The sequence below is a fragment of the Electrophorus electricus genome, chromosome 11 (assembly GCF_041902795.1).
Source record: "Electrophorus electricus isolate QZ-2024a chromosome 11, ASM4190279v1, whole genome shotgun sequence".
Lineage (NCBI taxonomy): Eukaryota > Metazoa > Chordata > Actinopteri > Gymnotiformes > Gymnotidae > Electrophorus > Electrophorus electricus.
The window spans coordinates 16737748-16798695 of NC_137507.1; the positions used below are offsets into that span (position 1 = coordinate 16737748).

Below are 60948 nucleotides of genomic sequence, written 5' to 3' on the forward strand. Positions count from 1 at the left end.
CAGATTAATGCATACAAATTATGCAATAACCCTAGAAAATAACTAAATTATTTTAATGATTAGTTTTTTTTCACTTTCACTTCTTTACATTGTGCTTATTCTCATTTGAAATTAACATGACTTTTATCACCATCTCTGCATTTTTGTCTCAGTGTTGTTTTATTCAGTCCGTCACCTCATTGAGCAAGCCTGCTAAGTATCTAGCTATCCAGAACATCTTGACCTCAAGTATAATTTTGAAGGGGTTGTTGTCTTGTGTGTTATGCTTTCTTCAGCCTGCTAGTAGCTAGCTACCTAGATAACTATGGGCATGAGGAGTCAACCTGAGCTACCGTCCCCAGAAAGTGGTTCAACTTCATGAGCCTCAGCATCAGCCTGTGAACTACAGAAACATTTTTTCACGATGCGAATCTGCAGTTGTAGCAGGGAGTTGGAAAACGACCAAGTCTAATGAATTGCTGCTGGCTTGCTAGTTAGCTATATAACATTAAGTGTGATTACCTCACTAGTATTAGCTGAATTGACTGTGTTTGAGCATAGATATATACAGTAGATGAGCCACTGGTTTATGAGATGCATATCTGTCATGCAGATGTGTTCTGAACCGTCCAAATAGTTGAAAATGCCAGATTTGTGTGCTACTTTGGATGTTATAAAATAAATACCAAAACTAAGTAACAGGAAATAAAATTCACAAGTTATATCTTAGAGTATTTTCTTTTTTGAACGTAAGCTATTCTTATTTTAAGTTGGCAAAGATACTGTCCTGATACTAAATTAAGATAAGATTAAGGGCCAAATGTTTACAACTTCAACATTGTGCAGGAACCCCACATGTAAGCGGCAATGTTTATACTAGATTTAATACAGAATGTCTCATTCATCCAGGTGTGAGTCCACTAGGTGTTTGAATTCTTCAGAATGTGAAGAAATCACTGAAAAAAATGACTTCTTGATCTTTTAAGCCATGTTTCAAACAAAATGATATCCAGTTAGTTAGGTTTATTTACAGATGAGGACATGGCTTTATTTATTTCCTGGCTTTATTTATGGGAGAACAGAAGAATCACCATCTTCCATTTTCAGTTTAATCCTTGTTTTTAGTCAATAATAATTTAGTACAATGTCTATTTTCCTTTTTGCATGCAGGTACAAAATGCTACCTACTACCTTTTTTGTTGCTTTCCTGCTACAACACCCCTAATGCACCATGTCTATAGTTGAAGTAGTTGTTGGAGCAGGAATGATTGGAGATACGTGTAACTTTTGCTGAATTACTTAATAGCTCGTGTTTTCAGGATTTCTGCACTGTTACAGAACAAGGTACATTTTAACAACATACATTTTAACTACAAGTTTAACTACAAGTTGCGTGAAACAGAAACATACATTTATTCAAACACGTAAGAAAGACGACGTAGCTCATAAGATATCATATGGTTAAACATAGACAACATCCATACCTAGACAAGAGACTTATATTCGCTCACTATGACACAGAACAAGGATCAGTTGAGAAACATGAGAGGACGTGGCCATGCAAACACACACGCAGGCTTTTGGGAGGAGGGGCCGTATGATGACACATGACTGTATAATATTATGCATTTTAAGATAAGTTTCACATTATTGTATTAGGGCATTTTATTTGATTGCCTTCTTGGAGAAAAAATAATTACTTACTGCCAGATATTAATGAAGGGACACATCTATATTTACAAAAAAATAAATAAAAAATTTACAAAGGAGGTACTGAAAAGATGTTGCACTTTTATAAGTTTGGGATTTTTTTTCCCCATCAATAGTAACCCTAAAATTAGAAGCTCAGGCTCATAGCACACTCCCTCATGTCCTACTGTTTAAATATATCCCATAATATGACAAACTGAGCGCTTACTTCATTACGTCCTCAAAGGTTTCATCCAAAGACTTTTTGATGAGCGGAATATGACTGCCACTGATGCACACACAACACTGGGGCTACACACAAATAAAAAGTATCATCATTTGTGTCTCAGTGTTTGTATTATGCATGTTTATTTGGTGGCAGTACATGAAACTCACCTTAATGATTTTTGAGTAGGCAGCCATAGAGAGGGCGACAGCACCACCAAACGAGAGACCACACAGAGCCAATCTGTCCCTCTGCACCATGCCATGATTCTGCAGGATCTGATATGCTGTCTACAACACAGACAGACAAACTTTCATTCCAATTGGGAAATGTTCAGTCATCAGTACCAACCTATTTAAGATACCAAGACAGGAAACGAGAAACCTGAACCAACATGAACGCTGCATTTAAATGCATGGTATCCAGATACTGAAATGTTAGAAATGCCATTCTTCATTTGTTACCCTTAGGGGGTAAACTGTTTGTATGCACACCACATTAAATCAAGGTAAAGGGTTAGTGGTTAGTGGACTCTGCTTGCTAGTGTTTTTTTCAGCCCTTTCACAACTCATTCATATGAAACCAACTATGGTTGTGCTTACAGATCTGTAGGAAGAGACTATAACAGCACAGAGCACTACAGCAACCAAAACAAAGAACACTCAACACAGATTTATTGAATTAGGTGTTAGGTCTATATTCCTAACACAGTGTTTGTTTTCAGAACTGCATTCAGAATCTCCTACATGAATAGTGCTGACAATATTTTTAAACTATGTCCAAGTAAGACCAATTATTATCAGCCCAGAGAATCACATCTTGATTCCATGTGTTGAATATGTGTGTCAAGGAAAGAGAACAAGGGGAATTACCTCAAAGTAATTGACATCAGCCTTTAGTTTTTTTAATTCACCAGGAGTCAGATACTCCAGCGCCATCGAAGCAAAGCCATGTGAAACCAGGAGGGCGGCTCGATACTCCACCAGTCCACCACCCCCTCCCCACATATCCAGCACACCAGGGAATGGGCCAGGGCCTGGAGATACACACACACACACACAGACGATTCTGATTCTCGCTACTTGTGGCAATACGTATAATTCTGTTTCAGTGCTTTAACGTATAAAAAGTGCTGTGACGTCTCAAATGACCAATTACATTACTATGAGGACTAACCTCATAGTTTTAGTTGTATGCAAAATTAAGTAAGCAACATGCACCAATTGTGCAAATAAATATGAAAAAAGGTATCATTTGTATCATTCACAGGGTCAGCAATTCTTAACAGTTTCTCACACAGAGCAAACCTTTGCAAAGGTGTTTGTATATGTTTTTGTTTGTACCTGGAGGTATGAACAAAGTTCCTTGAACACCTCTCTCTCTGATATCGAGTCTTTGTACACCTGGAGCCATGTACCATCGCTCTATAACAAGGCTCTCTAATGGCGTGAGCTGAGTAAAACCCTGAGAAACATGTCCATCATGCACAGAAATGTGGAATACCAGTGGTGACAGGACATCTTTCTTTCGTAATCTAAATTAAATGAAGTGTAAATGCATGAATGGACAACAGAGAGGGAGGGAAAAAAGAAAAAGAAAAGCAAGTTACAAAAGGACTATTCATAGCTTCAGGCATTATATTATCAATGATTGTTAACCTAGAAAGACTCACGATTCTTCATATAAATACAACAGTCACACTTTCAACCTGTTGCTTTATGTGCAGACTAAAGTCATGATGTCCATCCTTGTGTATAGACCACTGAAGCCCCACACATAACTTATACACAGGTGTAGTGCAGTGTAGAAGACCTCAGTCCTGCTCGACTCCCTGGCACTGGCCGAAGACTCCACATCAGTCCCATGGCCTCCACACCTACATAGGTGCCGCTCAGACTGGCGTCCTTTGCCACTGCGTGCACACATGCATCATACAAAAAAGTCAGAAATGTACTCAATCCTAATCATTAACGTAATTCATATGCAGCAGTTATTCACTGTCATTTCTGACACACGATATACATCAATGCGCCCAAACAACTTAATATTTTGCAGGGTGCATTTTCATACAATTTAAACCAGGTGTTTTTCACAACCTAAAAGACGTGTTTAGCTGGCTATGTAGCTAAGTGTGTATGTCATTTATTGTCACCATATGTAGTAAAACTGTTAATTAAAGTATAAATACTCACCGGTCACGGTGCCATTGTCATCGCTGACATAATGTCTTCCCAAAAATCCTTATCTTCTGACTGATGTACAGAGTGAAGTGTCACGTCTTGTTTTGGTCTTAAATTCCTCACGACGATCTGAAGCTTCTCGTCCACAAGTCCCCGCATCGGCTTAATCGAAAGCAGTGGACATGCTCGGACCACGGTGCTCAACAACCTGAGAAGAGAAAAGCGAGACGTTTTAAGTGTTCGAATAACTTATTTTTCACAAACAATTCGTCATTCTGTCAGAACTAAAGGTTTGGCCAACCAACGAGCTAACCAGTAGCTGATCGATTGCACTTTGCACTGGATGCAACTTTATACACGTAAAGCGGATTCAGGCAAATTAAAATTAAAAACTTCCACTACTACCGCTTTAGAGTTAACATTTTCACAAGTCATCCTAATCTCCCTGTATCTCCCACATAATGTGAGTGCTCCTACTTAAACTGAATTTCTACTGCTGTGGGTATGACAGTACAATGTCCCAACACGAACCTTCCGCATTGTAGACTGGGGGTGAAGCTGGACAGTTTACAACTTTCGTTTGGTTTGACGTGATAGTGGTTAGCACGTTTGAGACACCCAACTGTAAAGGAGAAAACAGTTAGTGTCACCTCTCAAAAGCAAAACAACGTCTTGTACTGGACATGATCTATGCGCCTCAAATATATGGCCAGAGACCGACAAACATGTGGCAGATTGGTAACTTGATACATGAAGAGCAGGCTAAGACAAATCAGTGATGCCTGCCACAATAAAGCTAAAGCTAGACTGGTCAAATAATGAAGTCTCTTGGACTGTTCAGAACACATTTAAAAGGTGAATGATAGCCTGGACTTTAAGATTGTTAATGCAGATCAAAGCCAGTTATTGTCAGGTTCCACATGTGAGTGCCTTAGAAAGATAAAGTTTACCATTCCTGCTGAACTTCATAAGGTTGATACTGGAAAACTTGGGTCCCTGACAGAGCAGCAGTTTAGTTCCAGCTGTGCAACATGTACCACAGAACATCCCAATAACCTTGAAGTTTGCTGTTAAGGATCAATTGACAGACATGAATGAGATGTCGCAGAGCCTATAGACTGGATTATCCACATGGTAATATTGAAAAGACTGTTGAATATTGAAAATAATATTGAATATTGAAAATAAATCTAAGACTGTAGCTGCAGTGACTGAGATAAAGCAACAGATTTCAGCTGCTACTCTCCTCTGCTACTATGTTGCATGCCAAACTAGACAAGCTCTAGGCAAGCAGGCATTGGGTACATGCTGCATACACTTCAGAGCTACAGGCTGAAGATGCTGTACAAGCCATGATCAGACATGTATCCCAGTTACTAAACAGGGCTCCCCCAAGAGTCTAAGATGCATCCTATTCACAACACTGTGTGCTTGCAACAGGAGAAGTCGGACTTTGACCACGTCTTTCAGTCAGACTACTGAGTGTCACAAATGTACCCACACAGATGTCTTTATAGTCCGTTTGTTAGAGGATTCACAGTATCTACATTGCAAAGATTTACCACTTTGTTTGTTATCCAAAATACCAGTGGTATAAAAATTGGGTTAAATGATCAATATTATTTTCAATATTATTTAATAATTATTACATTATTTTTGTGCAAATGTTAAGCATACATACCTTTGTAAGAAAGGACTTTGGGGAAGGACATTGGAGAAAGGTTTGTATGTAGGGCCAAGTTGTAACAGCCCGAGTGCCACTGGGAAAAGAGCAGAATGTATAGACTCCCTCGATGGAGACAAACATTTATTAATATACGTGCCCACCCAACACAAGGTGGGCTAGGAGCTGCCAACAAGAGAGGTCTCTCAGTTCATGTTCATATTCATGTTATGTTTGTTATCTGTTGTCCGTGTTCACCTACCTGGTCTTCTGTGATTGCCGATATGTTCAGCTTTCGTGTGTGTATAATAAATGTCTGTCTAGGTCAAGAGAGCCTGTGAGTCCTACTCCTTGCTCTGCGGCACTCAGGCCGTTACACAAGTGCAGTTAGAAGGTCAGATAGCAGAGCTGAGAAGTGTCTAGGATTCCTTGTAAGCACATCTTGTATTACAAAATGAAATGGAGCTGAAGCTATATACAACCTTGGCCATATGGTAAAATCAAAGTTTCAGGTAAAACCGTCAGCCCAAATGTAAAGGGTTGTCCCTGGACTCCAACAATCACACTTTTGACATTGCACACAAACATACATTGCACCAATGCAAATATCCCCATACCCACATTTACACTGTTTGTTATTGTTTGTGAATTTTCTGCAAGTTCAAATTCCACTGTGATTCCGTGTGTGATGGTTCATGTAACAAATGGTTAAAAAAGGGGAAAAAAGCAAATGCAAAGACTCAAAGAGTAAAAAGAAACATACAGTGGAGCAGAGAATCAGCGGGTGAAACAGAAAGCCTGTCATCCAGAAGAACATACATATTTATCTGTGATGAGGAGCCTCATCTCAATCTGCCAGATTCTGCCAGATCATCAACATTGCCAGATACATGCATACAGGACAAAGTGGGGATAGACCATTAGGCTGGAAGAAAGAGTAGACTTATCTATGGATCTAAAATATACATTCATTAACTTCTTAAAGGTAAAAAGAGCTAGAGAGGAGTGATTACCTGTGGTTGTTACCAGCTTTGATGGATGAGCTGAAATAGTCAGCACTACACTGAATGGCAAAGAGATGGCAAGTTGTAAAAAGTGAATCACAACAAAACAAATGGAAGCACAAAAAATCATTTTTTTTGGTGTATTTTACAGAGGATATTATTTATTAACAATCATATTGGTGTAATGTCTTCAGGAGTGACCCACAATAATGACAAAAAAAACTAGATAAATAATCTGAACAAACAGAAGAAACATACAACAGACTTTCCAAACTGCCTGATACAAAGGCAAAACCCACACCCAATAAAAACGGCAGTCACTCCCTACCACAAGTATCCAACATCAAAGTACTAAACAAAACAATATTTACACACTTTTTACAATATCTGTATGTACACACACACACATCTTTCCATAACAATATCTTTGTGAAGACAGGTGCAAAGTTGGTTCGCGCAGGCTTGCAGACGACAAGAGGGTGAAACTCCGTCTGGCCCAGATGCCTTCTTCACTTTTTGTTTTTTGAAGAGGTGTCGCACATCTTCCTTGCAGATCTTCAGGGCAGGCTGAGTGGGTAGCTGGGTGCTGATGAGGTGTGGATTGTGGTCACACAATAGTTGTGTGGTACCTGGCTTTTGAAACCGGCAGTAGAATGTGTTAAGGTCGTTAGCCAGCTGACAATCACCCATTGTCTGGGGGGTGTCATTCCTAAATCCCCAGTCAGCTAGTTGTTAAGTTACATATTCAAATATAAAATGAAGATACAGACTTCAGAATTAGTTCAAGAGAATAGCTGGTCTGTCTTTTATTGCAAGTTAACGTTAACAAGCATTATTGAGGCATCCTCCAGAGAATTTCTAACAACCAAACAAAGAACCCACATTTGTATACATTGGTCAGAATCAATTATGTATTCACCCCACCATTTTACATACTAGGGTTTGCATTTGTCACCATTACATCCAAACCATACATTAGTCAACATATGCAAACTGACATTCAACACGCACCCCAGTTGAAACCCATTACCACCACATTCCAAAAGAGGACTTCTCTTGACCTTATCCTAAAGAAGACTGTTTTTCTGTACCATCCTATATCCTATACGTTCAAATATCTTACCCTGAGGCCCACCAACGCCTACCCAGGATCCTTTGCTAAAGCCTGCACAGGCCTCTAAAGAGGCCTTTATGTTTTACTTTGTTAATATGTCTAATGCAATGTTTGACTTTGTGTCACGAACCAATCTACTATTTTTATGCTACTCTTTTCAAATGTTTTAACATGTGTTTAACCACATATAGAGTCTATTTGTAGGGTTGGTATGATTACACATATCCCAATATGTATAAGGTACTTCATGGCAAATTTAATACTGTGTGTAGCTACACTAAGTTATCTCTGTTATTGATAGTGTCAACACATTGATGTGAGGTGAACACCACATGAACAGTTATAAAGGAATACGTAAAGGTACATGTGTTCCACTTACTAATGCTAAGCTACGACTTCTAACAAGTCAAGCAATCTCCTGCAGTTTCTGCTTTTCCTATAATTACATAATATATAGATGGTTTTTAACTAAATAACATAAGCACATGAAAAATATGTGAATATATAAGTGAACAAAAGTAAACAGACATATATGAACAAATAAAAATGAACAAAATGAACAAAATAAACACTTGATAAAGCTCATCTCATTCCCCCCACTCCACAGTATAAAAACCCATACTGTGCATTTATGAGACTGCTAAAGATGGAGGCCACACCCTGGAAACTGAGGCAGAAGGATTAGCCTCCAGATGAATCATTAGTTCTGACCATACATCAAGGGACATGTGGACTTAGGGTTCCACAAGGAGCTCAAGTCAGTACCACGTGAGTGCCTGCCTTAGGTTGACCCAGTGTACACCCAGGATCCTAGATGTGCTCGGTCACAAGACTTCCTCAATTGACTATCATCACTCACTCATTACTCAGGCAATGTCAGCCCATTGGCTAGATTTTCCATACCAATTGCCCACCAATAAGGCACTCCCCCATCCTGTCCATTCACCAACCCATAATAACCTGTGCCCATCCAGTCCCCTTGATCAAATCAGTAAATCAGCAGTCTGTCATGTGCAAAGTGGAACAAGGTAAACTTATGAACCATATGAAGTGAATAAGTGAAACTTTCATAGCTAAAATAAACACAAAGAACAATATTACACTAAGTAGCAAAAGCTCAGTTCAGAGCATAACATGGGTCAAAATGACACAAAATCATCAAGGGTATCAAGACCCCTGCCAACCTGAAATGAATATTCAGATGCAGGTGTGACGTAGCAGGGTACCTGCGTTCCATATACTGGTGGCATCACTATACCTTGATAAGCAACAAACATCTGAGATGATAGTGACTTATCAACTTCTCTCACAGCTAGACCTCTGATACACGTAATAGCACAACACCCACATAATGCAAGCAAGGCCATCCCTACCACTACACTCGAAAAGACACTTAAAATGATATGTTTCCATTTTCCAAACATTGAATCCAACCATCCAGTAATACTGTTATTAATACCAAAATTCGCAGCTAATTCATTGTGCAATGACTCGAATTTAGACAATGCTCTTGTAACAGATCCATCAGGTGCTGTATTGATTGAAATAAATATACAACATGATTCACCAAACAACACAAACACCACCTGTTTCAGCCAACAGCATATCCAAAGCCACCCTTTATGCCAAGCCATTAAATAGGAGGCTTATAATTATTCAGCCACAGCTGACAAAGCATAATGGGTGTAATTAATAAACCATTGTTGATTATAAGAAATATAGTTAATCCAGTCAACATTCTTATTAATAGTAACCCAGCAAAACAAGGAAGACTCAAAGCCTGCATCTGGCCTTAAATTCATCTGGTACTCCTCTAAGAATCCCAGTGGCATCTATGCATACCTTATCAACAACACTACGTAATACCACAGCAAACTTATGAATAGGATGATTATTGTGTCCTTTCAATGCACTCTCAGTGACAGAAATCATAGAAAAGGGAATTTCTAACGTCACCCTTGCGCAAAGACTTGTCCATCCTACTACCAATGTTATATACAGCTTGTCATGACTACATACCCAAACAAAATCTGGTACGATCACCCCTCAATACAATAAGAGGATGGTCAGTTTGTTATATAACAATTAAATGACCACTAGCATTAAAATACCTCAAAATGTTCGACTGGCATGATTCACAACCAAAATCCTTTTACACAAACCTGTGAAATTTTCATATACTGTGACCAGATCCTCCTGTAGAATAAAACAATGAGGAAATATAATTGAATTGGTCCATACTGCCCTCACATCAGATCGATTTTCATCAATGATGCGGTATGGCTCTGGGGAAAGAATAGTGTTTTATTGTTCAATAAACGTTTGAGAGGATGACATATTTTTCATGGTTTTAACAAAGTGTGAGCTACCTCTGTACAGTAAACACCTTAATGGACAAGGTTTATGATCATTACAGTCAGTGGAATTAAAGGGAAGAGGCCATATCATTGGCTGGGATCTACTTTTAGCACACACAATACAATTATCTGTTGTTATGGTCCGGGCTGTATAACTGGCATGTGACGGCCATACATTATCAGTGTGTATGGATGCATTAACCACTAACTGCTCCCTGAAGACTTCAAGCAAGTTTCTTAAAGAGTGAATAACACTCCGTTTATTCTGTCCTAGTCCTTTTACTATTGTGGCATTGATCGAATGTGATATGTTAGTGCCTCTTAATCCTATCACAGGTGTGTGATTGACACATGTACGCAAATTTTCCCCTACTTAACCTTATCCGGTTGTTGATAAAAACAAGTGGGGTTGCAATAACAAAATCAATCAAGACACATATGGAACCTCAAAATCCATACAGTCCTGCATGATGAAATGGATACCACAGAAGCGTAGTCATTGTTTTGGTCCCAAACATTTTCTAAGTTCAATGCAGCTCTGGTAGTCAGCGAAGCAGTATGGGCGGCGCTTGGCTCACACCCTTACTGTGTTGTCAACGTAGGTTGGTGATCGGATGACTGCTTCCCAGCCATTGCCATAGACTCTAAAAATCTAATGGAAATTGTTAATCAGAAGCTTCTGAGTGTTCAGACGGTATTGCTTGATGTGTAAGATTTCTAGTCACTAGCTTGAAAATCACACTTGATCCCAGATCTTTTGCTTGTCCATCTTTTGTAGTTATCAGTGACACATGTGGACTGGCATTGCTAGATTTTGTGTACTGATGGCCAGCTCTAGCAGCTCAGTAAATTTTAATATTTGTGTTCCCAGAGAAATCTTGTGTCCTGATCTGCTCATTGGACAGGGAAGGTGATCGCCTTCTGGTTCAATCACTGAGTGTGTGGCACCTGTATCTACCAAGAACAGAGATTTTTGCAGACCGTTAACTGAAACTTGCACTTTGGGCTACTCTACCGATGAGGATGAAGTTACCAATTCCAAGTGCACCCCCTTAGGGCCCCTGGGCACCTGCAATACCATCCTTCAATGGGGCATGTGCAGCTTATATGTCCAGGTTGCCCACACGTCCGGCAATATATCTGAGGTCTCTGATCTTGCTGTCCTTTTATTAATTTTGGAACTTGTTGATTTCTACCTTGCTGGTACACACCATTTGGTGGCATGTTGACAGGTCTCTTTGTTCTCTACCTCTTTGTCTTTGCAGCTTGAGAGATGGTGTCACTTGGATGGGGCATTACTGGGGTCTCAATTTGTGGCTTAACTATTACAGCAGTTACAGTTGTTGCATCTTCTGTTTTCTTCTTTCTTTTTCAGTTAAACCTAAAAATTCTTCCTATGCATCTTGCACTTCTTGAGGCAGGTTTTTCTTGAGCATCATTTGAAAGTGTATTTGATTCATTTCATTTTGATTCCATGATGACCATTTCCTCCAGCCACTTTCTTTGAAAGGTATTGATGTACTCATTGACACATGTTCCTGACTTCAGTTCCATGTTTTCTAGCTGACTGGGATCCATCTTTGATGGAAATTCTTGTCTACTAGCATCCCACATCTTGTTTCTGTGTGGGTCGAATGGAATATCATCCCATCCATTCTTGATTTGGTTCTCCATTGGTGCCATTGAGAAAATATTTTCCATCCATCATTTTCCAACTGTTTGTGACAAGATAGCTTTTATATCTCCAATATGCAATTGATGTGTTTCCTTCAAAGGCTGTAATCCATCTTTGACCTCCACTATTGAAGTTTGGCAGTTGCTCAATCAGTCCTTTTAAACCCATAAATGACCATGGCACATAAGTGCGTTTGTGCCCTTTATATAATAATGAACATGCTGTAACTGGATATTTCTGTGCTAATCTTGCAGATCATCTGGGTGGTTGTTCATCTTCACCATCACTGTTTTCTTCAATAAAGTCCATTACATTTTCTTCCTGTATTCGGTATTCGGACCTCAGTTTTTTCTTTAGCTTTTTCTCTTCCCTTCCAGCAATCTTCTTGGTCATCGCTGTTGCGAACGCTCTGAATTCTTGAAGCTCTTTTTCTCTTCCATGCTGTCTTTGAACTTTTTGTCCTTTTTGTTCTTCATGATGAGCTTTCACTTTATCCAACTCTCTCAACATACTTTCATGTCTCCTCCTCACTTGCTTTTCCATTTTTTTCAACTCAGCTCTTTGTCTGATGTAACTCTCTGTCTTGGGGTATATGGGGGTGGTATCTCTTTCTGTAGTTGTAAATGTTGTTCACATTTCTCCTCTGCTTCACTCTTCTGCCTGTATTCCAGATCCTCTCATTGGCCATTGCTATTCTTTCTTGCTAGTCATTTTGTTTTATTTCTTCATAAGACTTTCCAGTTCCTTCTTAGTGCCTATTCCCTCTAATAGAATTAAGCTATGGGGTGTCTTTCCTTCTTCTATTTTCTGCTTTACTGATTTATTCCACATAATCTTATTTGATGAAATGATGGAGTGGAATGATAAAATAAATCAAATGGAATAAAACAAAAATAAACAATAAAATAAAAATAGTTTTATTTATTTAAATAGTCTTATTTTCTAATTACTACTAGTATTTATTGGGTGTTGCTGTTCTTATCTGTCAGTTGGATGGAGCTGTGTGTGTATGTGACTGGCTCTTCTGTCAGTTGTATGTGAGTGTAAGGAGATTCCTCAGCTGAAAGGAGTCGTCTGGGTGTGTCTGAAGAAGCTCACTTTCTCTCCCGAGGAGTCGTCTTGGTGTGTCTGAAGAAGCTCATTTTCTCTCCCCCTACTGAATTTCTTTACTGCTGTTAGAACTCTCAGTTTCCTCTCCCTTTCGCAGTTCGCTTATACGGTAGTAGCCTGCTAAAATACAATATTAGTACTCTTGTAATTTTCACACTTTTTTGCTTGTTATCATCTTAAAATATGTTCATCATTTCAAATATTATTTATTTTTTATAACATTAAATTTCCAACAGCCGTGATCTGCTTTTGCTGTTACTTAAATGTAACCCAATTTAATCATTTCCTTAAATATTCAACTATCCTAAATTAGTAGCCACCCCCCTTGGATATCAGATACTAAGCTATTCATGTGTAAGAAATTGCCACTTTATATCTAACATACCAGGGACAGTATTGTACATTTTCTTCCTTTTAACATCATCATGTATATTGATAATTAAGAGGACATATTTAAAATAATCTTAACATGTTCCACTCGGAACTTCCATCTCTAAAACTACGTGATACAGCTGCTTAATAGTTTATATCTGATGATAAAATGTCATACAGCTGATCACCCCCTACTATCTTCTCATCTACCAAACAACATTCACCCCCAAGCAATTACTTTCCTTTGTATCCACAATTTTCCTCTTTACTAAAAACATGTATTACAGACCTATGTCTATACACACTAACACCCTTATACACTATAAAGCTATGTCTCTGGTTTGTCAATCAACTTTATCCTATTATTCCCAATCTCGATGTTCCTGAAGCTGATTAACTCTGAAATGTCTAGGGTTAAAAACAGCCATCACGTTCCAATTTAAAACTGCCACTATTTTCTTCACTGTTACAGCTTTCATCTTAGGCAACCTCAACAATATCCTGGGCTCAATTAATTGCTTCTGGCTACCAGTAGTAATATAGCGAGTCTTCTTTCACACATCATTTCCCTTTTCCCTTTTTCTTTAAATGATAGTTGGCTAAACAACAAGTAAAACAATACTATCAATAGCACCTTCGCTTCCTTAATCACAAGTGGGGAAAAGCGGATTCCATGTTACTTAAGTTGTGCTACTCGGTCAATAGCCAGTTTGGCATTCACCAATTCTGACTGCCAAAGTTCTATCCCAACAGAAGTCTCTCAAACCAGTAATGAGTCAAACTTCCCTATATTTCAATCAATAATTAATACCCATAAGTTTATTTCATGTGTTCTTCAGATCCAATCATTACACCATTTACTTCACTTTTAAACAAACACAACGACAAACAGACGAAGACTTTAGACAAATGAAATGAACTACATTTAACATTTATCCCTCTGTGCACTTTTTCCTTTTTGCTCTGAGCCTTTTCATTTATCTCTCTGCGCATTTTCTCATCTCATAGTTAACTGTTTTTTTAATGAGCCGGGTTTTTTTCTATCACTTATTACATTTTTATAGCATGGGTTTTTCACACCATTATTTTCATTTTTGTACCCCAGCCATTTTTCTATTACTCTTTTTTGTAAAATGTTATAAAGTTTAACAGTCTATTCTCATTCACCAACACTGCATTTTCTCTAACCCCTAGAACCAACGTCTTCAAAATTCTGTGAACAAAGGTCTGAAATTTCCAACTATGCAGAACTTTTAAAAGGTGTTTGCTTACCTTCAAAATGCACGCTTTGGAAATTTCAAACCTCATCCACAGAACAATGCAGCGCTTAGGCCATCCGTCAGTTGGTGCTGATAACGGTGTGGGTCCACAGCCAAAGGTCCCCGTAGTACAGGGCCACCAATAGATGTTGTTCCTAAATCCCTAAACAGCTAGTTGTAAAGTCAAACATTCAAATATAAAATGAATATGCAGACTTCAGAATTAGTTAAAGAGAATAGCTGGTCCATCTTTTATTGCCCAATAATGTTAACAAGTATCAATGAGGCACCCTCCAGAGAATGTCTAACAACCAATCAAAGAACCCACATTTTTATACATTGGTCAGAATTGATTATGCATTCACCCCACCATTTTATGTACTAGGGTTTGCATTCGCCACCATTACATCGAAACAATACATTTGTCAACATCTGCAAACTAACATTCAACACCCACACCAGCTGAAACCTGTTACCACCACATTCCAACGGAGGACTTTTCTTGACCTTATCCTAAAGAAGTCTGTTTTTTCATCCTGAGCCTGGTGGAGAGGTCGTATATCTTACCCTGAGGTCCACCAAAACCTACCCAGGATCCTTTACTAAAGCCTGCAGAGGCCTCTACAGAGGCCCTGTATGCAAATCATTCTGAAAGGACAAAGACACTCTATACTCCTTTATGTTTTACTTTATTAATATGTCTAATGCAATGTTAGGCCTCTTTTGCCTGCTAACACTCTTTTATTACCTCGGTCCTCACAGTGAAGTAAGGGGGGGGGGGGGTGGTTTGCTGCAGCAATTGTGTTGTTGTAAAACCAATTTGCAATGTCATAGGTCAAAGGAGTGTATCACACATGCAATATCAGCACCAGCCTATCTGAGACACACAGCAACACAACCATTTACAAACATGTCTGGCAGATGCTCTTATCCAGAGCAACTTGCAATTTTCAGTCATGTTACAGGGGTAGGCAAGTGTAGAAATCTTACCTAAAGAATTTTATTGGTACAGCATAGAGCACTTGCCCAGACAGGGCTTGAATCCCAATCCTACATAGGAGAAGCAGTCTTGTTACCCACTACACTTAACCAACCACATAAAACACATACAGGCACAGGCAGACATTATTAAGCCATCTGTACCAGGTGTCATGAAGTGCTTCTTGTTTCTGTGGTCATCTGAAACATCTTCACTGCTGGTGTAGATGAGGATGCAGTGACATGGGGCAGATGTATGGGATTGTACATGTGTTTACTATTTTGCTATTATTTTACTATTTTAGAAATTGGAGCATACCTTTATTACTGAATCATTAAAGGCTTAATAGCACTGAACCAAAAAAACTCAGAAGTCACTTCCTGGAACCTTTATGAACAATGTGACTAATTATAGACCAACATTTGAATTTATATTATTAATTTATGTTAATCTGCATAACAAAGTATTAACAAGGTGTTTCATGTGCATTATTACAATTTATAATGCAATTATTAGTGATTTTCACAAAACATACCTTGATTCATATACTGATACAGGTCATAGTGTATAAATTTTATTTTATAGTGAATAAACCATTTAACATTTTTAATTTGGGCTTTACTAAACTAAGAACAACACCTTACTTAAGTATTCCAAAAATAGTATTACTGAAAAATCACAGGTATCATACTACAATTTTTTCTTCTAAAATGATTTGAGAGGTTTTCTCTATACAAATACTCATCCATACAAATAATGCACCACTACAGTTCTGCCTGTGGAGTTGCATGATACAGGTGTTGCTGTAGAAAGGCCAGAAGTTTTTCCCATGAGTCCTCTTGGGCATCTGCATGTGGCTTGGCCTGTCCACCCCAGAGCAAGAGTACTGTGATCATACACACACACGCACACAAATCAGAAAGCAAGATCTGTCTGTGTGCGTGTATAATAATAATAATAATAATAATAAATATATAAATATATATATATATATATTTATTTATTTTTCAGCGTGAACAAGTGTAATATTAAAAAGTGTGTATGTATACTTTTATCTTTGCCTTCTTGCACTATGAAGTTTGTGGCCCGGTGGTGTGGTGAGTATGGCGGCTCAATTAGATGACCTGCACCAGGGTAGATGAGGACTTGGAGCAGGTGATGATTTCCTGCCTTTTCCATTATGTGTTGTATCTAAGGGAAATGGACCATGAGTTACAATTATCATGAGATGATGCCTAACCTAACCATAACCATATGTACAGATTATATTTGGGTCAGTTTATTAAGAGATTATGTGGTCAGGTTAGTCAATCAGTTCTTATCCTCAAGACACCTAATATCACCTCAAATCTACATACTATTCATTAACACCAGAAAAAGATTTCACCTTTGTATCTACATTTCAATCTACATTTTCTAGATTTGAAATGGTTCATGTGCAAAGTCATAACTCAAAACTGATCTGAACTCAGTTCAAATGTTCAACTCAACTGTGCATTAGAGTTGCGATTTTGAACATGAGCTTTGAAATGTGGATTTTTTGGTATCTTGAATATTTAAATCTATAGCCCTCCCCAACACTTTATTTTATAGATGCATTTTAAACAGGTTTTATACAGACACTGGGCCTATCTTGTCATGCACATTTTTCCAGCTACCCTCTATGATGTTCACATCCTGTTTTTATCACAGGTTCACTGCTGAGTGGATATTATTTGGGTGTTGTGCCATTCTCACAACATCCAAATACACTGACATGGAAGTAGCACAGTAGTGACTGTTGTGCTACTTCAGGTTTACCAGGCACAGCAGTGTTGTGGGGGGATTTATACATCAGTGTCAGTGCTGATTTAAGAGGGTATTCCACCATACAAAAATACACAGCTAACAGGGGTTCTATGGTCAAAAACTGACCAGAAAGGGCTAGAGGATGGGACAAGACCAAGGGCTATAGACCTTAGTGATCCACTTACAGTGTTTCTAATAAAGCGATTGGTGAGTATATACTAAAATGCTGGTTTATTTAGACTTAGAAGCATTTTGACCCAATGACTGATATAAGGATTGATTCCCATAATGTGTCTTGGCGAGGGGTCTCAGTGTATCTGTGTGGAAGACAGCTAGCTAGGCAGGTTAACCAAAGACAACCTGGCTTCACAACTAATTTACATGAAATTGAGAAAATCTGGGTTTATCACTTTGTTGATTCAATGTGTATGTATTAGTAAATGAGCTAACATATCTAGCATATAATATAGCTGGTATGAAAATGAATCTAGGTCACATTTTTAGAACATAATATTTTTTAATCTTGGTTATGGCCTTCTATGGAAATACTGGACAAATGGCATTGCTTATTGAAAAGAGGACCCAGAGTTTTTTGGTTCAAAATGGGATGAATGTGTATTATAACAGACATGCGGCAATGGATGCTATGTAACTTAAATCTCAATATTGCTATAACAAGTAAAATAATATATTGTGTTGTCCTATGGGTTATGTATGTGTGTTATGGAACTGTAAATGATGTACACAGGTGTGATCTTACATCTTCAGAAGCCTCCAGAGTGGGCAAGTTCTGATCATCACCACCGACCACTAACAGCACTGGACATGTTACGCGGGCAACCTACATGTTATACAATACTTCATTATAGACAAACACATACAAATACATTCAAATATCCTACACAGCCAAATTTCTTACACACCCAGATGTCTTTGAAAATATTTTACAATAAAAACTACACTGAAGCCCAAATTAACAAGAGGACTGTTAATAAAGTCATATGAAATTTAGAATAATTATTATGTAACTTACATCCACTTTCAAGGTGGGATCTGTTGGGACAGGCAGGGTAATGTCTCTCCAGATGTGCTGATTGTTCTCTATCCGAATTTTATTTATATGTCTAAAAGTCATAATTTCATTTTAAAAACATAATACAAATCAATTAATAAATCATATAGTTAGCACTTCTACCTGTACAACACAACAGTTGATGACTCATAAGAACATTTGACCTGCAGCCCACTTGGTCAGAATGTGAAGACTGCAGATGCACATCAAATTCTAAAGCTAGCATCACTCTGAAAACATTTAGGTTGAATGTTGTGAAGGCAAAACAATAAAACACACCAAAGCCACCAGTGAAGTGAGCAGAGCTGTTTGACGCAAAAAAACAACAACATCATACCGAGCAACCTTTTTACCTAATACACAATTAACAGAAGTTTAGAGATTAATACATACAAATTATGCAATAACCCTAGGAAATAACAAAAATTATTTTAATGATTAGTTTTTTATTTATTTACACTTCTCTTATTTTCATTTAAATTAACATTACTTGTATTGCTTTATAAACTGTAAGCCTTTTGTACAATGTTAGGAAGGTATTTGTAAAATCGACTGCAGAAGAACCAATTTTTTAGTCTGATTTGCCTGAGAGTTGGAGTTATTCTACATGTTTTTCTATATAGTATGGTTCACATGAAATGAAGAATTGCATTGCTTTATAGTCTCTGAATAAATCAGTTTATGCTCCTTTGTGCAGGAACCCCACATGTAAGCGGCAATGTTTATACTAGATTTAATACAGAATGTCTCATTCATCCAAGTGTTAGTCCACTAGGTGTTAGTATTCTTCAGAATATAAAGAATCATTGAAAAAAATGATTTATTGATTATTTAAGCCATGTTTCAAACAAAATGATATCCAGTTAATTAGGTGTATTTACAGATGAGGACATGATGGCTTTCCTGGCTTTATTTATGGGAGAAGAATCACCATCTTTCATTTTCAGTTTAATCCCTGTTTTTAGTCATTAATAATTTAATACAATGCCTATTTGCCTTTTTGCATGCGCATACAAAATTCTACCTGCTACCTTTTTTTGTTGTTTTCCTGCTATAACACCCCTGATGCACCATGTCTTTAGCTGAAGTAGTTGTTGGAGCAGCAATGTAACAAAGATTTCTGCACTGTTCCAGAACATGGTATATTTTAACTACATGACTGTATAATATTACACATTTTAAGATAGGTTTGTCACATTATTGTAGTAGGACATTTTATTTGATTGCCTTCTTGGAGACAGAAATAATTACTTATTACAAGATATCAATGAATGGACACATCTAGACTTTAAAGAACAAACATTTCACAAAAGGTACTGAAAAGATGTTGCACTTTTATAAGTTTAGGATTTTTTTCTAATCATTAGCAACCCTAAAAGTAGAGGATCAGGCTCATAACACACTCCCACTTGTTCAATTGTTTAAATATATCCCTTAATAATATGACATAAACTGAGTGTTTACTTCCTTATGTCTTCAAAGGTTTCATCCAAAGACTTTTTGATGACTGGAATATGACTGCCACTGATGCACACACAACACTGGGGCTACACAAATACATGCACACATACACACACATAAAAGGTATTACAATTTGTGTCTCAGTGTTTGTATTATGCATGGTTATTTTGTGGCAGTACATGAAATTTACCTGAATGATTTTGGAGTAGACAATCATAGAGAGGGTGATACAGCCACCAAACGAGAGACCACACAGAGCCAACCTGTCCCTCCGCACCATGTCATGATTCTGCAGGATTTGATATGCTGTCTACAGGACATACACACACACACAGACACACACACACACACACACACACACACACACACACAAACACACACCCACACACACACACCCACACACACACACAGACACACACCCACACACACACACACACCCACACACACACACAGACACACACACACACACACACACACACACACACACAGACAAACTTTCATTCCAATTGGCAAATGTTCAGTCATCAGTATCAATCTATTTATGTTACGAAGACAGGAAACCAAAAACTTGAACCAACAGCATGAACGCTGCATTTAAATGCATGTTATCCAGATACTGAAATGTTAGAAATGTCAATGTTTGTTTGTTACCCTTAGAGGGCAAACTTCTTTTTGTTTGCATGCACACCACTTTAACTGAAGGCAAAAGGTTAGTGGTTGGACTCTGCTTGCTAGTATGTTTTTTACAGCCCTTTCACAACTCATTCATATGAAACCAGCTATGCTGGTCACATGGTCTGTGCTTACAAATCTATACCAAGAGACTATATGACATGCAGGTAAATCCATAAAAACACAATACCACAGAGCACTACAGCACAAAAAACAAACAAAGAACACTCAACACAGATTTATTGAATTAGGTGTTAGGTCTATGTTCCTAACACATAGTGTTTGTTTTCAGAACTGCATTCGGAATATCCTACATGAATAGTGCTGACAATATTTTTAAAGCATGTCCAAGTAAGACCAATTATTATCAGCCCAGAGAATCACATCTTGCTTCCATGTGTTGAATATGTGTGTCAAGGAAAGAGAACAAAGGGAATTACCTCAAAGTAATTGACATCAGCCTTTAGTTTTTTTAATTCACCAGGAGTCAGATACTCCAGCGCCATTGATGCAAAGCCATGTGATGCCAGGAGGGCGGCTCGATACTCCACCAGTCCACCACCCCCTCCCCACATATCCAGCACACCAGGGAATGGGCCAGGGCCTGGAGATACACACACACACACACAGACGATTCTGATTCTCGCTACTTGTGGCAATATGTATAATTCTGCTTCTTGGCCTTTGTGTATAAAAAGTGCTGTGACGTCTCAAATGACCAATTACATTACTATGAGGACTAACCTCATAGTTTTAGTTTTATGCAAAATTAAGTAAGCAACATGCACCAATTGTGCAATTAAATATGAAAAAAGGTATCATTTGTATCATGCACAGGGTCAGCAATTCTTAACAGTTTCTCTCACAGAGTAAATCTTTGCAAATGTGTTTGTATATGTTTTTGTTTGTACCTGGAGGTATGAACAAAGTTCCTCGAACACCTCTCTCTCTGATATCGAATCTTCGTACACCTGGAGCCATGTACCATCGCTCTATAACAAGGCTCTCTAATGGCGTGAGCTGAGTAAAACCCTGAGAAACATGTCCATCATGCACAGAAATGTGGAATACCAGTGGTGACAGGACATCTTTCTTTCGGAATCTAAATTAAATGAAGTGTAAATGCATGAATGGACAACAGAGAGGGAGGGAAAAAAGAAAGAAAAGCAAGTTATAAAAGGACTATTCATAGCTTCAGGCATTATATTATCAATGATTGTTAACCTAGAAAGACTCACGATTCTTCATATAAATACAACAGTCACACTTTCAACCTGCTGCTTTATGTGCAAACTAAAGTCATGATGTCCATCCTTGTGTATAGACCACTGAAGCCCCACACATAACTTATACACAGGTGTAGTGCAGTGTAGAAGACCTCAGTCCTGTTCGACTCCCTGGCACTGGCCGAAGACTCCACATCAGTCCCATGGCCTCCACACCTACATAGGTGCCGCTCAGACTGGCGTCCTTTGCCACTGCGTGCACACATGCGTCATACAAAAAGTCATAAATGTACTCAATCCTAATCATAAACGTAATTCACACGCAGCAGTCATTCACTGTCATTTCTGACACACGATATACATCAATGCCCCCAAACAACTTAATATTTTGCAGGGAGCATTTTCATACAATTTAAACCAGCTGTTTTTCACAACCTAAAAGACGTGTTTCGCTGGCTATGTAGCCAAGTGGGTATGTCATTTATTGTCACCATATGTAGCAAAACTGTTAATTAAAGTATAAATATTAACCGGTCACGGTGCCGTTGCCGTCGCTGACATAGTGTCCGAAGGCTTCCCAAAAATCCTTATCTTCTGACTGATGTACAGAGTGAAGTGTCACGTCTTGTTTTGGTCTTAAATTCCTCACGACGATCTGAAGCTTCTCGTCTACAAGTCCCCGCGTCGGCTTAATCGAAAGCAGTGGACATGCTCGGACCACGGTGCTCAACAACCTGAAAGGAGAAAAGCGAGACGTTTTAAGTGTTCGAGGAACTAATTTTTCACAAACAATTCGTCATTCTGTCAGAACTAAAGGTTTGGCCAACCAACGAGCTAACCAGTAGCATATAGATTGCACGTTGCACTGGATGCAACTTTATACAGGTAAAGCGCATTCAGGCAAATTCAAATTCAAAACTTCCACTCCTACCGCTTTATAGTCAACATTTTCACAAGTCGTCCTAATCGTCCCTGTATCTCCCACATAATGTGAGTGCTCCTACTTAAACTGAATTTCTACTGCTGTGGGTATGACAGTACAATGTCCCAACACGAACCTTCCGCGTTATGGACTGGGGGTGAAGCTGGACAGTTTACAAGTTCCTTTTGGTTTGACGTGATAGTGGTTAGCACGTTTGAGACACCCAACTGTAAAGGAGAAAACAGTCAGTGTCACCTCTCAAAAGCAAAACAACGTCTTGTACTGGACATGATCTATGCGCCTCAAATATATGGGCAGAGACCGACAAACATGTGGCAGATGGGTAGCTTGATACATGAACAGCAGGCTAAGACAAATCAGTGATGCTTGCCACAATAAAGCTAAGGCTAGACTGGTCAAATAATGAAGTCTCTTGGACTGTTCAGAACACATTTTAAAGGTGAATGATAGCCTGGACTTTAAGATTGTTAATGCAGATCAAAGCCAGTTATTGTCAGGTTCCACATGTGAGTGCCTTAGACAGATAAACTTTACCATTCCTGCTGAACTTCATAAGGTTGATACTGGAAAACTTGGGTCCCTGACAGAGCAGCAGCTCAATTCCATCTGTGCAACATGTACCACAGAACATCCCAATAACCTTGAAGATTGCTGTTAAGGATCAATTGACAGACATGAATGAAATGTTGCAGAGCCTATAGACTGGATTATCCACATGGTAATATTGAAAAGACTGTTGAATATTGAAAATAATATTGAATATTGAAAATAAATCTAAGACTGTAGCTGCAGTGACTGAGATAAAGCAACTGATTTCAGCTGCTACTCTCCTCTGCTACTATGTTGCATGCCAAACTAGACAAGCTCTAGGCAAGCAGGCATTGGGTACATGCTGCATACACTTCAGAGCTACAGGCTGAAGATGCTGTACAAGCCATGATCAGACATGTATCCCAGTTACTAAACAGGGCTCCCCCAAGAGTCTAAGATACATCCTATTCACAACACTGTGTGCTTGCAACAGGAGAAGTCGGACTTTGACCGCGTCTTTCAGTCAGACTACTGAGTGTCACAAATGTACCCACACAGATGTCTTTATAATCCGTTTGTTAGAAGAACCAGGGTTCACAGTATCTACATTGCAAAGATTTACCACTTTGTTTGTTATCCAAAATACCAGTGGTATAAAAATTGGGTTAAATGATCAATATTATTTTCAATATTATTTAATAATTATTACATTATTTTTGTGCAAATGTTAAGCATACATACCTTTGTAAGAAAGGACTTTGGGGAAGGACATTGGAGAAAGGTTTGTATGTAGGGCCAAGTTGTAACAGCCCGAGTGCCACTGGGCAAAGAGCAGAATGTATAGACTCCCTCGACGGAGACAAACATTTATTAATATACGTGCCCACCCAACACAAGGTGGGCTAGGAGCTGCCAACAAGAGAGGTCTCTCAGTTCATGTTCATATTCGTGTTATGTTTGTAATCTGTTGTCCGTGTTCACCTACCTGGGCTTCTGTGATTGCCGATATGTTCAGCCTTCGTGTGTGTATAATAAATGTCTGTCTAGGTCAAGAGAGCCTGTGAGTCCTGCTCCTTGCACTGCGGCACTCAGGCCGTTACACAAGTCCAGTTAGAAGGTCAGATAGCAGAGCTGAGAAGTGTCTAGGATTCCTTGTAAGCACATCTTGTATTACAAAATGAAATGGAGCTGAAGCTATATACAAGCTTGAGCATATCGTTAAATCAGAGTTTCAGGTAAAACCGTCAGCCCAAATGTAAAGGGTTGTCCCTGGACTCCAACAATCACACTTTTGACATTGCACACAAACATAAATTGCACCAATACAAATATCCCCATACCCACATTTACACTATTTTTCATGTGGAGGGGTAAAATGTAGGTGATGTTAATATTAGTCCCAAAGAAGTGCAGACTGCTTGTCACCAAGCCATAGTCATTTCATATCTGGGTGGCCCCTGCTTTGAGCTCAAAGAGATGAATCTACTCAAAGCCCTAGTACTGGTTATTTCCCATAATGCATAGCCAGGCCGGTAATGCTGACATTTCAATTCCTGCATTGGGATTTTTGTCTTCAGCATCACTATCAGCTTTTTAGTTACTGAAATACATGCTCAGTGAGCTTGGAACTTAGTCGTGGACTTGGGCCAGTGAAGAGAATTTCATTTTTGACCATGAAAACTGCCACTCTTGCTTCAGCAATAAGCTCCTGTCCTGCCAAAGTTGAAGCACTCTTGACACAGACGCTTCTGTAGACTTCAAATCTCTTCCTGTTGCTGCTGTTAGGTTACCAGTAAAGAGATACATCATATACAGAGATTTGTAATGGTAGACATACGCTACTTTTCTGTCTTTGTTAAGTATCTCTTTCAATTACCCTGGTACTAGTTGATCTACTTTCATCTTTCCACAAGACATTTTCATATCAGGCCTTTTTTGCTCTTAATGTTTACTGTATATATATATATATATATATATATATATATATATATATATATATATATATATATATATACAGCTTTTAGCTCAGTAATCTGATTTTGCAGTGCATGTATACCCTTACTCTGATTTCTTTTGGATTTTCCAGTCTGAGTATACACGCAAATATAGCCAGTGCTGTTATGGAAGTGGCTAGCAGAATTAAATTCAACACATGTGAAATGGTTATCAAAAAAGGTTTGGGGAAACTCTGAAATACAGTACATGCTCGAGGAAACGAAGGAATTTGAATTGTGCACTACTAATGACCATTAGTAACCATACAAATATGAAAAAAAAGAACCATATTTGCCCGTAAAGTGTGTCCATGTTAACAAAACTCCGCAGCAGGAAGTTTGAAGTTTGCGTCACATCATTCCATGAGATTATTGGCTGGTTGCAAAGCAGAAATCCAATTATTGCTTGATTTATGTAAGCCCAGAGTTTTCCCATTATCTGAATACCCAAGCACAATCTAAATGCATTGATCGGATTACTGACCAAATATGATTTTCTGTAGTTATCAGATTATTAAGTGCATGTATTTGCACTTACTGTTTGATATTGTTTGTGAATTTTCTGCAAGTTCAAGTTCCATTGTGATTCCGTGTGTGATGGTTCATGTAACAAATGGTTAAAAAAGGGGAAAAAAGCAAATGCAAAGACTCAAAGAGTAAAAAGAAACATACAGAGGAGCAGAGAATCAGCGGGTGAAACAGAAAGCCTGTCATCCAGAAGAACATACATATTTATCTGTGATGAGGAGCCTCATCTCAATCTGCCAGATTCTGCCAGATCATCAACATTGCCAGATACATGCATACAGGACAAAGTGGGGATAGACCATTAGGCTGGAAGAAAGAGTAGACTTATCTATGGATCTAAAATATACATTCATTAACTTCTTAAAGGTAAAAAGAGCTAGAGAGGAGTGATTACCTGTGGTTGTTACCAGCTTTGATGGATGAGCTGAAATAGTCAGCACTACACTGAATGGCAAAGAGATGGCAAGTTGTAAAAAGTGAATCACAACAAAACAAATGGAAGCACAAATGGAAATCTCCTTTTTTTTGGTGTATTTTACAGAGGATATTATTTATTAACAATCATATTGGTGTAATGTCTTCAGGAGTGACCCACAATAATGACAAAAAAAAGCTAGATAAATAATCTGAACAAACAGAAGAAACATACAACCGACTTTCCAAACTGCCTGATACAAAGGCAAAACCCACACCCAACAAAAACGGCAGTCACTCCCTACCACAAGTATCCAACATCAAAGTACCAAACAAAACAATATTTACACACTTTTTACAATATCGGTGTGTACACACACACACACACACACATACACACACACACATCTTTCCATAACAATATCTTTGTGAAGACAGGTGCAAAGTTGGTTCGCGCAGGCTTGCAGACGACAAGAGGGTGAAACTCCGTCTGGCCCAGATGCCTTCTTCACTTTTTGTTTTTTGAAGAGGTGTCGCACATCTTCCTTGCAGATCTTCAGGGCAGGCTGAGTGGGTAGCTGGGTGCTGATGAGGTGTGGATTGTGGTCACACAATAGTTGTGTGGTACCTGGCTTTTCAAACCGGCAGTAGAATGTGTTAAGGTCGTTAGCCAGCTGACAATCACCCATTGTCTGGGGGGTGTCATTCCTAAATCCCCAGTCAGCTAGTTGTTAAGTTACATATTCAAATATAAAATGAAGATACAGACTTCAGAATTAGTTCAAGAGAATAGCTGGTCTGTCTTTTATTGCAAGTTAACGTTAACAAGCATTATTGAGGCATCCTCCAGAGAATTTCTAACAACCAAACAAAGAACCCACATTTGTATACATTGGTCAGAATCAATTATGTATTCACCCCACCATTTTACATACTAGGGTTTGCATTTGTCACCATTACATCCAAACCATACATTAGTCAACATATGCAAACTGACATTCAACACGCACCCCAGTTGAAACCCATTACCACCACATTCCAAAAGAGGACTTCTCTTGACCTTATCCTAAAGAAGACTGTTTTTCTGTACCATCCTATATCCTATACGTTCAAATATCTTACCCTGAGGCCCACCAACGCCTACCCAGGATCCTTTGCTAAAGCCTGCACAGGCCTCTAAAGAGGCCTTTATGTTTTACTTTGTTAATATGTCTAATGCAATGTTTGACTTTGTGTCACGAACCAATCTACTATTTTTATGCTACTCTTTTCAAATGTTTTAACATGTGTTTAACCACATATAGAGTCTATTTGTAGGGTTGGTATGATTACACATATCCCAATATGTATAAGGTACTTCATGGCAAATTTAATACTGTGTGTAGCTACACTAAGTTATCTCTGTTATTGATAGTGTCAACACATTGATGTGAGGTGAACACCACATGAACAGTTATAAAGGAATACGTAAAGGTACATGTGTTCCACTTACTAATGCTAAGCTACGACTTCTAACAAGTCAAGCAATCTCCTGCAGTTTCTGCTTTTCCTATAATTACATAATATATAGATGGTTTTTAACTAAATAACATAAGCACATGAAAAATATGTGAATATATAAGTGAACAAAAGTAAACAGACATATATGAACAAATAAAAATGAACAAAATGAACAAAATAAACACTTGATAAAGCTCATCTCATTCCCCCCACTCCACAGTATAAAAACCCATACTGTGCATTTATGAGACTGCTAAAGATGGAGGCCACACCCTGGAAACTGAGGCAGAAGGATTAGCCTCCAGATGAATCATTAGTTCTGACCATACATCAAGGGACATGTGGACTTAGGGTTCCACAAGGAGCTCAAGTCAGTACCACGTGAGTGCCTGCCTTAGGTTGACCCAGTGTACACCCAGGATCCTAGATGTGCTCGGTCACAAGACTTCCTCAATTGACTATCATCACTCACTCATTACTCAGGCAATGTCAGCCCATTGGCTAGATTTTCCATACCAATTGCCCACCAATAAGGCACTCCCCCATCCTGTCCATTCACCAACCCATAATAACCTGTGCCCATCCAGTCCCCTTGATCAAATCAGTAAATCAGCAGTCTGTCATGTGCAAAGTGGAACAAGGTAAACTTATGAACCATATGAAGTGAATAAGTGAAACTTTCATAGCTAAAATAAACACAAAGAACAATATTACACTAAGTAGCAAAAGCTCAGTTCAGAGCATAACATGGGTCAAAATGACACAAAATCATCAAGGGTATCAAGACCCCTGCCAACCTGAAATGAATATTCAGATGCAGGTGTGACGTAGCAGGGTACCTGCGTTCCATATACTGGTGGCATCACTATACCTTGATAAGCAACAAACATCTGAGATGATAGTGACTTATCAACTTCTCTCACAGCTAGACCTCTGATACACGTAATAGCACAACACCCACATAATGCAAGCAAGGCCATCCCTACCACTACACTCGAAAAGACACTTAAAATGATATGTTTCCATTTTCCAAACATTGAATCCAACCATCCAGTAATACTGTTATTAATACCAAAATTCGCAGCTAATTCATTGTGCAATGACTCGAATTTAGACAATGCTCTTGTAACAGATCCATCAGGTGCTGTATTGATTGAAATAAATATACAACATGATTCACCAAACAACACAAACACCACCTGTTTCAGCCAACAGCATATCCAAAGCCACCCTTTATGCCAAGCCATTAAATAGGAGGCTTATAATTATTCAGCCACAGCTGACAAAGCATAATGGGTGTAATTAATAAACCATTGTTGATTATAAGAAATATAGTTAATCCAGTCAACATTCTTATTAATAGTAACCCAGCAAAACAAGGAAGACTCAAAGCCTGCATCTGGCCTTAAATTCATCTGGTACTCCTCTAAGAATCCCAGTGGCATCTATGCATACCTTATCAACAACACTATGTAATACCACAGCAAACTTATGAATAGGATGATTATTGTGTCCTTTCAATGCACTCTCAGTGACAGAAATCATAGAAAAGGGAATTTCTAACGTCACCCTTGCGCAAAGACTTGTCCATCCTACTACCAATGTTATATACAGCTTGTCATGGCTACATACCCAAACAAAATCTGGTACGATCACCCCTCAATACAATAAGAGGATGGTCAGTTTGTTATATAACAATTAAATGACCACTAGCATTAAAATACCTCAAAATGTTCGACTGGCATGATTCACAACCAAAATCCTTTTACACAAACCTGTGAAATTTTCATATACTGTGACCAGATCCTCCTGTAGAATAAAACAATGAGGAAATATAATTGAATTGGTCCATACTGCCCTCACATCAGATCGATTTTCATCAATGATGCGGTATGGCTCTGGGGAAAGAATAGTGTTTTATTGTTCAATAAACGTTTGAGAGGATGACATATTTTTCATGGTTTTAACAAAGTGTGAGCTACCTCTGTACAGTAAACACCTTAATGGACAAGGTTTATGATCATTACAGTCAGTGGAATTAAAGGGAAGAGGCCATATCATTGGCTGGGATCTACTTTTAGCACACACAATACAATTATCTGTTGTTATGGTCCGGGCTGTATAACTGGCATGTGACGGCCATACATTATCAGTGTGTATGGATGCATTAACCACTAACTGCTCCCTGAAGACTTCATGCAAGTTTCTTAAAGAGTGAATAACACTCCGTTTATTCTGTCCTAGTCCTTTTACTATTGTGGCATTGATCGAATGTGATATGTTAGTGCCTCTTAATCCTATCACAGGTGTGTGATTGACACATGTACGCAAATTTTCCCCTACTTAACCTTATCCGGTTGTTGATAAAAACAAGTGGGGTTGCAATAACAAAATCAATCAAGACACATATGGAACCTCAAAATCCATACAGTCCTGCATGATGAAATGGATACCACAGAAGCGTAGTCATTGTTTTGGTCCCAAACATTTTCTAAGTTCAATGCAGCTCTGGTAGTCAGCGAAGCAGTATGGGCGGCGCTTGGCTCACACCCTTACTGTGTTGTCAACGTAGGTTGGTGATCGGATGACTGCTTCCCAGCCATTGCCATAGACTCTAAAAATCTAATGGAAATTGTTAATCAGAAGCTTCTGAGTGTTCAGACGGTATTGCTTGATGTGTAAGATTTCTAGTCACTAGCTTGAAAATCACACTTGATCCCAGATCTTTTGCTTGTCCATCTTTTGTAGTTATCAGTGACACATGTGGACTGGCATTGCTAGATTTTGTGTACTGATGGCCAGCTCTAGCAGCTCAGTAAATTTTAATATTTGTGTTCCCAGAGAAATCTTGTGTCCTGATCTGCTCATTGGACAGGGAAGGTGATCGCCTTCTGGTTCAATCACTGAGTGTGTGGCACCTGTATCTACCAAGAACAGAGATTTTTGCAGACCGTTAACTGAAACTTGCACTTTGGGCTACTCTACCGATGAGGATGAAGTTACCAATTCCAAGTGCACCCCCTTAGGGCCCCTGGGCACCTGCAATACCATCCTTCAATGGGGCATGTGCAGCTTATATGTCCAGGTTGCCCACACGTCCGGCAATATATCTGAGGTCTCTGATCTTGCTGTCCTTTTATTAATTTTGGAACTTGTTGATTTCTACCTTGCTGGTACACACCATTTGGTGGCATGTTGACAGGTCTCTTTGTTCTCTACCTCTTTGTCTTTGCAGCTTGAGAGATGGTGTCACTTGGATGGGGCATTACTGGGGTCTCAATTTGTGGCTTAACTATTACAGCAGTTACAGTTGTTGCATCTTCTGTTTTCTTCTTTCTTTTTCAGTTAAACCTAAAAATTCTTCCTATGCATCTTGCACTTCTTGAGGCAGGTTTTTCTTGAGCATCATTTGAAAGTGTATTTGATTCATTTCATTTTGATTCCATGATGACCATTTCCTCCAGCCACTTTCTTTGAAAGGTATTGATGTACTCATTGACACATGTTCCTGACTTCAGTTCCATGTTTTCTAGCTGACTGGGATCCATCTTTGATGGAAATTCTTGTCTACTAGCATCCCACATCTTGTTTCTGTGTGGGTCGAATGGAATATCATCCCATCCATTCTTGATTTGGTTCTCCATTGGTGCCATTGAGAAAATATTTTCCATCCATCATTTTCCAACTGTTTGTGACAAGATAGCTTTTATATCTCCAATATGCAATTGATGTGTTTCCTTCAAAGGCTGTAATCCATCTTTGACCTCCACTATTGAAGTTTGGCAGTTGCTCAATCAGTCCTTTTAAACCCATAAATGACCATGGCACATAAGTGTGTTTGTGCCCTTTATATAATAATGAACATGCTGTAACTGGATATTTCTGTGCTAATCTTGCAGATCATCTGGGTGGTTGTTCATCTTCACCATCACTGTTTTCTTCAATAAAGTCCATTACATTTTCTTCCTGTATTCGGTATTCGGACCTCAGTTTTTTCTTTAGCTTTTTCTCTTCCCTTCCAGCAATCTTCTTGGTCATCGCTGTTGCGAACGCTCTGAATTCTTGAAGCTCTTTTTCTCTTCCATGCTGTCTTTGAACTTTTTGTCCTTTTTGTTCTTCATGATGAGCTTTCACTTTATCCAACTCTCTCAACATACTTTCATGACTCCTCCTCACTTGCTTTTCCATTTTTTTCAACTCAGCTCTTTGTCTGATGTAACTCTCTGTCTTGGGGTATATGGGGGTGGTATCTCTTTCTGTAGTTGTAAATGTTGTTCACATTTCTCCTCTGCTTCACTCTTCTGCCTGTATTCCAGATCCTCTCATTGGCCATTGCTATTCTTTCTTGCTAGTCATTTTGTTTTATTTCTTCATAAGACTTTCCAGTTCCTTCTTAGTGCCTATTCCCTCTAATAGAATTAAGCTATGGGGTGTCTTTCCTTCTTCTATTTTCTGCTTTACTGATTTATTCCACATAATCTTATTTGATGAAATGATGGAGTGGAATGATAAAATAAATCAAATGGAATAAAACAAAAATAAACAATAAAAATAAAAAGTTTTATTTATTTAAATAAATGTGACTAATTATAAACCAACATTTGAATTTATATTATTAATTTATGTTAATCTGCATAACAAGGTATTAACAAGGTGTTTCATGTGCATTATTACAATTTATAATGCAATTATTAGTGATTTTCACAAAACATACCTTGATTCATATACTGATACAGGTCATAGTGTATAAATTCTATTTTATAGTGAATAAACCATTTACCATTTTTTATTTGGGCTTTACCAAACTAAGAACAAGACCTTACTTAAGTATTCCAAAAATAGTATTACTGAAAAATCACAGGTATCATACTACAATTTTTTCTTCTAAAATGATTTGAGAGGTTTTCTCTACACAAATACTCATCCATACAAATAATGTACCACTACAGTTCTGCCTGTGAAGTTGCATGATACAGATGTTGCTGTAGAAAGGCCAGAGGTTTTTCCCATGAGTCCTCTTGGGCATCTGCATGTGGCTTGGCCTATCCACCCCAGAGCATGAGTACTGTGATCATACACACACACGCACACAAATCAGAAAGCAAGATCTGTCTTTTTTATAATAATAATAAAAAATATATATCTCTCAGCATGAACAAGTGTAATATTAAAAGGTGTGTATGTATGTATGTGTTGTATCTAAGGGAAATGGACCATGTGTTACACTTATCATGAGATGATGCCTAACCTAACCATAACCATATGTACAGATTATATTTGGGTCAGTTTATTAAGAGATTATGAGGTCAGGTTAGTCAATTAGTCAATCAAACTCATCCACAAGACACCTAATATCACCTCAAATCTACATTCTACTCATTAACACCAGAAAAAGATCTCTCCTTTGTATCTACATTTCAATCTACATTTTCTAGATTTGAAATGGTTCATGTGCAAAGTCATAACTCAAAACTGATCTGAACTCAGTTCAACTGTTCAACTCAGCTGTGCATTAGAGTTGCGATTTTGCACATGAGCTTTGAAATGTGGATTTTTTTGTATCTTGAATATTTAAATCTATAGCCCTCCTCAACACTTTATTTTGTAGATGCATTTTAAACAGGTTTTATACAGACACTGGGCCTATCTTGTCATACACATTTTTCCAGCTACCCTCTACGATGTTCACATCCTGTTTTTATCACAGGTTCACTGCTGAGTGGATATTATTTGGTTGTTGTGCCATTCTTACAACATCCAAATACACTGACATGGAAGTGGCACAGTAGAGACTCTTGTGCTGCTTCAGGTTTACCAGGCACAGCAGTGTTGTGGGGGGATTTATACATCAGTGCCAGTGCTGAGTTAAGAGGGTATTCCACCATACAAAAATACACAGCTAACAGGGGTTCTATGGTCAAAAACTGACCAGAAAAGGCTAGAGGATGGGGGAACTTCTGAAACAAGACCAAGGGCTATAGACCTTAGTGGTCCACTTACAAAGTGTTTCTAATAAAGTGATTGGTAAGTGTATACTAAGATGCTGGTTTATTTCCAACCCACTTTGTGACTTAGAAGAAGCATTTTGACCCAATGACTGACATAAGGATTGATTCCCATAATGTGTCTTGGCGAGGGGTCTCAGTGTATCTGTGTGGAAGACAGCTAGCTAGGCAGGTTAACCAAAGACAACCTGGCTTCACAACTAATTTACATGAAATTGAGAAAATCCAGGTTTATCACTTTGTTGATTCAATGTGTATGTATTAGTAAATGGGCTAACATATAACCTATCATATAACTGGTATGAAAATTACTCTAGGTTACATAATATTTTTTAATCTTGGTTATGGCCTTCTATGGAAATACTGGACAAATGGCATTCCTTATTGAAAAGAGGACCCAGAGTTTTTTGGGTTCAAAATGGTGTGAATGTGTATTATAACAGACATGTGGCAATGGATGCTATGTAACTTAAATCTGAATCTTGTTATAACAAGTAAAGTAATATATTGTGTTGTCCTATGGGTTATGTATGTGTGTTATAGAATTGTAAATGATGTACACAGGTGTGATCACAGGTACATCTTCAGTAATATCCAGAGTGGACCAGTTCTGATCATCACCACCAACCACTAAGGGCCACCGAGTGTCGCAGGGCGAGGGGCAGGATGCACAGACTCCCATGACGTGGACGAACATTTATTTACATATAACGACTTCGGCACTCACACGTATTACACACGATAAACACAAATCCGATTAACAATTGACGAAAAGAATATTAACACGTTACATCAACAATGACCAACACTCTGCACACTTCAACACGGGGTTTAAGTACATACAAACAAATAAGGTGCAGGTGTGTGCAGGTGTGGCCACAAACAGATCCTCCCACTACACGTGGCTGGCCCAACCACTTGACTCGGGGGAGCGAGCGTTCCATGACACCTTTTTTTACCTAATACACAATTAAGAGAAGTGTACAGATTAATACATACAAATTATGCAATAACCCTGTGAAATAACTAAATCATTTTAATGATTAGTTTTTTTTCCCTTTCATTTTCAATGATTTGCACTTCGCCCATTTTCATTTAAATTAACATTACTTGTATCGCTTTATAAACTGTATGCCTTTCGTACCATGTTACAAAGGTATTTTTAAAGTCGACTGAAGAACCAGTTTTTTTTAGTCCGATTTGCCTGAGAGTTGGAGTTATTCAACATGTTTCTCTATATAGTATGCTTCACATGAAATGAAGAATCACATTGCTTTATAGTCTCTGAATAAATCAGTTTATGCTCCATTGTGCAGGAACCCCACATGTAAGTGGCCATATTTATACTAGATTTAATACAGAATGTCTCATTTATCCAAGTGTTAGTCCACTAGGTGTTTGTATTCTTCAGAATATAAAGAATCACTGAAAAAAATAATTGATTGATTCTTTAAGCCATGTTTCAAACAAAATGATATCCAGTTAATTAGGTTTATTTACAGATGAGGACATGGCTTTCCTGGCTTTATCTATGGGAGAAGAATCACCATCTTTCATTTTCAGTTTAATCCCTGTTTTTAGTCATTTATAATTTAATACAATGCCTATTTGCCTTTTTGCATGCGCATACAAAATTCTACCTGCTACCTTTTTTGTTGTTTTCCTGCTATAACACCCCTGACGCACCATGTCTTTAGTTGAAGTAGTTGTTGGAGCAGCAATGTAACAAAGATTTCTGCACTGTTCCAGAACATAGTATATTTTAACTACATGACTGTATAATATTACACATTTTAAGATAAGTTTGTCACATTATTGTAGTAGGGCATTTTATTTGATTGCCTTCTTGGAGACAGAAATAATTACTTACTACAAGATATCAATGAACGGACACATCTAGATTTAAAAAACAAACATTTCACAAAAGGTACTGAAAATATGTTGCACTTTTATAAGTTTGGGATTTTTTTCTAATCATTAGCAACCCTAAAAGTAGAGGCTCAGGCTCATAACACACTCCCTCGTGTTCTATTGTTTAAATATATCCCATAATAATATGACATAAACTGAGTGCTTACTTCTTTAGGTCCTCAAAGGTTTCATTCAAAGACTTTTTGATGACTGGAATATGACTGCCACTGATGCACACACAACACTGGGGCTACACAAATACATGCACACATACACACACATAAAAGGTATTACAATTTGTGTCTCAGTGTTTGTATTATGCATGGTTATTTTGTGGCAGTACATGAAATTTACCTGAATGATTTTGGAGTAGACAATCATAGAGAGGGTGATACAGCCACCAAACGAGAGACCACACAGAGCCAACCTGTCCCTCCGCACCATGTCATGATTCTGCAGGATTTGATATGCTGTCTACAGGACATACACACACACACAGACACACACACACACACACACACACACAAACACACACCCACACAAACACACACCCACACACACACACACAGACACACACCCACACACACACACACACCCACACACACACACAGAGACAAACTTTCATTCCAATTGGCAAATGTTCAGTCATCAGAATCAATCTATTTATGTTACGAAGACAGGAAACCAAAAACTTGAACCAACAGCATGAACGCTGCATTTAAATGCATGTTATCCAGATACTGAAATGTTAGAAATGTCAATGTTTGTTTGTTACCCTTAGAGGGCAAACTTCTTTTTGTTTGCATGCACACCACTTTAACTGAAGGCAAAAGGTTAGTGGTTGGACTCTGCTTGCTAGTATGTTTTTTACAGCCCTTTCACAACTCATTCATATGAAACCAGCTATGCTGGTCACATGGTCTGTGCTTACAAATCTATACCAAGAGACTATATGACATGCAGGTAAATCCATAAAAACACAATACCACAGAGCACTACAGCACAAAAAACAAACAAAGAACACTCAACACAGATTTATTGAATTAGGTGTTAGGTCTATGTTCCTAACACATAGTGTTTGTTTTCAGAACTGCATTCGGAATATCCTACATGAATAGTGCTGACAATATTTTTAAAGCATGTCCAAGTAAGACCAATTATTATCAGCCCAGAGAATCACATCTTGCTTCCATGTGTTGAATATGTGTGTCAAGGAAAGAGAACAAAGGGAATTACCTCAAAGTAATTGACATCAGCCTTTAGTTTTTTTAATTCACCAGGAGTCAGATACTCCAGCGCCATTGATGCAAAGCCATGTGATGCCAGGAGGGCGGCTCGATACTCCACCAGTCCACCACCCCCTCCCCACATATCCAGCACACCAGGGAATGGGCCAGGGCCTGGAGATACACACACACACACACAGACGATTCTGATTCTCGCTACTTGTGGCAATATGTATAATTCTGCTTCTTGGCCTTTGTGTATAAAAAGTGCTGTGACGTCTCAAATGACCAATTACATTACTATGAGGACTAACCTCATAGTTTTAGTTTTATGCAAAATTAAGTAAGCAACATGCACCAATTGTGCAATTAAATATGAAAAAAGGTATCATTTGTATCATGCACAGGGTCAGCAATTCTTAACAGTTTCTCTCACAGAGTAAATCTTTGCAAATGTGTTTGTATATGTTTTTGTTTGTACCTGGAGGTATGAACAAAGTTCCTCGAACACCTCTCTCTCTGATATCGAATCTTCGTACACCTGGAGCCATGTACCATCGCTCTATAACAAGGCTCTCTAATGGCGTGAGCTGAGTAAAACCCTGAGAAACATGTCCATCATGCACAGAAATGTGGAATACCAGTGGTGACAGGACATCTTTCTTTCGGAATCTAAATTAAATGAAGTGTAAATGCATGAATGGACAACAGAGAGGGAGGGAAAAAAGAAAGAAAAGCAAGTTATAAAAGGACTATTCATAGCTTCAGGCATTATATTATCAATGATTGTTAACCTAGAAAGACTCACGATTCTTCATATAAATACAACAGTCACACTTTCAACCTGCTGCTTTATGTGCAAACTAAAGTCATGATGTCCATCCTTGTGTATAGACCACTGAAGCCCCACACATAACTTATACACAGGTGTAGTGCAGTGTAGAAGACCTCAGTCCTGTTCGACTCCCTGGCACTGGCCGAAGACTCCACATCAGTCCCATGGCCTCCACACCTACATAGGTGCCGCTCAGACTGGCGTCCTTTGCCACTGCGTGCACACATGCGTCATACAAAAAGTCATAAATGTACTCAATCCTAATCATAAACGTAATTCACACGCAGCAGTCATTCACTGTCATTTCTGACACACGATATACATCAATGCCCCCAAACAACTTAATATTTTGCAGGGAGCATTTTCATACAATTTAAACCAGCTGTTTTTCACAACCTAAAAGACGTGTTTCGCTGGCTATGTAGCCAAGTGGGTATGTCATTTATTGTCACCATATGTAGCAAAACTGTTAATTAAAGTATAAATATTAACCGGTCACGGTGCCGTTGCCGTCGCTGACATAGTGTCCGAAGGCTTCCCAAAAATCCTTATCTTCTGACTGATGTACAGAGTGAAGTGTCACGTCTTGTTTTGGTCTTAAATTCCTCACGACGATCTGAAGCTTCTCGTCTACAAGTCCCCGCGTCGGCTTAATCGAAAGCAGTGGACATGCTCGGACCACGGTGCTCAACAACCTGAAAGGAGAAAAGCGAGACGTTTTAAGTGTTCGAGGAACTAATTTTTCACAAACAATTCGTCATTCTGTCAGAACTAAAGGTTTGGCCAACCAACGAGCTAACCAGTAGCATATAGATTGCACGTTGCACTGGATGCAACTTTATACAGGTAAAGCGCATTCAGGCAAATTCAAATTCAAAACTTCCACTCCTACCGCTTTATAGTCAACATTTTCACAAGTCGTCCTAATCGTCCCTGTATCTCCCACATAATGTGAGTGCTCCTACTTAAACTGAATTTCTACTGCTGTGGGTATGACAGTACAATGTCCCAACACGAACCTTCCGCGTTATGGACTGGGGGTGAAGCTGGACAGTTTACAAGTTCCTTTTGGTTTGACGTGATAGTGGTTAGCACGTTTGAGACACCCAACTGTAAAGGAGAAAACAGTCAGTGTCACCTCTCAAAAGCAAAACAACGTCTTGTACTGGACATGATCTATGCGCCTCAAATATATGGGCAGAGACCGACAAACATGTGGCAGATGGGTAGCTTGATACATGAACAGCAGGCTAAGACAAATCAGTGATGCTTGCCACAATAAAGCTAAGGCTAGACTGGTCAAATAATGAAGTCTCTTGGACTGTTCAGAACACATTTTAAAGGTGAATGATAGCCTGGACTTTAAGATTGTTAATGCAGATCAAAGCCAGTTATTGTCAGGTTCCACATGTGAGTGCCTTAGACAGATAAACTTTACCATTCCTGCTGAACTTCATAAGGTTGATACTGGAAAACTTGGGTCCCTGACAGAGCAGCAGCTCAATTCCATCTGTGCAACATGTACCACAGAACATCCCAATAACCTTGAAGATTGCTGTTAAGGATCAATTGACAGACATGAATGAAATGTTGCAGAGCCTATAGACTGGATTATCCACATGGTAATATTGAAAAGACTGTTGAATATTGAAAATAATATTGAATATTGAAAATAAATCTAAGACTGTAGCTGCAGTGACTGAGATAAAGCAACTGATTTCAGCTGCTACTCTCCTCTGCTACTATGTTGCATGCCAAACTAGACAAGCTCTAGGCAAGCAGGCATTGGGTACATGCTGCATACACTTCAGAGCTACAGGCTGAAGATGCTGTACAAGCCATGATCAGACATGTATCCCAGTTACTAAACAGGGCTCCCCCAAGAGTCTAAGATACATCCTATTCACAACACTGTGTGCTTGCAACAGGAGAAGTCGGACTTTGACCGCGTCTTTCAGTCAGACTACTGAGTGTCACAAATGTACCCACACAGATGTCTTTATAATCCGTTTGTTAGAAGAACCAGGGTTCACAGTATCTACATTGCAAAGATTTACCACTTTGTTTGTTATCCAAAATACCAGTGGTATAAAAATTGGGTTAAATGATCAATATTATTTTCAATATTATTTAATAATTATTACATTATTTTTGTGCAAATGTTAAGCATACATACCTTTGTAAGAAAGGACTTTGGGGAAGGACATTGGAGAAAGGTTTGTATGTAGGGCCAAGTTGTAACAGCCCGAGTGCCACTGGGCAAAGAGCAGAATGTATAGACTCCCTCGACGGAGACAAACATTTATTAATATACGTGCCCACCCAACACAAGGTGGGCTAGGAGCTGCCAACAAGAGAGGTCTCTCAGTTCATGTTCATATTCGTGTTATGTTTGTAATCTGTTGTCCGTGTTCACCTACCTGGGCTTCTGTGATTGCCGATATGTTCAGCCTTCGTGTGTGTATAATAAATGTCTGTCTAGGTCAAGAGAGCCTGTGAGTCCTGCTCCTTGCACTGCGGCACTCAGGCCGTTACACAAGTCCAGTTAGAAGGTCAGATAGCAGAGCTGAGAAGTGTCTAGGATTCCTTGTAAGCACATCTTGTATTACAAAATGAAATGGAGCTGAAGCTATATACAAGCTTGAGCATATCGTTAAATCAGAGTTTCAGGTAAAACCGTCAGCCCAAATGTAAAGGGTTGTCCCTGGACTCCAACAATCACACTTTTGACATTGCACACAAACATACATTGCACCAATACAAATATCCCCATACCCACATTTACACTATTTTTCATGTGGAGGGGTAAAATGTAGGTGATGTTAATATTAGTCCCAAAGAAGTGCAGACTGCTTGTCACCAAGCCATAGTCATTTCATATCTGGGTGGCCCCTGCATTGAGCTCAAAGAGATGAATCTACTCAAAGCCCTAGTACTGGTTATTTCCCATAATGCATAGCCAGGCCGGTAATGCTGACATTTCAATTCCTGCATTGGGATTTTTGTCTTCAGCATCACTATCAGCTTTTTAGTTACTGAAATACATGCTCAGTGAGCTTGGAACTTAGTCGTGGACTTGGGCCAGTGAAGAGAATTTCATTTTTGACCATGAAAACTGCCACTCTTGCTTCAGCAATAAGCTCCTGTCCTGCCAAAGTTGAAGCACTCTTGACACAGATGCTTCTGTAGACTTCAAATCTCTTCCTGTTGCTGCTGTTAGGTTACCAGTAAAGAGATACATCATATACAGAGATTTGTAATGGTAGACATACGCTACTTTTCTGTCTTTGTTAAGTATCTCTTTCAATTACCCTGGTACTAGTTGATCTACTTTCATCTTTCCACAAGACATTTTCATATCAGGCCTTTTTTGCTCTTAATGTTTACTGTATATATATATATATATATATATATATATATATATATATATATATATATATATATATATATATACAGCTTTTAGCTCAGTAATCTGATTTTGCAGTGCATGTATACCCTTACTCTGATTTCTTTTGGATTTTCCAGTCTGAGTATACACGCAAATATAGCCAGTGCTGTTATGGAAGTGGCTAGCAGAATTAAATTCAACACATGTGAAATGGTTATCAAAAAAGGTTTGGGGAAACTCTGAAATACAGTACATGCTCGAGGAAACGAAGGAATTTGAATTGTGCACTACTAATGACCATTAGTAACCATACAAATATGAAAAAAAAGAACCATATTTGCCCGTAAAGTGTGTCCATGTTAACAAAACTCCGCAGCAGGAAGTTTGAAGTTTGCGTCACATCATTCCATGAGATTATTCGCTGGTTGCAAAGCAGAAATCCAATTATTGCTTGATTTATGTAAGCCCAGAGTTTTCCCATTATCTGAATACCCAAGCACAATCTAAATGCATTGATCGGATTACTGACCAAATATGATTTTCTGCAGTTATCAGATTATTAAGTGCATGTATTTGCACTTACTGTTTGATATTGTTTGTGAATTTTCTGCAAGTTCAAGTTCCATTGTGATTCCGTGTGTGATGGTTCATGTAACAAATGGTTAAAAAAGGGGAAAAAAGCAAATGCAAAGACTCAAAGAGTAAAAAGAAACATACAGAGGAGCAGAGAATCAGCGGGTGAAACAGAAAGCCTGTCATCCAGAAGAACATACATATTTATCTGTGATGAGGAGCCTCATCTCAATCTGCCAGATTCTGCCAGATCATCAACATTGCCAGATACATGCATACAGGACAAAGTGGGGATAGACCATTAGGCTGGAAGAAAGAGTAGACTTATCTATGGATCTAAAATATACATTCATTAACTTCTTAAAGGTAAAAAGAGCTAGAGAGGAGTGATTACCTGTGGTTGTTACCAGCTTTGATGGATGAGCTGAAATAGTCAGCACTACACTGAATGGCAAAGAGATGGCAAGTTGTAAAAAGTGAATCACAACAAAACAAATGGAAGCACAAATGGAAATCTCCTTTTTTTTGGTGTATTTTACAGAGGATATTATTTATTAACAATCATATTGGTGTAATGTCTTCAGGAGTGACCCACAATAATGACAAAAAAAAGCTAGATAAATAATCTGAACAAACAGAAGAAACATACAACCGACTTTCCAAACTGTCTGATACAAAGGCAAAACCCACACCCAACAAAAACGGCAGTCACTCCCTACCACAAGTATCCAACATCAAAGTACCAAACAAAACAATATTTACACACTTTTTACAATATCGGTGTGTACACACACACACACACACATACACACACACACATCTTTCCATAACAATATCTTTGTGAAGACAGGTGCAAAGTTGGTTCGCGCAGGCTTGCAGACGACAAGAGGGTGAAACTCCGTCTGGCCCAGATGCCTTCTTCACTTTTTGTTTTTTGAAGAGGTGTCGCACATCTTCCTTGCAGATCTTCAGGGCAGGCTGAGTGGGTAGCTGGGTGCTGATGAGGTGTGGATTGTGGTCACACAATAGTTGTGTGGTACCTGGCTTTTGAAACCGGCAGTAGAATGTGTTAAGGTCGTTAGCCAGCTGACAATCACCCATTGTCTGGGGGGTGTCATTCCTAAATCCCCAGTCAGCTAGTTGTTAAGTTACATATTCAAATATAAAATGAAGATACAGACTTCAGAATTAGTTCAAGAGAATAGCTGGTCTGTCTTTTATTGCAAGTTAACGTTAACAAGCATTATTGAGGCATCCTCCAGAGAATTTCTAACAACCAAACAAAGAACCCACATTTGTATACATTGGTCAGAATCAATTATGTATTCACCCCAGCATTTTACATACTAGGGTTTGCATTTGTCACCATTACATCCAAACCATACATTAGTCAACATATGCAAACTGACATTCAACACGCACCCCAGTTGAAACCCATTACCACCACATTCCAAAAGAGGACTTCTCTTGACCTTATCCTAAAGAACCATCCTATATCCTATACGTTCAAATATCTTACCCTGAGGTCCACCAAAGCCTACCCAGGATCCTTTGCTAAAGCCTGCACAGGCCTCTAAAGAGGCCTTTATGTTTTACTTTGTTAATATGTCTAATGCAATGTTTGACTTTGTGTCAAGAACCAATCTACTATTTTTATGCTACTCTTTTCAAACATTTTAACATGTTTTTAACCACATATAGAGTCTATTTGTAGGGTTGGCATGATTATACATATCCCAATATGTATAATGTACTTCATGGAAAATTTAATACTGTGTGTAGCTACACTAAGTTAACTCTGTTATTGATAGTGTCAACACATTGATGTGAGGAGAACACCACATGAACAGTTATAAAGGAATACGTAAAGGTACATGTGTTCCACTTACTAATGCTAAGCTACGACTTCTAACAAGTCGAGCAATCTCCTGCCGTTTCTGCTTTTCCTATAATTACATAATATATAGATGGTTTTTAACTAAATAACATAAGCACATGAAAATGTGAATATATAAGTGAACAAAAGTAAACAGACATATATGAACAAATAAAAATGAACAAAATGAACAAAATAAACACTTGATAAAGCTCATCTCATTCCCCCCACTCCACAGTATAAAAACCCATACTGTGCATTTATGAGACTGCTAAAGATGGAGGCCACACCCTGGAAACTGAGGCAGAAGGATTAGCCTCCAGATGAATCATTAGTTCTGACCATACATCAAGGGACATGTGGACTTAGGGTTCCACAAGGAGCTCAAGTCAGTACCACGTGAGTGCCTGCCTTAGGTTGACCCAGTGTACACCCAGGATCCTAGATGTGCTCGGTCACAAGACTTCCTCAATTGACTATCATCACTCACTCATTACTCAGGCAATGTCAGCCCATTGGCTAGATTTTCCATACCAATTGCCCACCAATAAGGCACTCCCCCATCCTGTCCATTCACCAACCCATAATAACCTGTGCCCATCCAGTCCCCTTGATCAAATCAGTAAATCAGCAGTCTGTCATGTGCAAAGTGGAACAAGGTAAACTTATGAACCATATGAAGTGAATAAGTGAAACTTTCATAGCTAAAATAAACACAAAGAACAATATTACACTAAGTAGCAAAAGCTCAGTTCAGAGCATAACATGGGTCAAAATGACACAAAATCATCAAGGGTATCAAGACCCCTGCCAACCTGAAATGAATATTCAGATGCAGGTGTGACGTAGCAGGGTACCTGCGTTCCATATACTGGTGGCATCACTATACCTTGATAAGCAACAAACATCTGAGATGATAGTGACTTATCAACTTCTCTCACAGCTAGACCTCTGATACACGTAATAGCACAACACCCACATAATGCAAGCAAGGCCATCCCTACCACTACACTCGAAAAGACACTTAAAATGATATGTTTCCATTTTCCAAACATTGAATCCAACCATCCAGTAATACTGTTATTAATACCAAAATTCGCAGCTAATTCATTGTGCAATGACTCGAATTTAGACAATGCTCTTGTAACAGATCCATCAGGTGCTGTATTGATTGAAATAAATATACAACATGATTCACCAAACAACACAAACACCACCTGTTTCAGCCAACAGCATATCCAAAGCCACCCTTTATGCCAAGCCATTAAATAGGAGGCTTATAATTATTCAGCCACAGCTGACAAAGCATAATGGGTGTAATTAATAAACCATTGTTGATTATAAGAAATATAGTTAATCCAGTCAACATTCTTATTAATAGTAACCCAGCAAAACAAGGAAGACTCAAAGCCTGCATCTGGCCTTAAATTCATCTGGTACTCCTCTAAGAATCCCAGTGGCATCTATGCATACCTTATCAACAACACTATGTAATACCACAGCAAACTTATGAATAGGATGATTATTGTGTCCTTTCAATGCACTCTCAGTGACAGAAATCATAGAAAAGGGAATTTCTAACGTCACCCTTGCGCAAAGACTTGTCCATCCTACTACCAATGTTATATACAGCTTGTCATGGCTACATACCCAAACAAAATCTGGTACGATCACCCCTCAATACAATAAGAGGATGGTCAGTTTGTTATATAACAATTAAATGACCACTAGCATTAAAATACCTCAAAATGTTCGACTGGCATGATTCACAACCAAAATCCTTTTACACAAACCTGTGAAATTTTCATATACTGTGACCAGATCCTCCTGTAGAATAAAACAATGAGGAAATATAATTGAATTGGTCCATACTGCCCTCACATCAGATCGATTTTCATCAATGATGCGGTATGGCTCTGGGGAAAGAATAGTGTTTTATTGTTCAATAAACGTTTGAGAGGATGACATATTTTTCATGGTTTTAACAAAGTGTGAGCTACCTCTGTACAGTAAACACCTTAATGGACAAGGTTTATGATCATTACAGTCAGTGGAATTAAAGGGAAGAGGCCATATCATTGGCTGGGATCTACTTTTAGCACACACAATACAATTATCTGTTGTTATGGTCCGGGCTGTATAACTGGCATGTGACGGCCATACATTATCAGTGTGTATGGATGCATTAACCACTAACTGCTCCCTGAAGACTTCATGCAAGTTTCTTAAAGAGTGAATAACACTCCGTTTATTCTGTCCTAGTCCTTTTACTATTGTGGCATTGATCGAATGTGATATGTTAGTGCCTCTTAATCCTATCACAGGTGTGTGATTGACACATGTACGCAAATTTTCCCCTACTTAACCTTATCCGGTTGTTGATAAAAACAAGTGGGGTTGCAATAACAAAATCAATCAAGACACATATGGAACCTCAAAATCCATACAGTCCTGCATGATGAAATGGATACCACAGAAGCGTAGTCATTGTTTTGGTCCCAAACATTTTCTAAGTTCAATGCAGCTCTGGTAGTCAGCGAAGCAGTATGGGCGGCGCTTGGCTCACACCCTTACTGTGTTGTCAACGTAGGTTGGTGATCGGATGACTGCTTCCCAGCCATTGCCATAGACTCTAAAAATCTAATGGAAATTGTTAATCAGAAGCTTCTGAGTGTTCAGACGGTATTGCTTGATGTGTAAGATTTCTAGTCACTAGCTTGAAAATCACACTTGATCCCAGATCTTTTGCTTGTCCATCTTTTGTAGTTATCAGTGACACATGTGGACTGGCATTGCTAGATTTTGTGTACTGATGGCCAGCTCTAGCAGCTCAGTAAATTTTAATATTTGTGTTCCCAGAGAAATCTTGTGTCCTGATCTGCTCATTGGACAGGGAAGGTGATCGCCTTCTGGTTCAATCACTGAGTGTGTGGCACCTGTATCTACCAAGAACAGAGATTTTTGCAGACCGTTAACTGAAACTTGCACTTTGGGCTACTCTACCGATGAGGATGAAGTTACCAATTCCAAGTGCACCCCCTTAGGGCCCCTGGGCACCTGCAATACCATCCTTCAATGGGGCATGTGCAGCTTATATGTCCAGGTTGCCCACACGTCCGGCAATATATCTGAGGTCTCTGATCTTGCTGTCCTTTTATTAATTTTGGAACTTGTTGATTTCTACCTTGCTGGTACACACCATTTGGTGGCATGTTGACAGGTCTCTTTGTTCTCTACCTCTTTGTCTTTGCAGCTTGAGAGATGGTGTCACTTGGATGGGGCATTACTGGGGTCTCAATTTGTGGCTTAACTATTACAGCAGTTACAGTTGTTGCATCTTCTGTTTTCTTCTTTCTTTTTCAGTTAAACCTAAAAATTCTTCCTATGCATCTTGCACTTCTTGAGGCAGGTTTTTCTTGAGCATCATTTGAAAGTGTATTTGATTCATTTCATTTTGATTCCATGATGACCATTTCCTCCAGCCACTTTCTTTGAAAGGTATTGATGTACTCATTGACACATGTTCCTGACTTCAGTTCCATGTTTTCTAGCTGACTGGGATCCATCTTTGATGGAAATTCTTGTCTACTAGCATCCCACATCTTGTTTCTGTGTGGGTCGAATGGAATATCATCCCATCCATTCTTGATTTGGTTCTCCATTGGTGCCATTGAGAAAATATTTTCCATCCATCATTTTCCAACTGTTTGTGACAAGATAGCTTTTATATCTCCAATATGCAATTGATGTGTTTCCTTCAAAGGCTGTAATCCATCTTTGACCTCCACTATTGAAGTTTGGCAGTTGCTCAATCAGTCCTTTTAAACCCATAAATGACCATGGCACATAAGTGTGTTTGTGCCCTTTATATAATAATGAACATGCTGTAACTGGATATTTCTGTGCTAATCTTGCAGATCATCTGGGTGGTTGTTCATCTTCACCATCACTGTTTTCTTCAATAAAGTCCATTACATTTTCTTCCTGTATTCGGTATTCGGACCTCAGTTTTTTCTTTAGCTTTTTCTCTTCCCTTCCAGCAATCTTCTTGGTCATCGCTGTTGCGAACGCTCTGAATTCTTGAAGCTCTTTTTCTCTTCCATGCTGTCTTTGAACTTTTTGTCCTTTTTGTTCTTCATGATGAGCTTTCACTTTATCCAACTCTCTCAACATACTTTCATGACTCCTCCTCACTTGCTTTTCCATTTTTTTCAACTCAGCTCTTTGTCTGATGTAACTCTCTGTCTTGGGGTATATGGGGGTGGTATCTCTTTCTGTAGTTGTAAATGTTGTTCACATTTCTCCTCTGCTTCACTCTTCTGCCTGTATTCCAGATCCTCTCATTGGCCATTGCTATTCTTTCTTGCTAGTCATTTTGTTTTATTTCTTCATAAGACTTTCCAGTTCCTTCTTAGTGCCTATTCCCTCTAATAGAATTAAGCTATGGGGTGTCTTTCCTTCTTCTATTTTCTGCTTTACTGATTTATTCCACATAATCTTATTTGATGAAATGATGGAGTGGAATGATAAAATAAATCAAATGGAATAAAACAAAAATAAACAATAAAAATAAAAAGTTTTATTTATTTAAATAAATGTGACTAATTATAAACCAACATTTGAATTTATATTATTAATTTATGTTAATCTGCATAACAAGGTATTAACAAGGTGTTTCATGTGCATTATTACAATTTATAATGCAATTATTAGTGATTTTCACAAAACATACCTTGATTCATATACTGATACAGGTCATAGTGTATAAATTCTATTTTATAGTGAATAAACCATTTACCATTTTTTATTTGGGCTTTACCAAACTAAGAACAAGACCTTACTTAAGTATTCCAAAAATAGTATTACTGAAAAATCACAGGTATCATACTACAATTTTTTCTTCTAAAATGATTTGAGAGGTTTTCTCTACACAAATACTCATCCATACAAATAATGTACCACTACAGTTCTGCCTGTGAAGTTGCATGATACAGATGTTGCTGTAGAAAGGCCAGAGGTTTTTCCCATGAGTCCTCTTGGGCATCTGCATGTGGCTTGGCCTATCCACCCCAGAGCATGAGTACTGTGATCATACACACACACGCACACAAATCAGAAAGCAAGATCTGTCTTTTTTATAATAATAATAAAAAATATATATCTCTCAGCATGAACAAGTGTAATATTAAAAGGTGTGTATGTATGTATGTGTTGTATCTAAGGGAAATGGACCATGTGTTACACTTATCATGAGATGATGCCTAACCTAACCATAACCATATGTACAGATTATATTTGGGTCAGTTTATTAAGAGATTATGAGGTCAGGTTAGTCAATTAGTCAATCAAACTCATCCACAAGACACCTAATATCACCTCAAATCTACATTCTACTCATTAACACCAGAAAAAGATCTCTCCTTTGTATCTACATTTCAATCTACATTTTCTAGATTTGAAATGGTTCATGTGCAAAGTCATAACTCAAAACTGATCTGAACTCAGTTCAACTGTTCAACTCAGCTGTGCATTAGAGTTGCGATTTTGCACATGAGCTTTGAAATGTGGATTTTTTTGTATCTTGAATATTTAAATCTATAGCCCTCCTCAACACTTTATTTTGTAGATGCATTTTAAACAGGTTTTATACAGACACTGGGCCTATCTTGTCATACACATTTTTCCAGCTACCCTCTACGATGTTCACATCCTGTTTTTATCACAGGTTCACTGCTGAGTGGATATTATTTGGTTGTTGTGCCATTCTTACAACATCCAAATACACTGACATGGAAGTGGCACAGTAGAGACTCTTGTGCTGCTTCAGGTTTACCAGGCACAGCAGTGTTGTGGGGGGATTTATACATCAGTGCCAGTGCTGAGTTAAGAGGGTATTCCACCATACAAAAATACACAGCTAACAGGGGTTCTATGGTCAAAAACTGACCAGAAAAGGCTAGAGGATGGGGGAACTTCTGAAACAAGACCAAGGGCTATAGACCTTAGTGGTCCACTTACAAAGTGTTTCTAATAAAGTGATTGGTAAGTGTATACTAAGATGCTGGTTTATTTCCAACCCACTTTGTGACTTAGAAGAAGCATTTTGACCCAATGACTGACATAAGGATTGATTCCCATAATGTGTCTTGGCGAGGGGTCTCAGTGTATCTGTGTGGAAGACAGCTAGCTAGGCAGGTTAACCAAAGACAACCTGGCTTCACAACTAATTTACATGAAATTGAGAAAATCCAGGTTTATCACTTTGTTGATTCAATGTGTATGTATTAGTAAATGGGCTAACATATAACCTATCATATAACTGGTATGAAAATTACTCTAGGTTACATAATATTTTTTAATCTTGGTTATGGCCTTCTATGGAAATACTGGACAAATGGCATTCCTTATTGAAAAGAGGACCCAGAGTTTTTTGGGTTCAAAATGGTGTGAATGTGTATTATAACAGACATGTGGCAATGGATGCTATGTAACTTAAATCTGAATCTTGTTATAACAAGTAAAGTAATATATTGTGTTGTCCTATGGGTTATGTATGTGTGTTATAGAATTGTAAATGATGTACACAGGTGTGATCACAGGTACATCTTCAGTAATATCCAGAGTGGACCAGTTCTGATCATCACCACCAACCACTAAGGGCCACCGAGTGTCGCAGGGCGAGGGGCAGGATGCACAGACTCCCATGACGTGGACGAACATTTATTTACATATAACGACTTCGGCACTCACACGTATTACACACGATAAACACAAATCCGATTAACAATTGACGAAAAGAATATTAACACGTTACATCAACAATGACCAACACTCTGCACACTTCAACACGGGGTTTAAGTACATACAAACAAATAAGGTGCAGGTGTGTGCAGGTGTGGCCACAAACAGATCCTCCCACTACACGTGGCTGGCCCAACCACTTGACTCGGGGGAGCGAGCGTTCCATGACACCTTTTTTTACCTAATACACAATTAAGAGAAGTGTACAGATTAATACATACAAATTATGCAATAACCCTGTGAAATAACTAAATCATTTTAATGATTAGTTTTTTTTCCCTTTCATTTTCAATGATTTGCACTTCGCCCATTTTCATTTAAATTAACATTACTTGTATCGCTTTATAAACTGTATGCCTTTCGTACCATGTTACAAAGGTATTTTTAAAGTCGACTGAAGAACCAGTTTTTTTTAGTCCGATTTGCCTGAGAGTTGGAGTTATTCAACATGTTTCTCTATATAGTATGCTTCACATGAAATGAAGAATCACATTGCTTTATAGTCTCTGAATAAATCAGTTTATGCTCCATTGTGCAGGAACCCCACATGTAAGTGGCCATATTTATACTAGATTTAATACAGAATGTCTCATTTATCCAAGTGTTAGTCCACTAGGTGTTTGTATTCTTCAGAATATAAAGAATCACTGAAAAAAATAATTGATTGATTCTTTAAGCCATGTTTCAAACAAAATGATATCCAGTTAATTAGGTTTATTTACAGATGAGGACATGGCTTTCCTGGCTTTATCTATGGGAGAAGAATCACCATCTTTCATTTTCAGTTTAATCCCTGTTTTTAGTCATTTATAATTTAATACAATGCCTATTTGCCTTTTTGCATGCGCATACAAAATTCTACCTGCTACCTTTTTTGTTGTTTTCCTGCTATAACACCCCTGACGCACCATGTCTTTAGTTGAAGTAGTTGTTGGAGCAGCAATGTAACAAAGATTTCTGCACTGTTCCAGAACATAGTATATTTTAACTACATGACTGTATAATATTACACATTTTAAGATAAGTTTGTCACATTATTGTAGTAGGGCATTTTATTTGATTGCCTTCTTGGAGACAGAAATAATTACTTACTACAAGATATCAATGAACGGACACATCTAGATTTAAAAAACAAACATTTCACAAAAGGTACTGAAAATATGTTGCACTTTTATAAGTTTGGGATTTTTTTCTAATCATTAGCAACCCTAAAAGTAGAGGCTCAGGCTCATAACACACTCCCTCGTGTTCTATTGTTTAAATATATCCCATAATAATATGACATAAACTGAGTGCTTACTTCTTTAGGTCCTCAAAGGTTTCATTCAAAGACTTTTTGATGACTGGAATATGACTGCCACTGATGCACACACAACACTGGGGCTACACAAATACATGCACACATACACACACATAAAAGGTATTACAATTTGTGTCTCAGTGTTTGTATTATGCATGGTTATTTTGTGGCAGTACATGAAATTTACCTGAATGATTTTGGAGTAGACAATCATAGAGAGGGTGATACAGCCACCAAACGAGAGACCACACAGAGCCAACCTGTCCCTCCGCACCATGTCATGATTCTGCAGGATTTGATATGCTGTCTACAGGACATACACACACACACAGACACACACACACACACACACACACACAAACACACACCCACACAAACACACACCCACACACACACACACAGACACACACCCACACACACACACACACCCACACACACACACAGAGACAAACTTTCATTCCAATTGGCAAATGTTCAGTCATCAGAATCAATCTATTTATGTTACGAAGACAGGAAACCAAAAACTTGAACCAACAGCATGAACGCTGCATTTAAATGCATGTTATCCAGATACTGAAATGTTAGAAATGTCAATGTTTGTTTGTTACCCTTAGAGGGCAAACTTCTTTTTGTTTGCATGCACACCACTTTAACTGAAGGCAAAAGGTTAGTGGTTGGACTCTGCTTGCTAGTATGTTTTTTACAGCCCTTTCACAACTCATTCATATGAAACCAGCTATGCTGGTCACATGGTCTGTGCTTACAAATCTATACCAAGAGACTATATGACATGCAGGTAAATCCATAAAAACACAATACCACAGAGCACTACAGCACAAAAAACAAACAAAGAACACTCAACACAGATTTATTGAATTAGGTGTTAGGTCTATGTTCCTAACACATAGTGTTTGTTTTCAGAACTGCATTCGGAATATCCTACATGAATAGTGCTGACAATATTTTTAAAGCATGTCCAAGTAAGACCAATTATTATCAGCCCAGAGAATCACATCTTGCTTCCATGTGTTGAATATGTGTGTCAAGGAAAGAGAACAAAGGGAATTACCTCAAAGTAATTGACATCAGCCTTTAGTTTTTTTAATTCACCAGGAGTCAGATACTCCAGCGCCATTGATGCAAAGCCATGTGATGCCAGGAGGGCGGCTCGATACTCCACCAGTCCACCACCCCCTCCCCACATATCCAGCACACCAGGGAATGGGCCAGGGCCTGGAGATACACACACACACACACAGACGATTCTGATTCTCGCTACTTGTGGCAATATGTATAATTCTGCTTCTTGGCCTTTGTGTATAAAAAGTGCTGTGACGTCTCAAATGACCAATTACATTACTATGAGGACTAACCTCATAGTTTTAGTTTTATGCAAAATTAAGTAAGCAACATGCACCAATTGTGCAATTAAATATGAAAAAAGGTATCATTTGTATCATGCACAGGGTCAGCAATTCTTAACAGTTTCTCTCACAGAGTAAATCTTTGCAAATGTGTTTGTATATGTTTTTGTTTGTACCTGGAGGTATGAACAAAGTTCCTCGAACACCTCTCTCTCTGATATCGAATCTTCGTACACCTGGAGCCATGTACCATCGCTCTATAACAAGGCTCTCTAATGGCGTGAGCTGAGTAAAACCCTGAGAAACATGTCCATCATGCACAGAAATGTGGAATACCAGTGGTGACAGGACATCTTTCTTTCGGAATCTAAATTAAATGAAGTGTAAATGCATGAATGGACAACAGAGAGGGAGGGAAAAAAGAAAGAAAAGCAAGTTATAAAAGGACTATTCATAGCTTCAGGCATTATATTATCAATGATTGTTAACCTAGAAAGACTCACGATTCTTCATATAAATACAACAGTCACACTTTCAACCTGCTGCTTTATGTGCAAACTAAAGTCATGATGTCCATCCTTGTGTATAGACCACTGAAGCCCCACACATAACTTATACACAGGTGTAGTGCAGTGTAGAAGACCTCAGTCCTGTTCGACTCCCTGGCACTGGCCGAAGACTCCACATCAGTCCCATGGCCTCCACACCTACATAGGTGCCGCTCAGACTGGCGTCCTTTGCCACTGCGTGCACACATGCGTCATACAAAAAGTCATAAATGTACTCAATCCTAATCATAAACGTAATTCACACGCAGCAGTCATTCACTGTCATTTCTGACACACGATATACATCAATGCCCCCAAACAACTTAATATTTTGCAGGGAGCATTTTCATACAATTTAAACCAGCTGTTTTTCACAACCTAAAAGACGTGTTTCGCTGGCTATGTAGCCAAGTGGGTATGTCATTTATTGTCACCATATGTAGCAAAACTGTTAATTAAAGTATAAATATTAACCGGTCACGGTGCCGTTGCCGTCGCTGACATAGTGTCCGAAGGCTTCCCAAAAATCCTTATCTTCTGACTGATGTACAGAGTGAAGTGTCACGTCTTGTTTTGGTCTTAAATTCCTCACGACGATCTGAAGCTTCTCGTCTACAAGTCCCCGCGTCGGCTTAATCGAAAGCAGTGGACATGCTCGGACCACGGTGCTCAACAACCTGAAAGGAGAAAAGCGAGACGTTTTAAGTGTTCGAGGAACTAATTTTTCACAAACAATTCGTCATTCTGTCAGAACTAAAGGTTTGGCCAACCAACGAGCTAACCAGTAGCATATAGATTGCACGTTGCACTGGATGCAACTTTATACAGGTAAAGCGCATTCAGGCAAATTCAAATTCAAAACTTCCACTCCTACCGCTTTATAGTCAACATTTTCACAAGTCGTCCTAATCGTCCCTGTATCTCCCACATAATGTGAGTGCTCCTACTTAAACTGAATTTCTACTGCTGTGGGTATGACAGTACAATGTCCCAACACGAACCTTCCGCGTTATGGACTGGGGGTGAAGCTGGACAGTTTACAAGTTCCTTTTGGTTTGACGTGATAGTGGTTAGCACGTTTGAGACACCCAACTGTAAAGGAGAAAACAGTCAGTGTCACCTCTCAAAAGCAAAACAACGTCTTGTACTGGACATGATCTATGCGCCTCAAATATATGGGCAGAGACCGACAAACATGTGGCAGATGGGTAGCTTGATACATGAACAGCAGGCTAAGACAAATCAGTGATGCTTGCCACAATAAAGCTAAGGCTAGACTGGTCAAATAATGAAGTCTCTTGGACTGTTCAGAACACATTTTAAAGGTGAATGATAGCCTGGACTTTAAGATTGTTAATGCAGATCAAAGCCAGTTATTGTCAGGTTCCACATGTGAGTGCCTTAGACAGATAAACTTTACCATTCCTGCTGAACTTCATAAGGTTGATACTGGAAAACTTGGGTCCCTGACAGAGCAGCAGCTCAATTCCATCTGTGCAACATGTACCACAGAACATCCCAATAACCTTGAAGATTGCTGTTAAGGATCAATTGACAGACATGAATGAAATGTTGCAGAGCCTATAGACTGGATTATCCACATGGTAATATTGAAAAGACTGTTGAATATTGAAAATAATATTGAATATTGAAAATAAATCTAAGACTGTAGCTGCAGTGACTGAGATAAAGCAACTGATTTCAGCTGCTACTCTCCTCTGCTACTATGTTGCATGCCAAACTAGACAAGCTCTAGGCAAGCAGGCATTGGGTACATGCTGCATACACTTCAGAGCTACAGGCTGAAGATGCTGTACAAGCCATGATCAGACATGTATCCCAGTTACTAAACAGGGCTCCCCCAAGAGTCTAAGATACATCCTATTCACAACACTGTGTGCTTGCAACAGGAGAAGTCGGACTTTGACCGCGTCTTTCAGTCAGACTACTGAGTGTCACAAATGTACCCACACAGATGTCTTTATAATCCGTTTGTTAGAAGAACCAGGGTTCACAGTATCTACATTGCAAAGATTTACCACTTTGTTTGTTATCCAAAATACCAGTGGTATAAAAATTGGGTTAAATGATCAATATTATTTTCAATATTATTTAATAATTATTACATTATTTTTGTGCAAATGTTAAGCATACATACCTTTGTAAGAAAGGACTTTGGGGAAGGACATTGGAGAAAGGTTTGTATGTAGGGCCAAGTTGTAACAGCCCGAGTGCCACTGGGCAAAGAGCAGAATGTATAGACTCCCTCGACGGAGACAAACATTTATTAATATACGTGCCCACCCAACACAAGGTGGGCTAGGAGCTGCCAACAAGAGAGGTCTCTCAGTTCATGTTCATATTCGTGTTATGTTTGTAATCTGTTGTCCGTGTTCACCTACCTGGGCTTCTGTGATTGCCGATATGTTCAGCCTTCGTGTGTGTATAATAAATGTCTGTCTAGGTCAAGAGAGCCTGTGAGTCCTGCTCCTTGCACTGCGGCACTCAGGCCGTTACACAAGTCCAGTTAGAAGGTCAGATAGCAGAGCTGAGAAGTGTCTAGGATTCCTTGTAAGCACATCTTGTATTACAAAATGAAATGGAGCTGAAGCTATATACAAGCTTGAGCATATCGTTAAATCAGAGTTTCAGGTAAAACCGTCAGCCCAAATGTAAAGGGTTGTCCCTGGACTCCAACAATCACACTTTTGACATTGCACACAAACATACATTGCACCAATACAAATATCCCCATACCCACATTTACACTATTTTTCATGTGGAGGGGTAAAATGTAGGTGATGTTAATATTAGTCCCAAAGAAGTGCAGACTGCTTGTCACCAAGCCATAGTCATTTCATATCTGGGTGGCCCCTGCATTGAGCTCAAAGAGATGAATCTACTCAAAGCCCTAGTACTGGTTATTTCCCATAATGCATAGCCAGGCCGGTAATGCTGACATTTCAATTCCTGCATTGGGATTTTTGTCTTCAGCATCACTATCAGCTTTTTAGTTACTGAAATACATGCTCAGTGAGCTTGGAACTTAGTCGTGGACTTGGGCCAGTGAAGAGAATTTCATTTTTGACCATGAAAACTGCCACTCTTGCTTCAGCAATAAGCTCCTGTCCTGCCAAAGTTGAAGCACTCTTGACACAGACGCTTCTGTAGACTTCAAATCTCTTCCTGTTGCTGCTGTTAGGTTACCAGTAAAGAGATACATCATATACAGAGATTTGTAATGGTAGACATACGCTACTTTTCTGTCTTTGTTAAGTATCTCTTTCAATTACCCTGGTACTAGTTGATCTACTTTCATCTTTCCACAAGACATTTTCATATCAGGCCTTTTTTGCTCTTAATGTTTACTGTATATATATATATATATATATATATATATATATATATACAGCTTTTAGCTCAGTAATCTGATTTTGCAGTGCATGTATACCCTTACTCTGATTTCTTTTGGATTTTCCAGTCTGAGTATACACGCAAATATAGCCAGTGCTGTTATGGAAGTGGCTAGCAGAATTAAATTCAACACATGTGAAATGGTTATCAAAAAAGGTTTGGGGAAACTCTGAAATACAGTACATGCTCGAGGAAACGAAGGAATTTGAATTGTGCACTACTAATGACCATTAGTAACCATACAAATATGAAAAAAAAGAACCATATTTGCCCGTAAAGTGTGTCCATGTTAACAAAACTCCGCAGCAGGAAGTTTGAAGTTTGCGTCACATCATTCCATGAGATTATTGGCTGGTTGCAAAGCAGAAATCCAATTATTGCTTGATTTATGTAAGCCCAGAGTTTTCCCATTATCTGAATACCCAAGCACAATCTAAATGCATTGATCGGATTACTGACCAAATATGATTTTCTGCAGTTATCAGATTATTAAGTGCATGTATTTGCACTTACTGTTTGATATTGTTTGTGAATTTTCTGCAAGTTCAAGTTCCATTGTGATTCCGTGTGTGATGGTTCATGTAACAAATGGTTAAAAAAGGGGAAAAAAGCAAATGCAAAGACTCAAAGAGTAAAAAGAAACATACAGAGGAGCAGAGAATCAGCGGGTGAAACAGAAAGCCTGTCATCCAGAAGAACATACATATTTATCTGTGATGAGGAGCCTCATCTCAATCTGCCAGATTCTGCCAGATCATCAACATTGCTAGATACATGCATACAGGACAAAGTGGGGATAGACCATTAGGCTGGAAGAAAGAGTAGACTTATCTATGGATCTAAAATATACATTAATTAACTTCTTAAAGGTAAAAAGAGCTAGAGAGGAGTGATTACCTGTGGTTGTTACCAGCTTTGATGGATGAGCTGAAATAGTCAGCACTACACTGAATGGCAAAGAGATGGCAAGTTGTAAAAAGTGAATCACAACAAAACAAATGGAAGCACAAATGGAAATCTCCTTTTTTTTGGTGTATTTTACAGAGGATATTATTTATTAACAATCATATTGGTGTAATGTCTTCAGGAGTGACCCACAATAATGACAAAAAAAAGCTAGATAAATAATCTGAACAAACAGAAGAAACATACAACCGACTTTCCAAACTGTCTGATACAAAGGCAAAACCCACACCCAACAAAAACGGCAGTCACTCCCTACCACAAGTATCCAACATCAAAGTACCAAACAAAACAATATTTACACACTTTTTACAATATCGGTGTGTACACACACACACACACACACACACATACACACACACACATCTTTCCATAACAATATCTTTGTGAAGACAGGTGCAAAGTTGGTTCGCGCAGGCTTGCAGACGACAAGAGGGTGAAACTCCGTCTGGCCCAGATGCCTTCTTCACTTTTTGTTTTTTGAAGAGGTGTCGCACATCTTCCTTGCAGATCTTCAGGGCAGGCTGAGTGGGTAGCTGGGTGCTGATGAGGTGTGGATTGTGGTCACACAATAGTTGTGTGGTACCTGGCTTTTGAAACCGGCAGTAGAATGTGTTAAGGTCGTTAGCCAGCTGACAATCACCCATTGTCTGGGGGGTGTCATTCCTAAATCCCCAGTCAGCTAGTTGTTAAGTTACATATTCAAATATAAAATGAAGATACAGACTTCAGAATTAGTTCAAGAGAATAGCTGGTCTGTCTTTTATTGCAAGTTAACGTTAACAAGCATTATTGAGGCATCCTCCAGAGAATTTCTAACAACCAAACAAAGAACCCACATTTGTATACATTGGTCAGAATCAATTATGTATTCACCCCAGCATTTTACATACTAGGGTTTGCATTTGTCACCATTACATCCAAACCATACATTAGTCAACATATGCAAACTGACATTCAACACGCACCCCAGTTGAAACCCATTACCACCACATTCCAAAAGAGGACTTCTCTTGACCTTATCCTAAAGAACCATCCTATATCCTATACCTTCAAATATCTTACCCTGAGGTCCACCAAAGCCTACCCAGGATCCTTTGCTAAAGCCTGCACAGGCCTCTAAAGAGGCCTTTATGTTTTACTTTGTTAATATGTCTAATGCAATGTTTGACTTTGTGTCAAGAACCAATCTACTATTTTTATGCTACTCTTTTCAAACATTTTAACATGTTTTTAACCACATATAGAGTCTATTTGTAGGGTTGGCATGATTATACATATCCCAATATGTATAATGTACTTCATGGAAAATTTAATACTGTGTGTAGCTACACTAAGTTAACTCTGTTATTGATAGTGTCAACACATTGATGTGAGGAGAACACCACATGAACAGTTATAAAGGAATACGTAAAGGTACATGTGTTCCACTTACTAATGCTAAGCTTACGACTTCTAACAAGTCGAGCAATCTCCTGCAGTTTCTGCTTTTCCTATAATTACATAATATATAGATGGTTTTTAACTAAATAACATAAGCACATGAAAATGTGAATATATAAGTGAACAAAAGTAAACAGACATATATGAACAAATAAAAATGAACAAAATGAACAAAATAAACACTTGATAAAGCTCATCTCATTCCCCCCACTCCACAGTATAAAAACCCATACTGTGCATTTATGAGACTGCTAAAGATGGAGGCCACACCCTGGAAACTGAGGCAGAAGGATTAGCCTCCAGATGAATCATTAGTTCTGACCATACATCAAGGGACATGTGGACTTAGGGTTCCACAAGGAGCTCAAGTCAGTACCACGTGAGTGCCTGCCTTAGGTTGACCCAGTGTATACCCAGGATCCTAGATGTGCTCGGTCACAAGACTTCCTCAATTGACTATCATCACTCACTCATTACTCAGGCAATGTCAGCCCATTGGCTAGATTTTCCATACCAATTGCCCACCAATAAGGCACTCCCCCATCCTGTCCATTCACCAACCCATAATAACCTGTGCCCATCCAGTCCCCTTGATCAAATCAGTAAATCAGCAGTCTGTCATGTGCAAAGTGGAACAAGGTAAACTTATGAACCATATGAAGTGAATAAGTGAAACTTTCATAGCTAAAATAAACACAAAGAACAATATTACACTAAGTAGCAAAAGCTCAGTTCAGAGCATAACATGGGTCAAAATGACACAAAATCATCAAGGGTATCAAGACCCCTGCCAACCTGAAATGAATATTCAGATGCAGGTGTGACGTAGCAGGGTACCTGCGTTCCATATACTGGTGGCATCACTATACCTTGATAAGCAACAAACATCTGAGATGATAGTGACTTATCAACTTCTCTCACAGCTAGACCTCTGATACACGTAATAGCACAACACCCACATAATGCAAGCAAGGCCATCCCTACCACTACACTCGAAAAGACACTTAAAATGATATGTTTCCATTTTCCAAACATTGAATCCAACCATCCAGTAATACTGTTATTAATACCAAAATTCGCAGCTAATTCATTGTGCAATGACTCGAATTTAGACAATGCTCTTGTAACAGATCCATCAGGTGCTGTATTGATTGAAATAAATATACAACATGATTCACCAAACAACACAAACACCACCTGTTTCAGCCAACAGCATATCCAAAGCCACCCTTTATGCCAAGCCATTAAATAGGAGGCTTATAATTATTCAGCCACAGCTGACAAAGCATAATGGGTGTAATTAATAAACCATTGTTGATTATAAGAAATATAGTTAATCCAGTCAACATTCTTATTAATAGTAACCCAGCAAAACAAGGAAGACTCAAAGCCTGCATCTGGCCTTAAATTCATCTGGTACTCCTCTAAGAATCCCAGTGGCATCTATGCATACCTTATCAACAACACTACGTAATACCACAGCAAACTTATGAATAGGATGATTATTGTGTCCTTTCAATGCACTCTCAGTGACAGAAATCATAGAAAAGGGAATTTCTAACGTC

General features: G+C 38.6%; 3 protein-coding genes and 1 pseudogene across 17 annotated transcripts in view; all 4 read right to left on the bottom strand.

Annotated features, from left to right (window-relative positions):
• LOC118241643 (acyl-coenzyme A thioesterase 1-like) overlaps positions 1-6119 on the bottom strand; it is an 8879-nt pseudogene extending 2760 nt beyond the window's left edge. The window contains exons 1-10 of the transcript XR_014126149.1: positions 6000-6119; positions 5756-5834; positions 5025-5141; positions 4606-4696; positions 4087-4282; positions 3707-3806; positions 3238-3428; positions 2767-2930; positions 2065-2184; positions 1898-1980 (exon numbers count right to left, since the gene is read on the bottom strand). The product of XR_014126149.1 is annotated as an acyl-coenzyme A thioesterase 1-like (transcript). The remainder of the gene's footprint in view (positions 1-1897; positions 1981-2064; positions 2185-2766; positions 2931-3237; positions 3429-3706; positions 3807-4086; positions 4283-4605; positions 4697-5024; positions 5142-5755; positions 5835-5999) is intronic.
• Positions 6120-15608: 9489 nt separating this feature from the next.
• LOC118241644 (peroxisomal succinyl-coenzyme A thioesterase-like) lies at positions 15609-22890 on the bottom strand. 2 transcript variants are annotated; one of them, XM_035527878.2, is made up of 11 exons: positions 22758-22890; positions 22358-22560; positions 21979-22078; positions 21512-21702; positions 21041-21204; positions 20119-20238; positions 19932-20014; positions 18429-18519; positions 18156-18236; positions 16657-16798; positions 15609-16470 (listed from the first exon to the last, which is right to left on the bottom strand). In XM_035527878.2, exons 1-11 carry the CDS (start codon positions 22811-22813, stop codon positions 16349-16351), a joined length of 1353 nt encoding a protein of 450 aa, XP_035383771.1. In that variant the 5' UTR covers positions 22814-22890; the 3' UTR covers positions 15609-16348. The 2 variants fall into 2 exon arrangements, with proteins under 2 accessions (XP_035383771.1, XP_035383770.1); XM_035527877.2 differs by having other exon boundaries at positions 15609-16493.
• A 9387-nt stretch (positions 22891-32277) lies between these two features.
• Positions 32278-38738, bottom strand: LOC145643295 (peroxisomal succinyl-coenzyme A thioesterase-like). 7 transcript variants are annotated; one of them, XR_014125914.1, is made up of 9 exons: positions 38606-38738; positions 38206-38408; positions 37827-37926; positions 37360-37550; positions 36889-37052; positions 36007-36126; positions 35820-35902; positions 34585-34700; positions 32663-32801 (listed from the first exon to the last, which is right to left on the bottom strand). XR_014125914.1 is itself a non-coding variant. In XM_081722961.1 (8 exons), exons 1-8 carry the CDS (start codon positions 38659-38661, stop codon positions 34697-34699), a joined length of 921 nt encoding a protein of 306 aa, XP_081579087.1. In that variant the 5' UTR covers positions 38662-38738; the 3' UTR covers positions 34425-34696. The 7 variants fall into 7 exon arrangements, 4 of the variants coding, with proteins under 4 accessions (XP_081579085.1, XP_081579088.1, XP_081579087.1 ...); XR_014125915.1 differs by lacking the exon at positions 32663-32801 and adding an exon at positions 32926-33886; XM_081722961.1 differs by lacking the exon at positions 32663-32801 and having other exon boundaries at positions 34425-34700.
• Positions 38739-48109: 9371 nt separating this feature from the next.
• LOC118241645 (peroxisomal succinyl-coenzyme A thioesterase-like) lies at positions 48110-54570 on the bottom strand. Of its 7 annotated transcripts, none has more exons than XR_004776256.2 (9): positions 54438-54570; positions 54038-54240; positions 53659-53758; positions 53192-53382; positions 52721-52884; positions 51839-51958; positions 51652-51734; positions 50417-50532; positions 48495-48633 (listed from the first exon to the last, which is right to left on the bottom strand). XR_004776256.2 is itself a non-coding variant. In XM_035527880.2 (8 exons), the coding sequence occupies exons 1-8, from the start codon at positions 54491-54493 to the stop codon at positions 50529-50531; spliced, it is 921 nt and encodes a 306-aa protein (XP_035383773.1). In that variant the 5' UTR covers positions 54494-54570; the 3' UTR covers positions 50257-50528. The 7 variants fall into 7 exon arrangements, 4 of the variants coding, with proteins under 4 accessions (XP_035383772.1, XP_081578605.1, XP_035383773.1 ...); XR_004776257.2 differs by lacking the exon at positions 48495-48633 and adding an exon at positions 48758-49718; XM_035527880.2 differs by lacking the exon at positions 48495-48633 and having other exon boundaries at positions 50257-50532.
• Between the last annotated feature and the right edge of the window lie 6378 nt (positions 54571-60948).

Bases quoted from the DNA above. Each gene is read 5' to 3' on its own strand.
- LOC118241645 (XM_035527879.2), bottom strand. From the start codon at position 54,493: ATGTGGGAGATACAGGGACGATTAGGACGACTTGTGAAAATGTTGACT. The intron at 54,241-54,437 runs GTAGGAGTGGAA...TTCTCCTTTCAG, and splicing joins AAAATGTTGACTATAAAGCG to GTTGTTGAGCACCGTGGTCC. The intron at 51,959-52,720 runs GTAATTCCCTTT...TATGTCCTGTAG, and splicing joins CTGATGTCAATTACTTTGAG to ACAGCATATCAAATCCTGCA.
- LOC145643295 (XM_081722959.1), bottom strand. From the start codon at position 38,661: ATGTGGGAGATACAGGGACGATTAGGACGACTTGTGAAAATGTTGACT. The intron at 38,409-38,605 runs GTAGGAGTGGAA...TTCTCCTTTCAG, and splicing joins AAAATGTTGACTATAAAGCG to GTTGTTGAGCACCGTGGTCC. The intron at 36,127-36,888 runs GTAATTCCCTTT...TATGTCCTGTAG, and splicing joins CTGATGTCAATTACTTTGAG to ACAGCATATCAAATCCTGCA.
- LOC118241644 (XM_035527878.2), bottom strand. From the start codon at position 22,813: ATGTGGGAGATACAGGGACGATTAGGACGACTTGTGAAAATGTTGACT. The intron at 22,561-22,757 runs GTAGGAGTGGAA...TTCTCCTTTCAG, and splicing joins AAAATGTTGACTATAAAGCG to GTTGTTGAGCACCGTGGTCC. The intron at 20,015-20,118 runs GTAAATTTCATG...GTATTTGTGTAG, and splicing joins TCTACTCCAAAATCATTCAG to CCCCAGTGTTGTGTGTGCAT.